General features: G+C 45.3%; 1 protein-coding gene across 1 annotated transcript; it reads left to right on the forward strand.

Annotated features, from left to right (window-relative positions):
* The first annotated feature begins 20,946 nt into the window (after positions 1-20,946).
* On the forward strand, positions 20,947-38,255 carry tll (nuclear receptor subfamily 2 group E member tailless). The gene is made up of 10 exons (XM_037424487.2): positions 20,947-21,026; positions 25,748-25,766; positions 25,884-26,025; positions 27,543-27,883; positions 28,264-28,389; positions 29,408-29,504; positions 29,990-30,139; positions 30,628-30,906; positions 35,374-35,706; positions 36,175-38,255. The coding sequence occupies exons 1-8, from the start codon at positions 20,962-20,964 to the stop codon at positions 30,894-30,896; spliced, it is 1,209 nt and encodes a 402-aa protein (XP_037280384.2). The 5' UTR covers positions 20,947-20,961; the 3' UTR covers positions 30,897-30,906; positions 35,374-35,706; positions 36,175-38,255.
* The last annotated feature ends 33,834 nt before the right edge of the window (positions 38,256-72,089 follow it).

Here is a 72,089-nt window from a genome sequence, read left to right on the forward strand (position 1 = left end):
TATTATTTTTTCAATTAGAGGATTGGTGAGACATTGCTAAAACTCAACCTGAAGATGTGCTTGTGAATGAGTTGTATTGTTGATCTCGCAATTTTTTAGGCGCTTCTTAAGAGCATCTTCTGGAACTCAGAAAAACCACCGATGCAGTGCGGATGGAGGAAGTCTTGTGTTGATCAGTAATCAGTGCTTTTTCATGTCATTTTCCTCCCAGGAAGCTCAATATTACATTTGCCTCTATGTCTGAATCCTCATAAACAATGAAATATAATATATAGCGAGTGTAAGTTAATGGCTTAAAATATAAAAAAAACCCTTTAAGACAATTGTATGCCTTTTCGTCACGTTTTACCCCTCTCGCATGTCAGAACCCATAAGATTTCCGCCTTATCCTCAGACATTAAACGAATTAAACTTTTGATGTCATGTAGCTCAGAGTGTAAAGCAACAAAATAAATAATAATGTTACTGTACTGGCGCAGAAGTATAGATGCATGCACGGATCCAAAAATTTGACCGAGGAGAATTTCACCCCTTTCTGACGGGTCATAAACACACTGACATTAGCCGCGCAATTTTTCCCGCGTGAACCCTGTCGGTAATCATACACTTTTACACATGAAACGGTAGAGAAGAACTGTCACTTTTTGCTTCAAAAGAAAAAAAAAGTAGTCCTTGCGTTTGCTACAGAGGCCGGCAAAGTGAAAATGTAGCGTTTTTGCTCCCTGTCTCATTTTACCCCAACCTACCCATGTTCCTGGTCGACCTTAACAAGCCAAGATGACAAGATTTAGTCTCATTTTTCTCCACGTTATGTCTTTCATAATGAACATTCAAGCATTCAAGTAACAGTGGTGTATGTGAATATTCGGGTGGGTGGATATGACCTTTATCACCAATAAGCTCCACAACGGGTATTGTGGCGACTCTATTCCGATGCTATACAGCTTGATGTGCTCTTTGCGTCATAGTGACACTGCATTGGCGCCACCGACTTCATTAAAAGGTGGATAAGCTCAAATGACAAACCTAGCATATAATAGCGTGCCTAGAAAATATGGTGGTGTACAATTAACGCTATTGATTATAGATGTCATCTGTATACCACGTTGAAATACCCGGCAACCTACCGTACCCCTATACCTGTTGAGCTCTATAGCTAAAAAAAAGGGCCCTTTCAAGAAAAGTGACAGGTGGTCATGTCGTGAGAATGTGAACTATTTATCTTGAGTTCCATGTTTCCAACAGGGAGAAAGAGAGAAAAAGAGAGAGAAAGAGAGCGAGAAATGCTATATTGCAGCAAGTGCTGTTTGGTTATTGTGGATATCTGCCTATAATGCGAATGGTGCCATCTCTCCTTCAGATCTTCTTATCGGACGCTAAAAGGACATAGCTATACTTTGTACATTTCAAATACCGGAGAAGGAGTAAAACTGGAACCTGTTTAGGAACCTATATCACTTGCCGATAAAAAATAAAACACATATTCTCGACCAACGGACAATATTAGGGGGATGCGAAAGCATCGCGGGTAGTGGGCATCGAGTTTCTGTTTCTGTTATGTGACTTATGAGACTGTGGTTGTCGAGACCTTTGAATTGCCGCTTGCCGACGCTGACGTTCACGTTCGGCTTCCCGAACGGGTGGAGGGGGCTAGAGAAGGGGCTAGTCTTTGGGTGAAGGGGCTATAATCAAGCTGTCACATGCAGCTTTTTTTCCCTTCTCACCAAACCACGTACGCAATGTGTTTTTGATCACGTGGTTAAATAAATCAAATCAAATAAAAAACCTTCATCTGCTCCACGACGGTGGCGCTGCCACTGCAACTGTTGACGTTCTTCATGGCATTTCGCACGCCTTTGCACAGATAGAGAACGACGGAAGCACAGCGAGCGCGTGATTAGGAGTCTCAAAGCTTTGAGATTCGCTTACCGGCGCTGCCCTTTACGTTCAGCTCCGCGAGCGTACTATAGCGCTGTCGCTATACAACGGGAGCGAGCGCGCACCACAGTATATACGAGCGCAAAGCTACGAGCGCAATATATACGAGTGTAATATATACAAGCGCAAAGTGGAGGCAGCGCTCACGCCAGCTCCTCCTCCGCTCAAGCGAGGGGAGGGGGAGAGTTGGCGCATGCGCAGTAGGAGTGCGGACGCCGCAGAATGGACTCTGCCCCGAGCATAAGAGGCTTCTGCACCTGAATTTATTTCGCTTTTCATGAATCTGGATAGACATTTTTTGTGAAAACTTGATGCATTAGTCACCACGTGCTATCAATGCAATCCAAAGACATTTCATCAAAGCGAAATAATGTTTTACAGTTCACCGAAGTTATGGGCGTGCGAAATGGAAATTCGGAAACCGAATCAATCACGAATCGAATAGGGACGTCATTGAATCGAATAGAAATCGCATAGCGACGACACCAATTCAGATAGCAATCGAATAGCGGCGACACAGAATCAGATATAAATAGAAGTCGAGTACTATTCTAATAGATTTCAAATAGTAAGGCAATCATTTTCAAAGCAGGTCTAAACTGTTAAAGTAACAATTAGCGAAATGTCCTAGCAATTCTACAGCAATTTATGTGGAGCAAACATTCACACGTTTCAACAAAAAATATTAGAATTTCTTTTAACGACACCAGAACACCACAATTATCCTCTTCAGCGGCAGCTGTACAACTGCACACATCAAATTTCAAAGCACGTCATGTACCGCGTGATCATTCAAATTGCTTGAAGCATGGTTTGCGCGTTCGCGCAGCCTTCCCGAGTCCACAAATACCTGTCATTTAGCTTTTTCTATGCTGTGTATCACTTTGCTGCGGACACTACCATGTTCGACGACCAGTTGAAGAACCAGGGCCCACGTCGATAGTATTTTTTCTTTGCTTGAAATGGAGGCAACCAAAAACAGACTGTTCTTGTGCAACAGCATAGTATATTATTGTTTTTATGCAAAAGCCTAGGAGATAATACACACCTAATTACATGCTATTACATTGTTTGCTGAAAATCGCGCCAAACAAAACATTCCTTTATTTTATTCTGTGAATGCAACACTTTGTGCCTTGGAATGATGCCAAGCAAATTTGACACATTTGCAGACGGTATATCTTAATTCGCGTCAGAAAGGGTTATTTAAACTAAGTCAAGGTCGTATACGGTAGCAACTATTTTTCAAAATATTTTGTAACTGTAAACTAAGTCAAGGTCGTATACGGTAGCAACTATTTTTCAAAATATTTTGTAACGTCAAGATGAAATCTAGAAGTGACGGCAGTATTTAAAGTGGCGCTTTGTGAACAGCTTTGAATAAATGTGACACATCAAAATGTTATTCAGTTATCATTATCAGCTGCCATTATAAGTCTCATAGGAAAGATGGTCGATTGATGCCACTGTCGCTTCGGTGAGACTGAAGTTTTAAGTAAAAATGCCTTCGTTATAGGCTTAATATGAATTCCATAGTCCTGCAAAGACATGGGCTACATGCTTTTGGGTAGTTCGAGCGCAGGAACAAGAAAACTTGCCGCTCGCTATTCTAACGTTTAGTTACATTGATAATAATTTCACGAATGCTAATTATTCAAGAAGGTATTCGAAAAAGATAACACGAGATGTTGTAGTTTTCTGCGTACTGTACTTGCGGCATGTTTCTGCTTTGCTGCCAGGGTGGCACGACCAAGTCAGGCATTTACTTAGCCTTTAGTCGCGTCCCTCAAGGCAATGTTGTTCAATTTTGCCTTGAATAAAGCAAACCAGACCAAATCAAAATATTCTTTATTTCAACTATGCACCATCGAATTCGAGTACCGAATCGAACGCAACATTATTCGATTCTCTATTCAAAGTTTTCAAACTTTTTTGAACATTTTCACACCTCTAGCGGAAGCATTTAGACGATAAATCAACTACCGCTATCCTTGAGGGCAGTCGACCATAGCCGGTACCGATTTCGTCAAGGTACCCCATGCTGTGGTGGCTTGCACTGGTTTAGTAGCGCGTTGGCCGTGGTGATCAATCTTTTTCGTTCCCCATATCTCGTTGTCACGTGTTTATAATTTACCTTTAAGACTTAAGAACGGGGTACGAGAGGGCACCGTAGTTTTTTTTTTTTGATGGTGAAACATGGTGCACTTCTACTTTGTTTTTTCCCCTCTTTTCCTACTCATTTACATCTTTATATTTAGAGTAAGGTGCTGTTAAAATTGACTCACTCAAACGCATCGGTGAGTTTAGTAATTATCTAGCATATAGAGCGGTATAGAAAGAATGGCTACACCGCATGCAGTAAATGGCTTAGCGCGAAGCGACTGTGCAGCGGCGTTTTTGTTTTCTATTTATTGCGTTATCACTTGTTCTTGGAACCGCGAATGTCACAAAATGAGTTAGAGGAAAGCCAGCACGCTAAGAATTCCGCCATGCCTTCTGCGTTAGACCTCCGTCGCTGCGACACGCGCACACACGCTCCCGCTAATGGTTCTGAGATTCGCGGTAAAGTTTCTTTCACTCCGTCGCATGACGAGGGGACACCGCCATGAATGCGGCTCAAAAGGGACAAAAGGAGCAAGAAAAACCCAGCCGGAGAAGGTTAGGACGTCACTCTAGCTGTGGGACTCATTGCGAAGATGTTGGCGGTGGAAAAAGCTCGCGCTTCGTGACCCGCGGAACAAACCATCAGCCGGGACTCGTCAACGAGTTCGGCGAACTCGGAGCTATAGTCGCACGCTTGAACGCTAACCTGCACGCGTGCTCCGTGACTCGAGAAAAAGCAGCCACAAGCACATGGGACATGGAGTTCCTGGAGCGAGCGCGCTCTTGATGTGGCCACGTCTGGTGAGGCGTCAAACGCAGCAGAATGCGGGCCTCACGCGCGCGCCGCGTCCTACAAACGCTTTGCGCCGCACCGAAAAAGAAGTGCGTCGCTTCCGCGAACGAGCGCGCGCATACGAAACTTCGGCGGCGTCGGCGCGCTTTTGACGGCAGCGCCTCCGCTGTCAGTTCGCCACCGGCGAAACTAGCGCCGCTGGCGGCGGGAAACGTCAATTGCGTCGCCTCGCGCGGCGTTTCGCACGCTGCATGCGCGAGTAGTGAGAAGAAGTGAATATGGGAAACGACGACGAGTGCTAGAACCGTGATTGCTGGAGAACGTTTCTTTCTCTTCCTTTTTTAACGTCCTCCTCTCCCCTTTCGGAACAGCGGCCGCGAACGGGAGCAGATGTTTCATCGACGGCGCGCTTTTGAAAAGCTCCCTGTCGAGCCAGCGCGCGAACTTTTGCCGTATATTCATTCGGGTATCGGCACGGTGAGGTCTTCTCGAGGATGTACATATGGCAAGCGATCACCGGTTCTCCTCTTGACGGCCTAATGGAATAGGCTCGACCTAATTATGCTCCATTGCCTGGAGAGAAAACCTCTTCCCACTACTCTTCGAGCTGTGCATGCATTACCACCTTCAACACACTCACTTCACGTCATCTCCACCACTTGGCCTTCCGAGTATATGCGCACTTGACGGCGCTTGAAGAAAGGAAGATTTACGAGCGTGGAATGCCGCTGAGGTGAGGACCTCCGCTTGGTTTCTCGGAACGTCATAGAGAGCGCCGAGGTGAAATATCGAGTCAGGGTTCCTGCTTTCTGGTACCCCAGAAATCATCGCAAAAAGAAACAATAAAAGGGTAATCGATAATGGCAGTCGGCAGGCACCCTTGATTAAAGCCGAACCGAGAATCGGGCATGCGGAGTATCTTTAATCTGTCTTAATGTACGAATGGCGCAAAAAGCAACAAAGGACAGAAATTGAAAAATTGGCCCCGTATCTGCATGTTTCACGGCAAATGTCGTCGAAAGAGGATAGTCTTGCGCGTGGAGACAGTGAACAAAACATTTATTTGACGTTGTGCACGAAAAAATTGGTGAATTGTATTCTGGAAGCGCTGCATTAGAGAGTCTCGATCCATGCAGCGAAAGCAAACGAGCGCATCGAGGCGCGTTAGACACGAGCGCCATATGGCACTTATTTTCAAAAACGAAGGAAGGCGTGCCACCCGCGGAGAAAGATGCGCGCCTGTCTAGGATGTGATAAGGCGATAACGCAAAGCGACGGGCAGGTGCCACCACTGTGCCGTCTTAGAAAAGCATTGGAAACGCCTTTTTTAGCATCGGGTCGCACCACCAGTGCAGCGTGATAAACGCTACGGTCCTTAGAATTACTTGTGTGTGCCTTCTACAGTAAAAGGTACACATGCAAAGCATCGTGGTGTTGTTATGGTGCCTCAGATATGCACAATAATAGCTTTTTAATTGACAATCGCACAAGAATGAACGCTGAAAATTGGGAAATATTGGTGGGTGCTGCGGATGAGATTTGCCGTTTGAAGTATCGTTTGGTGCCGTTAGGGGTATCGTTACCGCGGACAAACAGACAAATGTACAAACAGTATACAGACAGACAGGCAGACAAAACAAAACTTTGGCCTCGAAGGTCCTCTAGAAAGACTGTCGTCTTTAGAATAGCTGTGGCATGCAGTTCGTGCATTGATATATATTGCCATTTGCATGGGAGTGATTTTCCATGGAACTCGCCCCACATATTGTATATCTGGAGGCACAATTACCCCTTTGTCTTTCGTGTCAGGCTTAGTCGAAAATGCTGCGCCCATATCGGCGGAACGTCGACTGAAAAAGAAAGTTGTATTGAATGCTGTTGTGTTTTTTTTTTTCGGTTACACAATCAAGACATACACGCTTTGTTTTTCCGTTATGTGTCGCGAGTAATTGTAAAAGTATATTTAGGTATTACTCAATAAATACAAAAGAGGCTAGCCATGCAAGACGCAATACGTTATCGTATTTTCGCAACGAATTACATTCATGGCCAATAATCTAGTTTTGAGCTATGCACAAAAGGACAAATGAACTTATTGATTACATTGTCACACGTTGTTCAATTGTCGTTGTAGCTTCACGCACACAATGGTTCATCTTCTGTGTGAGTGTCCTCGCTTCAAGGGGGCCAAGAAAAGAACCATTGAAAGTTCTCGATAGAGTTGAAAATCTCCAATTGATCCCAGGGTCATAGGACACTGGCCGTGACTGTACTCGCAGTGCAAGGCAGTGAGAGCGTTGTTGCGCTTTCTGTGGACAACTAGTCTCGTAGAAACACTGTATAAGCAGTGTCATCTATCCTATTATTATTATTATTATTTATAGGGTGGAAGCTCGTTAAAGGAACACTAAAGACAAAAACAATTCATGTCAGAATGAAGCTAAGTGCATGGACATTGTTTAAAACGGCGATAGTATCAATAGCACTGTGGTACTTACCGAGCAAATAATCTAAATGTGCCACACTACGGGCTGAATGATTGGGATATTTTGGAAACGATCACAGTGACGTTAGCGTGACCGACTACAACTAATCACTGCTAATCAAACTAAATGCCATCAAGAAGCGTTCCGTCCATTAAAGGGGCCCTGAAACACTTTTCTGAGTAACCATAAAATTAATACCCAAGAAAAGCATATTTTCACAAAAACTGAACACCGGAACAATTTTAGAATTCCGTCCAGTACGAGTGAAGTTACAAAGATTTGTCACACACTGCAATCACATTCTGTCTTTTCTCGTCCCGACGAAAGCGCTGGAAGCTGAGCAGAAAGGGATGGGAGGGAAAAAAAAAAAAAATGTCACTCGCGCATCGTGGCCTTGAGCATTGTTTTGCATTTCTTTTTCTTTGAATACGCGGCTTTTCTCAGTGCGGTCGCGCGCGCACGCGTGGACAAGTGACGGCCTCTCGCGGTGACCTCTGTAACAACCGAGCACGCCGTGTTCAAATCAGCCGATGGCTGTTAGATGAGCTTACTGCGCTTCATTCTGGGATTTGTCAAGGGAAGAGAAATCAATTTTTTGGTGAATTCAAAAATTATTGTGAATTCCAGGCAGCGTTTTGTGTTACAGTATTTGGCTCTGGTGTTGTCGGGAGCCTCTACTACCGATCCACAGCGTTTTCTCACCATTTTCAAAAAGTATGGCAGGGCCCCTTTAAGAGACGTAATAAAATGCTGTATATCCGTTTCTATAAGACTTGTAAATATAGAACCACCTGGCGTTACTACGAGAAATGAGATGATTGGTTCAAAAATTCTGTTTTCCCCAGCTTAGGCTAGATAGGCAGTGCCATCTAGTGAGCCTAGTTGAACCAATCAAGCAATACTATGGCGAAAAATTGTTCACTGGCCTTTGTTGCTGCTGTGGTTTCCGATACTTTCGCTCTGATGCTACTATAGTGTCAGTGGCCGCGCAGTAGTGACGGGCAACAATGTGCACGAGAAGAGGGACATGAAACCAGTCACTTCCAGGCGGGGGTGTTTGAAGTGTGCTAATGCGACGCAGACCAAATAACGTGATTTTATTTCAAAATAAGCTCTTCCCTGGCACAAAAGTAGCACTCTGAGGCACAGCTGTTTCAGCAGTGAATATTGACGTTATATTTGCCTTTAGTGTCCATTTTAAGGTCAAGGCTTGTCCGTCATCCATGGTTGGTGTTGTGCGCCGTAGCCGCCACTGACGATGACGATGATGCTGATGACGATGAAGTATGAGTGACTTCCAGACCACACATTCTTTTTCTGCCATCACGGCACAGCACATGCAAGGTAACAACTATATGTCATGATGATGACTTTGATGACGATGAAGATATTGATCATGGACAACGGCTGCCTGATGCAGTAGATGACGTCTCCATATGATCTACGATGTGTTTCGTATGACTTGAACTAATTAAAAACCACCAGGCGAACGTGCCCAGAGCTCGTCTTCTCCAATTTCATTCTATATCCGATAACCCAAAGCAGTAATAATAGAGGCAGAACGAAATTCTCAACTCAACACAACATACCAGTTATGACCCATAAATATTCTCTGCACATGCATGGCATTCATTTACACCATGCGTGAGTGGTCGATGTCACGGGTCAGTTACGGTAACACCGAACGATGGCACTGCTTCGCCCACTCATCATCATTCACTTCGCAGCTAGCCATGCCGTGTTTTACCACCTCTTTTCTATCATCTTTTTTTTTATCGCTACATCTTTCCCCAGCACAGTATAGCCAGCCGTTCTGAGAACTCATTACCTTCCCGTCCGTCCGTCTTTCTTCTCCTCCTCGTATTGCTTATCAAAAAAAAAAAAAATCCCTGTATTGCTTGAGGTGCTGTTTGTCTGTACAAGGTTCCAAGCGTCAATTGAGAGGGACAATAAAGACGAGAGTGGTGCAATGTGTCAAACGATGTTCTTTGCTGATATTTGTGTTACTCAACCTTCTTTGGTTGTTTTTTTTTCAGTTTTTTTTCTGATCAATGCTGGAATAATGCAGAAGAGGGCTGGATTTTCGCTGACTATGGGAAAGCGTCAATGCAAAGTTAACGCGCTCTCATGCGAAAAACATTCTCTGCGCATTCATCGAAACGTCATGGTATATACTTTGCAACAATACTGACTGAGGCCAGGCATATCTCCAATAAAATCAAGGAGCCTCAACATGCGACGTTTCTCTTGCTGTCTTAAAATCCTTGGTATAGATATTCTTAAGTATACTTTATTAGTATTGTAAGCGCAGTGAGCTGATATTTTTTTTCTGAGTACACTTCATTTTCACGGGCTCCTTTATTGTTGGCAATCAATACTACAGAAATAATGCTTTTCTATTGCTTGCTGTCCCTATTATGCACGCTGGAAGAAAGTATTCAGCCACCTTTTTGTATACGCCCCGCCGCGGTGGTCTAGTGGCTAAGGTACTCGGCTGCTGAACAGCGGGTCACGGGATCGAATCACGGCTGCGGCGGCTGCATTTTCGATGGAGGTAAAAATGCTGTATAGACGCCTGTGCTCAGGTTTGGCAGCACGTTAAAGTCCCCCACGTGGTCGACATTTACGGAGCCCTCCACTACGGCGTCTCTCATATTCATATGGTGGTTTTGGGACGTTAAACCCCACACGCCTATGAATCACCTTTTTGTATACGGATCTTAAGCTCACAAGATAGTCACAATCAAAACCGTAATCACAATGTAATAAAATGTTTTGCCTTTATGGTGTATTAAGATTCAGACTTGTTTTGCTTATGACATCCCTACAGTGGCTATACCTAAAATTGACGATGCTTGCAGTACATAAAGGGTGACTGATAGGCTCATGCAGTCACGCACATGCATAACATGGGGCCATTGTAACCATTTGAAGCTATGATTTGATATGTGGGGTTTGACGTCCCAACACCACCATATGATTATGAGAGTCGCCGTAGTGAAGGGCTTCGCAAATTTCGACCTCCTGGGGTTCTTCAACGTGAACCCAAATCTCGGCTCCATAGAAAATGCAGCTGCTGCAGCCGAGATTTGATCCCGCGACCTGCGGGTCAGCAGACGAGTACCTTAGCTACTATAGATCACCGGGTGGGGCAGGGATGCGGAATGAAACAAGCTAAAAGGGGGGAGGTGGAGTGGAGAATTACGTACAATTGTCAGCAAACATTGCCGTTTGAACAAAGCCTTTCCCGTAACTGGTATAAAGGTCATTTCTGAAGGAGATTCTGAAAAATAAGTATAAGGAATCGAAAATTAAGTCACATGATACCGATATCTAAATTGTGTAGAATCTGGAAGTCGATTCTGAAATATGGTTTTTGTTTCATGGTTATTTTTCTACACTTGGGGACCACATGGGGGCCCCAGGAATACGAAGCTTTAAAGGATTAATGCGAGTGAAGCTCGCGAGGGTAGTTTTTAGGAAAAACAAAAAGTGAGGCCCACGGGACGTGTGTTCGGGACCCTTCAGCTAAATGTAAACTACTATAGCAAAACAATCATTTGGGCTAGTTGGTATTCATTGTTAAAGATAGAGTGGGGAGCAGTATGTAACGGGGACTGGAGAAGGCTGCAGAAGTGCACTTGTGTTGTTCTCCTCTTCTCTGGTCCCTGTTACGTACTGCGCCCGCACTTATATATCTTCCACTATGAATGTAAGCTGTTTTAATGTTGCACCGCTACCGATGTACGTCTGTTGCGGCTGTGAATCTAACCTGTACCCTTGTGCAAGTGTCGCGGGAAGGCCATGCAGTGGTTGTATATGTTATCAGGCCCATTCCATTTGGCGTTAAATACCTTCTATAATTAAGTGCACGAGAGCTTGCGCACAAATTTGTTACACGTATTAGGTATTATCTCTTTGCTGTAAACTCAACCCGGTGCCACATGAAATTCTCATCGCAGAGTGCACGCAAGTTAGAGTGACTCCCAACGAAGCCCACGCTTTATGCAGCTGCATCTACTCGCAGGATCTGTCAGAAGAAGTCTATTGAGCCATCTGACATCGGAGGCGCCCACGCAATCTTTGCAGGAGCCAAATTAGCGACCGCGTGAAAAGAAAGTCAGCCAACGACAACCGGTCTATATGATTTCAGTTTCTCTCTGAGAGTTAACGTCTTCAGCATGGCTGCAAGGAGTTTGTCGATGCGGCTTTTTGTTTATGTGACGTACAGTCTGGAAGTTACATATGTACAACGGGGCAGCCATCGTAGCTTAAAGGCGTGAAAACTGTTGGCGTGTTGCATAAAGCATGCCTTCTGTTTGGAAAGACGAGCGGATAGATGCTGACACAAAAACCGTATTATGCATACCGAGAAAAGGCTCGCGTCTAATTAGTTGAGACTTGAAGGTTCTCAGACGAATAAGACAGGTCTGCGAAGGCACATCGTTCGTTCGTAACTTTTGGTGATGGTTCTTTTTGAATGTGACTCCTATTGACTCGCAAGTCTTAGCTTATAATTGGCTGAGTTTGGCACGTTGCTTTTATGAACAAGCGGTGCCACAGTAGTTTTGTGCATTCAAGAAGTTGGCGCTATGACAAAAGTGACAAGAAATATGAAGAACTCATCTGTTGATATCGACATTTAATGACACAGCATGCTCGTAAGTTCTGCAGATTTATTGCTGATGATTTTGGTACGAGTTATTTACATGTGCAAACACCTAAGCCTTTTCAGATTATAAAGTATATTTTATATAGAGCGATAAAATCACATCACATTGAAAAAAAAGGAACCAGGAAGACGCTTCGGTTTCGCCTTGAAGGGCAGCCCATGATAGCTTTATCGGGCCTTTATGTACACCACCTTCTAAAATGCTAACCTGACTTCGGTTCTCGGTGAATGCCTCGATCATGCTGCAATGAAACAGACGTCTGTGCGCGTAACACTACCCGTTTCAAGCAATCCTATAGAATGCTTATAATGGTTTGGAGTTCCCACTATACGCTGTAATTCTTCACTTTGTTTGCGAATCATGCGGGGAGCCGACTGTATACGCAGGACGAAACAGGTACCTATCGCAGCAACTCACTCTATTCTTTTGCTTATGATTAAGGCAAATATTCCTGAGTGATTTAGAATGAATGGGCCAATAAAATACCGACTAGGTGGACATTTTACGTTTTTTGACGACTGGTGTGATTCTATATGCATACGCGTTGGACCTCAACCACACAAGACATTCATATAATATTTTTTTCCCGATGCAATGGCGTGGCTTAGGGTAGATCACCTGCTATAGAAGCCAAGGGTTCGATGCCCACACAAACTGAACATCTTTATTGGTAATTTTATATGCACCCTTCTCGATTTTTTGCTCAAGGACAACACTGATTTCTCATTCACAGCCAAGGGTGTTGATGCTGACATCAAGATTTCTTCGACAGAAGCTCTTTGATATTATCGCGATAACACCGCATGTAGATATAGAATTAAGGCCTCACACTGTATACGATCTTTGTTTCCAAATAAACCTGAAGGTCAATTTTTAAGGAAAGGTTTTTAAGAAATGCGCGAAACATTTTTGCATACAGTTAACCGACGACGTGATTCAGTGAAGCAAAACACAACTTTTATGGCTACCAGTTTTCATAAGTGCAACGAAAATGTCATCAGTCAGAGCGTCTATTGATAAAGTATGGTTTTCGAGCTCACTGTTTAGTATTCGCTCCTTATCACCAAAATTTGTTCCTAAGTAATTTTAATATGATAAATATAGCTAGATGCACCCTTGCTTTGCCCTTGCCGACAAAAAGTATCATAGCGACAATGATTTTACTTAGAGTGCTAGCTAAGAACAGAATACACAGCTTTTTCCAACCTAAGGGCCGTCATATACTCGTTTGGTGGGGCCTGTCTACACAGTCAAGAGGCGTTGGCGACTGGCGCGATTCCGGCGCCGCGTTTATACACTAAATCATGCAGGCACTGGCGGCTGCGGTGGTGTGCGCGAACTGTGTGACTGAGTGTTACGACCTTCTGTCTTGCATTATCGGCCAGGTCTCATGCACGACGTATGCAACTCTGTGCTACTCGCTGCATACCGCGCGGCTGGTGGGGCGCACTCGGAGCAATAATTATTGTTTCTGGGCAGGTTTTATGCGTCTGTTGTTGCGGCCTTCGATAGATATGTGCGCGCAAGCTGCGCCATGGCAGTCGTCGAAACTCGCGTCGCGGCATTACGCCGTCGACCACCACAACCTCCTCTCGGTGTTCAACTTGTGAACTTGGCACAGGTGACAGAATTACGACCGCGTCATTTTAGAAGTGCACGCTTTGTGACGCTTGAGGCTTTAATGTCACGACGTCTATTGGAGAGCAAGCTTTAGAACCTTGCCTAAGTATATTAGTCTTAAAGATGAAAAATACTAAACAAATGCTCTCTTTCTTTGCAGCGTTGTTTGTTAGACGACGTGCCAATAAACTTTGTGCCTGGGCACGGTCCAGTATATACGGCGTCGCAGCTGTTGATTGTGCATATGTGCTTGTCGCTTAACGACGGCTGTCGTTAAACATGCATGCAAAAAATATTGACAAACGTCTTCATAACTTCACACCATGCGAAGTGCGATTGCATGGCTTTTCTTTGAGCCACCCGCGTGGCCTAAAAAAGGTATTTACGAACAGGCGTGCCTCCGATATTTCATTCTCGTGACTTTTATTGTCCGCAAATTTATCGTTGCAGAAAGTTTTGACCATCGTGACTTTTATTGTCCACAAATTTATTGTTACAGAAAGTTTTGACCAGCTGACACCGAAGTGCTTTCGTGATTTCGGGCCACGGATTATACACCTGCGCACATTACGAACTATAGATATCCATGCAGAGACAGGCAAACTTTTGTAATCAGGGTCTGATAGTTATCAATTTCATACTTTATGGTAGAATGGTCTGGAAAGGACCCCAGTTGAGCTATTTGGAATATGAAAGTCGCCCAACTTTTGCGCACAGTGTGCTCACACAGAACGAAACTTTACTCTTCTACCCTTCCGTAAACGCAGCAAACACGAGCTCAATCACAGTAATTTCGTTCGGACATGGGACAAAGTTGTACACTTTCTGAGGCTTTTGTATCGATCTCCTGTGATGGACGCTCCCCCCCCCCCCAATAAAAAAGCAAGTCACACCATCGCCGCAAGGACGAATCAATCAATGCGATAAATAATTTTTGCAATGTCATTCGAAGAACGGCAAGCAGCTAGAAACTCGCAGCTTGCTCCTCGCACACAAAGAATGCACGAAAAGCACGTATGTACAGGAAGAGCGCGAATATAATAACTTTCGCAGCTCTACTCTCACAGTGCACTGATCGAACACAACGTACGCTCGGGAGAAAAAAAAAAAAACACGGGTACGACCATCGTATAAATGAACAAAGTTTCGTGTTTGAGCAGGGCACTCCATTCGCCGATGCGACCATCTGCAGCGAGCGAAGTGACCTTCGTCAGCTCTGTAACTTCAACGCAAGTATTGCTGTGAATGCATGAGATGTACAAGCATTGCCTATCACGAGATAAGTATACACGAGCATGGGCGACCACATGCACCCTGTGCATTGGCAAAGTAAAGGCGGTACAGATAAGAGGCATGCGAGTATCCCAACGAAAGCACTGACGACCTTATAAAAGTGGACCCTTCTCGCCATCTCGCTGCAATTAAAAAGTACACGCTGAAGTGCCTCCGAGCTAGCACTGCAAGTGGGAGCTAGTGTATATAAATTACTCGCCGTTAGTATGCTCAAGGACGTGTGCTCCATGGCCGACTTGTCAAATAGATCACCCTCCGTGGTGATAGGTAAGAATCCTCAGTCGCGCGCTTTGGGAAATGTTGTCTTATTTATTTCAGTGGTCTGATATCATATATATACGGGATTACAACAGCAGAAACAACTGAAAGTGCCCATATAATTGCTATAGCAATAAAACGGGTTGTACTTGATCGACCACTCGAAGGGATGGGCTTTGAATGGCATAGTACATAAAGAATATACAGCGTCCGGAACAACACCTTTGGAATTCATGTGTATAGGTAGGCTGTATGAACGACTTAGGGCTCGACTGGCCAAACACGCACATGCGCACTCACACAAACGCGCGTGTATGTTTGGCAGCCTAATCCAACTAATTGCACGGTACTGTTATCACTGCGTGCAACTACTGTGCATAACCTGAATTAATATAAGTACCGTTACTTTCATCCATCGTTGAAATAAATAGAAGGCCAGCGTTAAAATATCATCGCACCTCTTCAGTGATATCGCGCGGCGAACAGCATGGAGCAACAAAACTGATTACCCTCCACGTTTCCTCAGGTTGCGTGCATGCATATTGATGTCACGGAATATCAGTCTCCTGCGCACCATGTATGCCACATCGTAATTTGCGTCAGAGGAGCCTGCAACATATATCTGTGTGCGAATATGAGCACGTGCCACACATAACACGCACGCAACTGACCTGCACACCCAGGGTTGTGTAAGCAAGCTCACCGTCCAGGTGCGTGTGGCGGCTGGTATATGCTGCGCGCGGGTAATTCGAACCGCATGCATCGGTGATAGTTCAAGCTCGTTAAGCATACGCATAGTACATATACGCTCATATTAGGCTCCTATTGTCGTAGCTAATCACACAAATCTGGATTCACACAAATCTGGATTGTCGTAGCTAATCACCCAAGGAAGATTTGTCATTAGCACTGTACACCGTGCGCTGCGCTGTGGTGTCGCGCAGTGACGTGCATGCTCGCGGAAACTCGAACTTTCATGGAACTTCCGCACATAGTCCCAGCTATGGAGTGCGTTGTGCACGTTATGTGCCTTCTTCAGTGATCACTAACGAAATTTTCATCAGATGGAGATTAGACATACGATGGAAATGAAAAACTTCGGCTCCCCTTTCATCGGAATTAGGTCTATAGTTGCAACAATAAATATACTCTACTCACGGATTCAATCTAGACATCAATTTTCGTAGGATGATGATTGGCATGCGTGATTTCGCACGATAACTGTGTTATGTGGCAATGAATCTTGGTTGTAAAGATAATATTCGCTGTAATACGTGTTCGATCTTAACTTACGACGATAAGGTCCGAACCGCAGATGGTGTAAGTGAAAGATCGTGCGTTACTTAGCCATAAATCGTCTTGTTTGAATGCGTCAGTGCTATGCAACGATTAATAATGCCAGTTCCAAATTTTGCTCTACACTCTTACTTCGTTTTACGTCTGACTTTGAATGTAAAACAAATAAGCGCGCGCAGTTTGTGACAAAATTGATTTAACTAAATCTACAAGTGTCAGTTGTTTTTTTATGCAGAAGATACACCGCTATATTGTAGTATGCAGTTAAGTGGACCTGAGCTAATAATATACGTTCTTGTACACATGTCAACATGTAGGTTAGACGAGAAGAAGTCTGTGCCCGAAAGGCGCATACGTAACCTGCGATTCAACAAAGATCGGTTCATGCACAACTTAATTACATGATTTAGCGTGAGAAAATATTCTAGAACAACTTCTAGCCCCGCGCTTGTGCTTCTAGATGTTAGTTTGTCTATTCGAATAAAAAAATAGTAAGGAGTGTTAGCCTCCGCAGGACGCTTGCGCACTTCATGTCTGCATTCCTGAATTTCGAAATGACACCCCCAGCGTGCTACGAGTTCTACATGTGCATTCGCTTCATGCCACCTGGTGAAGCTTTTGCAGCGTCAAAGCACGCCTTCGCTGTCCTATTTGATACTCCGCAAAGTATGCCCCGCCGCGGTGGTCTAGTGGCTAAGGTATACTCGGCTGCTGACCCGCAGGGCGTGGGTTCGAATCCCGGCTGCGGCGGCTGCATTTCCGATGGAGGCGGAAATGTTGTAGGCCCGTGTGCTCAGATTTGGGTGCACGTTAAAGAACCCCAGGTGGTCGAAATTTCCGGCCCTCCACTACGGCGTCTCTCATAATCATATAGTGGTTTTGGGACGTTAAACCCCACATATCAATCAACTCCGTAAAGTATAGTACGGTAGGCTATACATAATATTTTGAAGATCAGCCTGAAGATCTTGAAATTCTATTCAGGCAAGCATTACAGATAAGCTTGTCGAAGAAAGTTCAACTCATTTTTTTTCTTCTTTTTGCGCTGAACCTGGTTGCTGAGAGCAACATCATTCACAGGGAACGTACTTTTGCACTCCGGTTTATAAGGCAAACAACCTGTTACGTCATAACATGGACCAATACTGTCAGTACGCAGAATTGAAGACACGAAAATCGTGATGTAGTCGTGGAGGCCATAATTGTTACGGAGGAACCAGCGGTGCTGCCAAAAACGAAATATGTTGGAAGCAAAGAAAACTTTATTTCGCGACTTGTCGAGTCTATAGATTGGCGCTTCGCAGACGATTCGCTTATATATGATTGCCTGGCTTATTGGAGGGACTTGTAGATACCCTTCGCTGGTGACTTTCCTAATCTTTCTACTGAATAAGGGTGTCATTATTAGCCGGCCATGGTGAGAATATGAGTATACGTTGCTGTGGGCTGCAGAAAAGGAACATGGCTAGGTGACATCAGTCGGCCACCATTTCGATTGCTCCTCTTTGTACATCTCTCTACTACAACTATGCCGTAATATATAGGCCATGTCTAAACTTCTCGCCGTAAGGACTCGAAGCACCAGATAATTAAGATAACAATCAGCATCGTCTGTGCGTGCGATTCGCCTTTTGCGAAAATTTTTACTGACGGCACGGTCTATCAAGCTACCGTTGTCGACTTGAGACTGGTACCACTCTTATTCACGTTACGGTCGGCTCGCGGTCTTCATCTTCTTCATCTTTCTTAACGCACGAAGTCAAAGCGAGAGAAAGTGTGCCACCAGCTGTCCGATGAAAGGGCGCGCCGCTTCCCAGGGTTCCTCGCGCAGCTGCTTTTCGGGCGTGCTACGAAAGGCATAGAGAAAGCCCACGGCTTGGCTTGGTCAATTAGCCGAAAAGAGTGCATTCGAGTCACAAGACAGAAGCGGCTTTGCGTCACCTCTAAACGAGAAAAGGCCGCGCCACTCTAAAGCCTCGAAGGACCACGTGACCGACGTCATACACGAAAACGACTCTTGATTTACAGCGCCCACTAGAGGCGACCGTGCGAGATGTTTTCGCGTCCGAGAAAAGGCAAGCGCCTATGAATAGAAACTCGCGAAGAAGCCCCAACTTCGAGCCTTTTTTTTTAACCTCCTCTTTGACAGCGGGTACTAGTTCAAAAGTTTCGCGGGTGCATTTACAGCATGCAGCGCGCACAGACACGTTCTATATAGAACCACTGGCTCCTGCAGGTGCTTAAAGTCGGGCCCCCGCTCCCCTTTTTGAAGCCGCTCAGCCAAAGGAGACGTTTAAAGAGCGCGATGGATGCCGTTTGCCGCACAAAGGCTCGCTAGATGGAGCAACTGATTTTCGTTCCTTTGTGTACGCATATTCGCGTGCAGTTCGCGTAAGAAACGCCGAGGAAAGCAATTCGCCGACGACGATGTCGCAGATGTCTCCGTTTCGGTTTCGTATATTCCACGGGTCGGGGAATTCAGGCATGCATCATGCTCTTCAAAAGGTGGCTATTTTTTTTCTAGCAGCTAGTTCATGATGCCTTTAGATTGGATGTTTTGTTCAATGTGTATATACGACAGGTGGGTGTATACGTCAAAATTTGGCGTGACGTTGGAAATGAAGAGATACCCGTTTATTTATAGGGTATAAGCCACATTTTGAGACGGTAACGTATCTTCCTTCAATGGAAGTGCTTCTCAGAAATTGAAAGCCACGACAGTTTGTTAGAAACGAGAGTTCGTGCGTGAAAAATAAAGTGAGAAATATTTTCCACCAAGCGTATACATACGCCGTGACAAAATGGTAAGCGTGTGTCAAACTCTTTTTGGCTCGGCAAAATGAGCTCCTGGAGCTTTATTGCTATTCTCTATCATACTCGTATCAATATTGCACGTTTCCAAGGTGTTTTGATTCTCCGAGGATCACTTGGTGTAAGTGGCTACAACTTCACCGTAACAATGGCAAGAAACGTGAAAAGGAAAAGCGCTAGGCGGTCCTTCCAAGATATGTAATCAGACTGTTCTTCAAAAAAAAAAAAAAGCTCTAAAAAGAGACGTTCGAGTCAAACGTTTTCTAACAGAGGGAAAATATGTTACTACGTGTGTTCGTCACACAAAAAGTTGTTAAATCACAAAAAATGAAGACAAAATACAATGGCCCAGCATACGCCGTACGTATAGAGCTGGCTACAGCTGTCACGTATAGGCGCTGTATATATATAATCAAATAAATTGTTACCCATGTTACATTGTGGGACAAAACGTCGATAGATGGCCAAACAGAAACAGGCTAAAAGTGAATGCATATGTTTCTTATTGCCCCGGATGAATCGTACAAACAAAGCCACAGTCTAGCTGTAATTTTAAGGTATACTTAACTTTAAGGTAATTTTAAGGTATACTTAATTTTAAGGTAATTTTAAGGTATTCTTCGTACTTAATCTATGTATGACTGCGTGCGTTTCTTTTACACGCTAACAAAGCATCCGAGCGACGTCGGTGAAATGCTTTTGATTATGGCAAATGGCAAATCTTGTACAGGTACAGGTGCCCCAAAAGTAATGCTGAGCTCGTGAGCTGTAGTGGCTGCAGAGTGTTGAAAAGGGCGTGCCTGCAGCACTATATCACAAGATTAGCTGGAGATAGTGAAACTGCGTTGGTCCATTTGGCTGACTCATCTTGATATTTTGATGCTCACATTAACGCCGGCTCGAGTGAAATCGCATTGATATCGGCACCGATTCCTCACTGGAGAAAGCGGTGGCATTCTTGGCCATGAAAAAAGCAAATTTACCCGAACATTTCTTAATGACGCGTGCAAACAAGTGCATAACGTGGTGATAGTGTTCCGAGACGAGCAGCCATAGCGCAAGCGCGGCAATGGTAGCGTAAGTGTCAAGAAAAAAACAAAATAGAAACGTTTGTGTTTCTGTCCCGCTGTAAAAATGTAACAATTAACTTTTGGCGTAATATATGCAACGGTTTTAATAAATGTCCGCTAAATTAATTGCCCGTGCTCAGGTCTCCCATGTCGCGACGTCAGGACAGCAAACATATGAGCTTGTGTAAGAATGGAAGCTAGGGCAAGTTGGTATGCATTCATCTTGTTTAATAGGACGCACCAGACACTACGACTTAGAACAATATCAGCGCGTGCATGTTTTTTACTCTTCACCGTCGTCTCATGTGCGCTGTACTAACCAAGATATTAGCTCGTCGTTGATCTGATCACAGAAAAGCTTCACAGGTTCCCTCTCTCCCATTTGAGTGGGGAACAGAGAACGAGCTTACGCAAAGGCTCAGTGTTATCCAGCCAGTTCTGCAGATTTATTGACGGCAGAGTTTTTACATTTGTGGAGTTTATTATTTACGTGTATAGAAAGTTAAAGAAACAAACATTCTGCCTCCTACCTATTGAGCAATACGAAGGCGACTTGTTTTGACGTTCCCGCAATCATTACAGTTGACTGTATCCTGCGCACAGGTCGCATCCTGCTGGACATGCCGTGCAAGGTGTGCCTCGACCACTCCTCGGGAAAGCACTACGGGATATTCGCCTGCGACGGGTGAGTGAAGCATCTCTATTTTATTCATACTAGAGAAATGAGTAAGGTGAACAGTGTTTCTTCATCCTTAAGTGTCTTTCAGGGGAAAATCTATGAAAAAAACAAACAAACGAGCAGGGACGTGGCAGTTCAGTTAATGTGACAATTACCATCATCAGCCTCACTGTATACGCCCATGGCAGCACAAAAGCCTTTCCCAGTCAACCTTGTTCTGTGCTTGCTTCTGCCACTTTACACCCACAAACTTCCTAATCTTGTCTGCCCACCTAACCTTCTGTCTTTTTTCAACTGCTTGCCATCTTTTGGAAACCAGTCTGTGACCCTTAATGAGCAGCGGTTATATCGCCTTCGCGCTACGTCAGTTAATGTGGCCCTCTTTAAATGGGTGCGTGGTTCTTAACAAGAGCCCCCAACACTTCACTCAGCGCCTCTTTCTACTTCGAAATTGCGTCTCTGATCGTACTTCCATCCCTAAAAGTCATTCAGGTAGCAGCTGCCGGACTGTGATAACCACCTGTATTGTGTAAGAAAATTAAACACGAATTAAAAGTAAGTCTTGTATTATATGCACGAAGCTCGACTTTTACCGAGCCGAATTTCGAAAGCCAGAAAGGAGTGTGTCGATTTCGGGAAAGAGGCAATATCGAGTCGCCTCGTTTCCCCAACAGCTGGGTATAATGGGCGACGGGCCACTGCCCCACCCTCCGCTTTATATTCGCGAAAAGCAAAAAAAAAGAGAAGAAGTTGAATGCATAAATAGAGGAGAACTTTGGGTGCCGCAAAAGGGGGGGTCGGCGGCGAAAGAAGCACTGCAGGCGGCTGCGCGGTTGGAAAGCGCGAAAAAAGCGAAGCTTTCACTGACGCGGGCTGGTATCAACACCGGCATAATCACTATGCGAGAACGCGCTTCCCTACCTCTCACCCACTTATTCTCTTAATGCGACCGTGAATACGGGTCGCTTCTTTGTTGCAGGCGGTTGCGAAATTAGGCTCTCCTCGCTTCCTCTGTCTTACCTTCGGCTATATGAATCCGTGAAAAGTGTTCAAAAAAAAAAAGAATGGGAACAGAAGTGTCCTCAGGAGAGGAAGGGGGTGTTCACGCGATCTTACGTCGGGTGAGCGAGTTTGATGTCCCGTTTCCTTCCAGTTTCACGGTCACCCGAAGGGCGTCAAGAGTGTGCGAGCGAATTTGTGTTGAGCTAAATTCCTGCGTGAGCATTGCATAGTATTGGGCTCGGAATGGCCTTCTATTGTTGCCGAACACGTTGTTACGGCAGAAGGCTACTATCAACTGCACGAGAGCTATGCAAAGCTTATGATATCGTGTGCATTGCTGAGTCCTCACGGCATGGATTGTGATTCTCTCTAAAGTTATAGATAATTATACAATAGCTGTGAACCGTCCCACAAACTAGCTTAATGTGGATAATAGTGGCTGCACATTGATATGTTTTAGTCATCTTCTACCATGCAGTTGCGATCGGTAAGCTGTGTACATGCGCATGCACTGCAGTAATGTACATAGGCGCTGTGTAACAAATGAGTTTCGTGGATATAGCCTGCGCATTTCGCAAAGCTCTTTGGAAGCAGATGACTTCACTTGAGTGAAAAAAAATGAAAAGGAAGAAAAAAAAAGTCTGGCATCTCATTCCCGTTCGTTCCGTTTGCTATTTATTTTCTCATCAATGTCATAATCGTCATCGTCATCCTACCTCGTGCCCAAGGCTGCTTGAAGGCATCTGACGATGATCTCTGATCACTGGCCGGTCCTGCACGAGCCCATTCCATTTTATTGCCGCATATTTGTTAATTTCATCAACCTATCTAACTTTCTGTGGTCCTCGACTCCGTTTCCCATCATGTGGTATCTGTTCTGACCCTCTAGATGACTACCTGTTCTCTAACCTTCGCATTATGTTACCTACAGAGGTCTTTCTTTTAACGTCAGCTATGTGTTGTTACGATGAGATTGGTTTATTTACCGATGGGATGATGAAAAAGGAGTTAGAGGCTGCCGCGACGACACCCACCTGCTACAAAGATCTGCCCTCTTTGTCCACGTCGTCTTTTGTCTTCGTTCACCAAAGCGCAGCACTATAGTATAAAGTCTACTGGGGCGAGTAAGGCTGCGGCATCTCCGAGTCACGGAGATGAGAGGGTTTTATGCGGGTGACGGGAACAAGTTACGTCCGCCTATAGATATAGCCGTGAGATAGGAGACAGGCAACCGAATACATGAGGTCACTTAAGGTATATACCTATCAGTTGTCGGCTTCCCATTGCTATTTTGCACTCTTAATCAAAAGGTTATAATTTGTTATGCCCGCCGTAACCGAATGTGTCAAACACTATGCTGTTCTTAACCGCTTGTCAAATATTTTTTTTAATCCTTCACGCTTCGACAAATGTAAGGCAAATTGCACGTCTCCACTTTTTTTCATTTACGTGTCGTGTCAACTCCTGCTGTGCGATTCCTCACTTTGAAACGCTTATATAGAGTGGTGTAATTGGAGTGCCAAAAGAAGAAAGCTTGGGGATGTAGCACGAAGTTTCACTATTTGAGTGCGGACCGAAACGCTTATCGCCCGCCTCCTCTAGAATTTTTTTTTCTATCTCGCGACATCTGCGTGACGCTGGTGAAAAGAGCCGTGCGTGATGTAAAAAGCTGTCTTTCTAACTTAGCACACGTGAGCGCGCTGAAACCTGAATGGACGAGGGAGGCGAGTGAACAAAGTGACGCAAAGAGTAGCAGAGCTTCGCCACAGGAGGCGATATTATAGGAGCCGACGCGGGCACTATACAATGCGCATCTACGACGGCTCAAAGCCACGCGGGACACGCGCAGAAGCCATCCGGTCGGATACTACCCTGCTGCATCACACAGCGACGTAGTATAGAGCACACCGCTGTCGCGCTTTCTATCCATAGATTTGAGATTGCATTTTTTGTGCATTTTTGTCGCGTCTGCGAGACGAGTTTCGCACGAACGAGTCGTTTGAGTGGGCGCTAAGCCGGTGGGTGGTGTTTTGTGCGGCCATTTCACGTCAGGATCCAAAACTAAACGTACGTGCACAGCTGGGACAATTCCGTGCAGCGCGCGTGAGTGTGAGGTTCCGGATGGGAAGCCCTCGATTAAGGGGAATGAAAGCAAGCGGTATTCAGCCAACTGCCGCCGTCCGTTTTCTTCGGTCCGGGCCAAAACGATCTTTGTTGTTCACGCTTGACACATAAATGCCTCGTTGTGGTTTTAATCCCCAATGCGACGGGTCGGCGACCGCGTTAGAACAAGATCTTTCCCAGCCTCTCGACGTCTCGTGTGGATTCTACAAATTGAGAAAACGCGCCGAACAGCGTGCAGTAACATTGCGAAGCAGGAACAACAGCCAGGAAATGCCCGGGACTGACAGGCCGAAACGTTAAGCATTTCCTTCAACCACGTGCCCTGGCAACACTTAAGCGCCCAACGTGAGAAGTCATCATATGGGATGAAAATGCGAATGATCAAGCAACTTTTACTTTATAGGCACTGTTGTAGCTTTAAATGCTCGCTCACTTTCGTAGAAACAGGGATAAAGATGAACTGCTTATGATGGACAGAATTGACGCTGTAGAGTCAGGATATGAATAGTTACTAACGGATTCTCGTAGGGAATAATACGTGTGACCCCACAACCCGTAAAGTAATATCGTTGTGACATGAGGTTCCGAAACTTACAGCGTTGTTCTCGGACGACATGCTTCGCTCGTGCTACCGACCTATTTTCGCGCTCCCTTACTGCACCGATATCGCAGCCGGCGGATGTGGCCCCCTGTCGAGCGGTCGCAGAAATACCGCTGCGATGGGCGCGTGCATGCAATTGGCATAATTGCGTATAGCTTGACATAATAATGCCACGCTCGCACGGCCAGGACAGGCCGGTCGCTTAGGCAGGGTAGCATGAGTGGGGAACGAGCGGTAAAGGAGGGCAAAGTGATTCGGTGCTTTGTGGATGGGGAACGGGGAGTGATTTCGGGAGCTCGGTGACGGCGACTGCGGGTGACATATGGCTCGGCGCCATTGTCTGCCGTGCTCCAGTGGTGGCGGATAGGTCGCCTGCCCCGACTGGCGAGGGACTGCGTTCTTCTTTTGAACTGCGGGCGCGAGAGAAATAAGGAGGGTAGCGGGGGAACTGGTGTGCATGACACAGAGGCTCCGCGCTGTAAGTACATGCGCCTGCTTTCGGATGCAAAGTATCTCTAAACATGGAAACATGTAAAGCTTATTATTGCGTAAACTCGCGCTCCACACATAGAAAAAATGTTTTTGGTGTAGAGAAAACTGTAATGCATTTAGTCACTGTAAAAAGCTGTGTGTAAAACATTACTTTTAGTCATGGTTCATGTGAAGGTCCTGAACTCGAGGACCTTGCAGGTTTCATTTCTTATTATTGTGATTTTTTTTCGAACAGATAGTGCATACGAGAAAAATAGTCGCTGTCATTGCTAGAATGCTTTGTTTAAGGCTCGCGTATATTGGGGCATGAGATCATATTTCTTGCTGCAGATGAGTATGAACATATTTAAACGACGATGTTAGTATAGAACGAAATTGCAATATATGCTGAATGCTGCTACGAGGTTATTTGTGCGGTCATGGAAACGGTGTTCTCATTAATCTGTTGTAGCTTTAGGCTGAATTTTGTTTTCTTATCACTGGTTTTTCTTTTTTTTCTTCCTTACAGGTGCGCCGGCTTCTTCAAGGTGAGACATTTTCGTTCACGCGTCATTCGCGCATGAATCGAATAGCATGACAAAACTCGCCAAGTGTGCCTGGTATACCCCACAAGGCTAAGTGAAAACAATGTAACCTACGTGCAGCGCTCCATCCGCCGCAACCGGCAGTACGTGTGCAAAGCCCGAGGGGCGGCTGCCAACGGCTGTCCGGTGGACAAGACGCACCGCAACCAGTGCCGAGCCTGTCGCCTACGAAAGTGCCTCGAGGCCGGCATGAACAGAGAAGGTCAGTGGATTAGGGCTGTTTTGGTAGACCTAACGTTCGGCCACACGTCGGGAGTTTCTGTTTGCAGCAAATCAAGGTCTGCATTCACAATAGTTCTTTTTCGTGGTTAACATCTTAGGATTCAGGATGTCATAGGTTGCCGGCAGATCTAGCCATGCGAAATTTGCAGCATTTCCCCGCCAAGTTTCCTGTTTACTAATAGTATTGAACTAATGTCCTTTCGCAAAATGAACGTGGGCATGCTCTTAAAGAGTAGCGCGTAGCGTGACACAACCCTGCATAAGCTGATGAGCTTTCAACACGCAGTACTGTACCCGACACCTGTGTCACCACATCACACCCCAATGAAAATTCTTATTCATCACCAATCAGTCACATGCGAGGTCCGTAGTGATTAAAAACATCAAGTCGCGACCCCTGCTTCCCGAAGATCCAGTGACCACGCATAAACACAATATCACACACACTGTCACGTGTTGAGCCGAAACGTTGAAGTTCCTCAAATAAACATTGATGCTCTTTCTTTAGCTCACGTAACTTAAGCAGGTCAGCCATATTGGCTAATGACATATTCCACATCGTGGCGAACTAAAAAAATTAAGAATTTAACATGGCATATACTAGCGAAATAACAGACGGGGACGAGAAGAGAAACCTGGGACAATCTTCTAGACTGTTTGTAGAAGATCTTCTTGGTTGTTTCTTCTTCTGGTTGCTGTCTCTCATTTCGCTAGCGTCATGTCACGTTATTCCCAGTTCCAACTGACCGAACTTACCGCCTTAACTTAAATAACCTCTGGCAAAACTTTCAGTGAGTTTAAGCGTTTTAATAATGGCGCTGTTTCTGTGTAGAAAACTGAAAATGTAGGGAAAAGATTTTCCACAATAATGAACAGCACAAAAATACAAAAAAAAAACAGAAGAGGACTTTATTTGAATTTTGTAGGAACAGGTAATTTGGCAAGGTTGCTAATTTTTCTAACAAATTGCGTAAATTGTGACTCAGGAAGGTTGTTTTTTTTTTCTCGTTTTACACCAGTGACAGCTGCTGGCGCAGAGTCTAGCAGCAGATTTAATACATCTCATCGCACTGTCTCATGAACATTACTTTCTGACTGCTTTGGCAAACTTTCTTTTGATGAAAAGTGTAGCCCTGGATGGCAAATCACTCCGAGAACAGAACTCTGAAATACATTTGAAAGTGCATTGTGACCCTGACAGAATTTTGCACGCAATGACCGCACTTGCAGGGCTAGAACAATTACTTCAGCTTTTTCCGAAAGAATGGCTTTTTGCGATGCTGCAGCACTGGGCGCCCATGAGCTCTATGAGGGCGATCTCGTTCAAATCTCTTGGCCGTCGATACCTTATAAAAGACCTGTTTCACGACATTGACAACGATAATTAGCTGTACAATGCCATCGTGAATCAGCTGTAATACTAAGACATGCAGTGAGCATTGTTTGCCAGCAGGCACTGAATAAAAGTCTTAGCTCTGTGGCAATCTCTTGGCACAGCTGTTCAGCACGAGCGTGGACCGCGCAACTCGACGATACGCCGCCAGGTGGCCCTCTACTTGAAGGAAGGACATAGGCCCGCGGGATTCGGCCTTCCTGTTCCCTCAGCCGCGCTGTCACCTGGAGCAGCCGCCGGCGTTCTGAGTGCAGCCGGAGCAGCGGCTGCTGCGGCGGCGGCGGCAAGCGTCGGTAGCCCTTTCGCCGCTTTGCACCCGGCACTGCTGGGTTCCGCTGGTGTGACACCCGATGCAGCGAGCAGCGTTGCGGCCGCCGCCGCCTTTTACACGACGCCGTCGCTGAGGCCCCTGCCTGGAGCGGGACTCTGCCATCCAACGCCGAAGGTTCGTGCCATTGCTAAGGATGGGCTTATGCGCTGAGCATAAAGCCGCACGTTGCCTACATGGTTGCACAATCACAGGTCTTCTATAAGCACCACTTTGTAGAGTATCGTTCATATATGCCATGCGCTGGCAGAGAAAGTTTCGTATCCCTGGACCTCTCTTCAAATAATTAGAGGGGGAAAAGGACTATCTCCTCACCCCGCGCACTTGCCTTCGAGTGTATATCTTTCTTTGGCTTGTTCATTTTGACAGAAAATTAAGAAAAAGGAAAACGAAAACGTCCTAAATTGGTGGATTGACATAATAACACGCATGTCGCACAGTACTATACATGATAATCACAAAATAATTCTCAACGTGGCAAACCTCCGCATGCGCAGTACCCGTACGAGTTCCCCAATGCCTTTCCCGAGACCATCTGTGAGGCTGCGGCGCGGCTGCTCTTCATGAACGTCAGGTGGATGAAGCACGTGACGGCCCTCAGCGCCATACCGATGAGGGATCAGGTAGGTGAGCCTTGGACTTTTATTTTCTCTCTTTCGTTCATGTGAGCGTTACTGGCCGATACGAGCACCGATTTGATAACCACGCACTCGATAAAACGTTCGCTCGGTTGATAACGTTGCGTTGAGATAACATATATGCTATAAGGTGTAATGAAAGTGCCCTTCCGGCCTATTCTAAGATACGAAAAGAACAATTACGAGCGAATTTTCGAGTCAGTGTGACAGATAGTGACGATGCCCCTTTCGGCTACGCCTGCAAGCAGTAATCTCTGCTCGTAACTCATAATACGACAGCCGAACAACGTATTCCTGCTTTTTTAAGCACTGCACCGAATGACATGCACAGGCCTTCAGCTCTTCTTCATGGTGATGCCTTCATATTGCTTAGAGTATCGTTCCAGTTACCGGCTCTGTAAGAGACGTGAATCGCCAGAGTCTGCAGTGAACTCAAAGACGACTTTCGGAGCAAGTGCACGTGTGCACGCAACACAAGTGCGTACTCGGGAAGTCAAGCTGATGCGTTGTATTCGATACAGTCTGTGTCGTGTTGTGCCGGCGCTTGCACAGAAAATTGCGCAAATGCCCGGTGCAATACGGAATGGATCGTTAGGGGCAACAATAGAATAACATGTGCTTTGTGGCTTGTGAAGCTAAGCACTATCGCTGTGATACAAAGAATGGATGTTTGCTTTCGCTTTTCTATTTTCACGTCAGATAATTGGCATAACTTATCAGGATTTACTGAGCGTAACAAGTTATTGGACTAATATTATTTTTATAATAATGGTGCGCTGCATATAGCCTGATAAATGGTCAACTTTCATGCATGAATCTGGGAACTTTTGAATTTTCTTTAACCAAGAGATGGCTGTGAAATCGGTGAAAATCGTTTGTTCATCGCAAAGAGCATGCTCGAAACTTCAGCGACAGATATATGCGTTGTATGCAAGTTGGTCGGAGTTAATAATTCCTCCCGACTTACCTGGTTGCTGACTTCGGCAAAATTCCTTTTGCTCAGGTGTTTCTGCTGGAAGAAGGGTGGCGGGAAATGTTCGTGCTGTCGGCGGCGCAGTTTAACCTACCCCTCGAGGTGGCGCCACTACTCGCTGCTGCAGGTAAGGATGGTGGAAAATAAGACTGATAATGCGGCAAGTTGGTACGAATTCAGTGCGACGCAATAGGACGATAATCATTGTGTTCGCGTGTCTTCAGCCTTATCGTCTCATTGCGTCGCGCCGTTCGCCTAATATTGAATGACAATGAAGTGGAATATATTTAAGTCACTGCATTACTATAATAATGTTCTTTTTGTAGTTCATTTTGAGATGGATCAAACTGTTCGCGAATCATTTGTGTATGGCACTGGCTCTTATAGTCTGCGTTCTATCTTTTCATTTAACACCCTCCCCACCTTTTCCGCCCCTTTTAGGGGGCACAGCGATCGCACCTGAAAAATAACGCAAACCCCGACTATCGTCAAAGTTTCTTCAAATATAGCTTTTGTTTCCCAGAAATCCGTATAGATTTTCTTGTACCTTTACGCTAAAAGTGGTGGTGCAGTCTCTTTCGTTTCACCACTTTTCACCCTCTTTTGATGCAGGCCTCTCCTCGGAACCAACGACATCGGATCGCGTGGAGGCGCTCATATCGGATATACGAAACTTTCAGGATGTCGTCGCCAAGCTGAAGGACATGGGCTTGGACCCGTCCGAGTACACGTGCATGAAGGCCATCGCGCTCTTCAAGACCAGTGAGTAGAGCGAAGTGTTTCTTTAATAAATTACTTGGCTAATACTTAAAAGCATCTACTGCGAGACCCACAGTTCATACAGCTTGGTTTATTTAGCAGGCAAGAAATGCTTGAATAGTCTGCTGCAGTGAATGTATGCTTCCACGGCGCAAGACATGTTTTGCGTTGCCAGTAAGACTGCACAGCTTTCTTAGTCAGAGCGAGTGACTGTAGATACCTGGCCTATATTTTATTAGAAAGAGTGTGCCCCTTCGCGGCTTCGGAAAAATCAGTCATAGGCAAGAAAAGTCGTAGAATAGAACTATATAAGTTATCAATTTAGCAAGTTTTAAGCATGATTTGCTTTTATACGAAATAAAGTACGGAGGAAGCTGCGAAGCTCAGCACCTATAGGGCACCATAAGCTGTACCAAGTCGTTTGCGGATCTGCAACCTAATTGAAACCTCATCACGCTTGTCGCTTTTTTTCTTGCTCCTTTCACTCACAGACTTCCCGGGTCAGCCACCTGAATCGCTACCATTGAGGGATCCCGAAGCCGTGGGAGCCATGCAAGACCAGGCACAGACGACCCTCATGCGCTGTGTCCAAACGGCGCATCCGACGCAGCCGCACCGCTTCGGAAAGATCCTGCTTGCCTTGGCGTGGCTCTCCACCGTGCCTTCGGCAACGATAGAAGAGCTGTTCTTCCGAAAGACTATTGGCACCATTCCCATTGCGAGGCTTCTCGGAGACATGTACAAGACGGGAGGCTTATGAACTGTTGATGGTATGTGCCGTTCAGCACACTGAAAGATTATGTGAGCGTTATGTCGAATCCATTTAACCGTTAGCGTAGATGTTTTGAATTGACAACAAATTGATTTGAGCTCTCCGAGCAAAGTATGTCTTTGCTATAAGGTTTTTAATGACTCTGAAAAACACCTCGTTGTCCAGAATTTGCGATGGAGAGATTAGTTCGCATTTGTACTATGCGAACGTGCTGCCGTGAGGTCATGCAGAATCCACGTGTCGTTCGCGTCAGAACCACGCTGGGAACGAGTGTGGTGCAAGGGACTGGCGAGGTAAACAACTTTACCGCGGTGCATGCAGCCTTCTCCAAGCCGTAGTCACGACACGCGAGATGCCTTTTCACCTCAGAGGTTTTCGTTCTGGCGATACGGCTTGTCTATATAGTGTTCGAGTTCTAACAAAATGACAGGTGGCACCACAGGAAAATGAATATGCTAACAGAACGGCCAATACTGCTTCACCTCCGAGCCAAGGCACCGTTTCGTAGTGCGAAGCACCAGTCACTTACGTCGGTGCTGGGTAATGTAAGTCATCAGCAAGAATACGTCACTGCGCAGACGAAAAGAACAGGTCAGGCGCAGCAGAGGAGCGCGAAGATGTGTTTTTTGGTATTGAAGTGTTGACTTAATGCGCATGCCTTGCACGCATGCCGTGAAATTCGCAAAATGGCAACGCCTTTGCTTTCTGCGAGAAATATCGATCTTATTTGGGGGTGTGATTAAAGAAGTCGTAACCTGGTAGCTGACGTTTTACCTATGGGCATGACCAAATACGACGGTGGTTCTATACAGAGTTTGAGTTTGGGATATTACCCAAGTGACTGATCTGGTTGATCTGGTTGATGATGGCCTGATCCACAAGAAAATGTGCATTGCGCAGCGAACCATGGAACAAATCAAGAGCGAGCGTAACCTGCATAATGCACGGCACCGTCCACAGTGCATCGTGCAAAGCAGGACTTTGCCCAATATGTTTGGCGATGAAGCCGAGGACAAAAAAGCTCGGCTTTGAAGCAGAGTAACAGTTATTAACGCACTGATCGTTTCATACGACTTGTCTGGGTTAAACTAGAGCGCTAACGGTTTCCGTTATGGCTGTAGCCGCTTATGTTTAACGAAAAATATTACCAGCGTATTCCAAAAACTTCTCAGTCTTTCGATGGATGTATGCGTGCTGCTTTTTAATATGTGAATTCTGTACGCGAGCTTGTGGTCATACGTACGTTTCAAGTTTCTGCTTGAGATAACGCCTAACTAAAATCACTTTTCACCACCTATTTTTACTTGTGGTCGAAGCTTCAGTTTCTTCTGTTCTGCAATTCGCTTCCGCCCAAGGAAGGCCTCCAAGACAAGTTCAATATTAAATGATTGTGAAAATCGTGGACATCGTATACCTAGGTCCAACAAGGCATGCCACGTCACGCCCATTTGTGCATTTATTTATTGAAAAATGAACCATCAAAGTAGATTAGAAAGCTGTATCTGGATTACAGCATCGTTCGTTAAGTATGTCAAAATTCTTTGGGAGTTTTACGTCAGTTAAGCAATCATATAGATACAGCTTTTAGAAGGTACATATCATCTCTATCTTAGTAAGCCCAACGGGGAAAAAAGAGCTCTGATTGTTTGGTCTTGCGTTCGTATAAAGCCCTAACTCAGCTGCTATCATAAGACATACAGGTATTTTGCTGAAGTATGTACTAAAGCCCACTTTTTTAGTGTAGCAATATTTAAACTTAAGTCTAGTTGTAGTTTACGGTTCCCTCAACCATTCCAAAACACACTGAAGGTGCTTGAACTGTATAACATTCGTACTCAGCGAAGTGCGCAATATTTTTCCACGAAGCTCACAAACGTCATCTCCAAGAAAACTTGGCTACTACAGTTCTGCTAGCAACACGGCGTAAAAGTCTTCGCGAAGACTAATTTAGTTTCCTGGCAGGTGGTGAGCACGCCCGACTATTTTAAAGCGTCTCGAGCAGCTCTAACTGCTGCTCCTCCTCGTTTCGCATGCATGTAAAAGCGCCCTTTATCATGCACATACACGATAAAACGTCCGAACACACTGTCTGCAAGTGGGCTATTCGTTTTCTAACGTTAAGTGAAGTTTGCGTAAATTACCTTTCGTAATGGCGGGGCCTCCATTCTATTTTTGGGCACAGGCCAAACAGGAAGCAGCTAAGACTGCACCTGCTCGTGCTCCAGAGGGAGGTTAAGTAGGTGAAAGTTTGTACAGAACGCGTCTGTCAAACTCGTTTCACTTAGCGGGCCGCAGTATGAAGGAATTTAGTCCTACGAAGGCAGGGGTAGTGAAGAAGGCTGGAGTTAAGGGTTGGGGGAGGCGTTAGAGGCTGGCATCCGGAGGAAGACGTCAGCTTTGGCTGCCGTTTCAAAGAAGCCATTTCCCCTATCTCATTTCCTTCCCTTATATTTGAAGAACATATGACGTCATGATTCCAGAAATATTGATACCGATTTCCAAGATGTCTGAATTCCGTGCGCTCATAGGAAAAAAAAAAGTCATGGGACGAAGCCAGTCGTGTGCAGGCCGCAAGCGAAATGTCAGCGTTTCCTCGTCTCCGCCCTGTTTCAGCGCTGTTTCTTCTTTCTAATTTAACGGGTCACGTGTTTCAGACCCCTGGCACATATGTTTGGTTTAGCCAACATGGCCTGATCGTCATGATATGCGCTCATTGCATACACAGCTGCAGCGCTTGAAGATATGCATCGGTATGCTCCGTATTAAAACCACAAGACGCAACTCTAATGAGAAAAAAAATTTACAAGCAGAATTTCTCAGCGCTCCAACTGACGAATTGCCTGCAGAATATGAATCTGTTTTTACTTAAAGTCGTGTAAAAAAATTCGGCAGATCCCACATGCCTTGTCAATTGACGCTATGCGAAGCATGCGGAGAACAATGTGTTGTAAGTTTTTTTAGTGAGCAAAACGTTACGAGGGAAATGACGCTAAATATGTGTACAAATGTTGTACGATCAGGCATATGTTAGTTACATGTTTGCTGTTAGGCAGCGATGCCTACAGTAAGATGCATGGGTATTACCAACACCAGAAGTGGTGGGCTGATATTCAGAGCTTGTGCGAGAGAGGATGGTATCCCTGGACACCACTATATAACTGAGCTTCAGTGGGTGGCGCTTTGCTACAAATGTCGTTAACCAGACGTGACGCCTCTTTGATAGGAGTACGTATGAAATCTTCATAAGACCGGATAGCTAGCACAGCAAAACACAGCTGACGTTTCACTAACATTATTGTCTATTTTAAAAGCGTTTCCGATACCTGGCGTGGCTCTATGGTGGAATATCTTATTGCTAAGGAGAATGCTGGGTTACGATATCTGCTGGAACCATGGTATTCGATGCGTTTGTTGAGTAAACGGTGCCAATACAGTCTATTAGGGTGATGCTTCTCAGAGCCAACCGATCGGCGTCCATCATGCCGCACCAACTCAAACCGAAACTAAACACCTGCACAACAAAAGGCGAAAACATCTGCAAACAACCGACTTTATGTGTAATCATTTACACGACAGCTCTACACATGATCACCCGCGCCATCATTACATGCATCTCCGTCTGCCCGTCCGTCCGTCCATACGTACATCCCTAGCCGTCCGTCTTTCCATCTGCCCTTGCATCTGTCCGTCCGTCCGCGCGTCTATTCGCCCGTCCACTCATGCGTCCACCTCTCCATCCATCCGTCCGTCTGTCTGTTCGTCCTTTATTCTAGTCGGTTGCTTCAACGTAGACATTGTGGACATTAGACCCGACAGCGGGTATGTGCCACTGTCTGGCGCAAAGTGCTTGACGACGTACGAGACGGCATTGTGACATTATGTCACGACCAGCGTGTCGTATACGTCAAACCATCCTGGCCTCCCATACTAATTTTGGTTTACCCCATGTTAAGGAGGTGGTCACGAAAGCACCCAGGTGTAGGCGGACGGACAGACAGACAGACGGACAGACGGACGGACGGACGGACAGACGGACAAACGGGCAGACAGACGGACAGACGGACAGATAGATAGATATACAGGTAGATAGACAGATAGATGGATAGATAGACAGACAGACAGATAGATAGATAGATAGATAGATAGATAGATAGATAGATAGATAGATAGATAGATAGATAGATAGATAGATAGATAGACGCCAAAACTGCTTGCAGTACACAAGAAAATGCTTCAGATTTGATAGCGAGATTCTGGAAATGGGTGCTTGTTTTTATACGCCCTAGCAAATGACGCTAACGGTTACTAAAATATCAATGTGGGAAATGTTACTCAGAATTACTTCTATTAAAAAGCTATGAAGGAATAGATACCTGAATAGCTGACTCAGCTTGAGTGTTTCTACTGTATACGTGGAAGCTTTCAAGTGACATGATCCATTCATATATCTCTCACCCTACCGCAGGTACGATCACGCAGATGACCGTCGCGTAAGGACTCCGCGCCGACAGCTGACGCTGCTGCGTGAAAAGCTGGCTGCCAGGATACTGCCAACCAGTGGCGCTGATCACGCAGCCCCTGCTCTCCTGTGTCTGGCACACACCCTACAGCAACAACAAGTGTCCTTGGGCATCTAGTGCTACAAGCTTATTTGACGAGCTACGAACTGAAGGACTTAACCATCTAGCTTCGAAGGAATGGTCATCGAGGACAATACTGCAGACATGCAGCTCGGTATACATTGCCGATTGAAATTATCCAAAGGCTTGCATTCCCCAGACCCACCGAACTGGTTTAGGTAAGTTTCGCTTGCGGCAGAAATTAGGGTTGTTCAATCAGTTTAGCTAAGTTATCCGCCTGAACAAAGTTCGCGGAGGAGATAGGAAAGCTGGCGGATAAAGAGAGGTGTCCGAATACAAATGTTTCTGTATGAACAAATATTTAAAACGAGTTATAATATTTCTTTGTTTATGCCCTAATGAATAAGAACCTTGTACAAATTCAACCCTACGCACTATTTCTGTGCAACCGTAACGCTGATATAGAACTTACGGCTAGGCACTTCACAAAAGATCTGTTGAAGCAAACAAAGACAAAAACACATGAAAGGAGAACCAGACAGGACAAGCGATCGTACTGTCTGGCTCAACTTTGTATTTGTGTCTTTTGTGAGCTTCCAAATACCTTCCCGCAAAGTCCGAGCTTGTGTTCGTGTAGAGGTTGAACAGTGTTCTTACGCAGCTCTTCTCGCTTGTGTTTGTTTCAGGTACGCCTGTCATGTTCGTTTACATGGTCGCTGTGGGAAACAACAAGCTCGACGTCCACCGTTCTTCGTGCAACTAGATGTTCCAATGAGCAGTCGGGATGTGCTGTGTTACTGTGTGGTTTTCCACTGGACTCTACTGCTCCTGTGTAAATGAATGTCAACGCGTATAGTTCCGAGTGACGGGGAAGATACACATCGACAAGGTCTCCAACAACCTTGCTAATGTATATATAAGGCAGCCAATCCTGAATCGTGATACGCCGGCTCGACTTGAGTGCACCGAAGGTGACTTGAGTGCACCGAAGGTGTCTCGTCGGAAAAATAGTAATGTCATAGCAGCCGCAGTATACTAGTCGTTGATTTTGTACATACATTGTATCATACGTGCTCATGCTATGTTGTCTGCTTATGCAGTAGTCACAGTTCACAGATTAATCAAGCGTATAAGAACTGGTCATATTTATCTTTTAACGGTCACAAAACGTTTCTCTCGGCCCGTGAATTGTGCATGAGCCTGTTTCCCACAGCATTTGTTAAGCGCTCAAGGCGGATAATTGTAGTCTCGGAGATAGGCTAGATTGGGTGCGTGACAAGTATCAGTGCGTGGACACACAGAAAAGAAACGCATGCGCGTTCTCTTTGTGTGTTTCCTGTGATTTCTCTCACTTCTCTTTCGCGACGTTGTTTTTCGTGGAGTTTCATGCACTTTTGGAGTATCAGTGCAAGCGAAAAGACTCCTTATTGTGTGTGACCGCATCGAACAGTGACTTGTCTGCTCTCTGCAAACCACGTTTAAAACAAAACAAAACGTGTAACTCTTTTATATGAATTCAGGATAAAGAGGCAATATACGCAAGTATATGCGCTCCAGAGTATTAGTTGGTCTTTAGCAGCACAGGTATGCGACTGAAAGGCAGCTGCCTCGCATATGTTTTCGTTACATACACTGCAGTGGCACATGCAACATATGGGAGTTTGTTACACTAAACCATGTCGACTGACGCTTGCAAAGCTTTCACACTCTGAACTTATGTATGCAGAGCGGCCGCAGCTTGCGATAAGGTTAAGCAATAAAAAAAATCAGGGAACACTCATTTTTTACGATGTTTTTGTACGTTAGAGCAGCGCAGCTTCGCAAGAGAATGACAGAAAAGAGCCACAACAGGCCAAGAAACTTCAGTGACGTGCGTGTGGAATGAGATAGTCCATCATTTCTACTTATCTATACATAAAAAGAAGAAAAGTGAGGGAGATCATTAGATAAATGCAAAAAGGAAGATGCCCCCAATCGGGCTGCGCAACTGAGTAATTAGGTTATTTCGTGAAGAAGACCATGCAATGTTATGAGAAATATGAGTTCCAAAGAACTGGCATGCAGTTGCACTTCGATAGACGGTTCAATCTGTGCATGTAATAGAACAAACCATCATGGTCCGCGGTCCCCTAGTGCAGTAATAAAAATGTTGGCATTTATTAAACAGCTTTAAAACAAGCAGTGACCGAAGTGTCGCTTGTTAGGCGTTATAGACGAATGAAGGTCACACAAAACTGTCAGCAGTGAATGCGGGACTGCTTTTTCGAATCACATACACAGACAAGATATATTTGGACACCACAGACTTGTCCGTGTGTATTTTGCACGAAAAAATGTCACTAACAACTGAACCTTTGTCAGTACTGTAGCATTAAATTCGCCAGGGGCTTCATGAGGTTATTGAACCAAAACATAAAAACGTAAGTTAGATGTGGCCATTGAGCGCCAACTTTAAAACATGTTTTACCTATCAATTACTAACGTCATATTCTGGTTTTACTAAAAAACCGTGTCGTAGATGCCTTGTATTGAAAAGAAAAGAAACAGTGAATGGGGAGACAGTAAACTATAGACATAAACATAAATGTATCCGCTTCACAAACCAACAGTGGCAGGCAGAGTGCTGCAGGTGTTCACTTCGGAGGACAATGACAGAATATGATCTATTTAGAGGCCGTGCAATATGGTTGTAATACGTTCGATTCGCAAAGACAAGCAAAGTATCTGTATATAGTGAGACAATAAAGATTGTTGAAGCATAATTGCATATCTGGTGTGCTGTTTTTATTCGACACTTTGAACGTATGAAAATGTGAGTGCCATTATGTTTATCTTTATCATCATCATATATTATGTTCGCTATATAGAATGAACATCTCTCCCTATGGTTTCTGACACATGCTGTTTTGTGCGGGCTTAGTCCGTTTCTGAGTTGGGAAATTTCTCGATTTCTTCGTACAAACTTACGTTCCTGCACGTCGTCAGCTGCATTTTTCATCTTTTATATCTATTAATAAACTAAAGAGAATGATAAGAACCACAGAATGAGCGGATGAACGAAGTATCTAAGGAGTAAAAACAATAAAATACGGCACAATTGGATCACAAAACAAACAGGTGTAACCTAGACCCTTTAGGTGGATATTAGGTGAGAAGAAAAAGTTCATGTGCGCTGGTAACGCCAAGAGGAGAGATTTCAGACGGATAGTTGGAGGGATGGAAAAAAAATACCAGTGCATCAGTTGTGCCAGTGTTTTTGAAGAGAAAACACTGGTTAATGTTAGCTCTGCATATACGCAAAAAAGTTGTTTTAGCGTTTTAGCCCTCCCTGTGACAACAACGAAATTTGCATGCATGAAGCACGTGATCCTCGAAATGCTGCTACGAGCATAAACAGAACGTATTAACATTTCAACGACGTTACAGTTCAATCAAATCAAATGTGCTTTGAAAAGCGAACAAAATATCTCACTTTATTGGGTGCAATAACCACCACCTGCTCTGCATAATGTACAGAATTATGTCCGTTATGAACCGCTAATCAATTCAAATTTCAGGAACAAACGTCTACTATAGCCTGCCGCTGCAATCGGCGGTAATTGTAAGCCACTTTAAGTGTTCAACTTGTAAGCTTCCTTTTCCTGCTTGATTTGCTGGTGTTATATGCGCAAGTATGCGAAATTTGTCAGTACTCTACTTCAGAGCGGAGGATATGCGAACAAGATTGATCAAAGACCAAATGTTTTTCTGCACAGAACTTGCATAATACTTCTAACCAAGTAGTATAAAAACGATACATTATTCTCAGAGAAGCACGGACTGTTGGGCGAGTTGGTAGTCCAGCTTAACTGACTTCTCCAAAAAATTGAAGTACAAAAAAAGACAGCTGGACACAGCGCACACAGTGCACATTTTTGGTTTCGTGTCTTCTTTTGGTACTTTTACTTTTCGCGCAGCTCCATTAAGGTTAATTTTGCGGTATCGCATTTGTAGCATACGTAACGTACACATTACCTCAGCTCTGGAGGGTAATTTACGACCATAAAAAAACAAGCCTATACGCTAACAACTTGGTCTCCTTCTGCGCAATTACGGCAGTAATTGTGTAATCACGAACATAACCGCTTACCCCATGCATTATAATGACAACCGTTTTCTAATTTTCTGTTCCGTAACATCAGTTAAGTGCAACAACTTGTCTTGAGCTTTCCTACACTTTCAATCAGTTGGAAAAAGGAGAGAATCATAAAAAAAGGTGGCTGGTAGCCCGGGTATCGAACACAGAACCTCCCACTCAGAACCAAAGAGCCTAGAATCAGGAATTCCAAGCGCATGGCTTGCGAATGTGGTGCAGGTTGACTGTACGCCAAAGTATTTTCCCCATAATACATGCTTTAAAAATTACCAACGTCAACTCGTGCAAAGTGGGTAATTAAGTGTTGACGTCTTTGAGGTACACAAAAGAGAAAGAGCTCAACAACTGAAAAAAGTTGACGAATCGGGCTCAAATTTACGCACGACTTTTCTCTGCTTTGGTTCGAGGATACAGTCCTGCTTATACACGTAAAAAAAAAAAAAACAGTTGTTGTTCACTTCCGTGAGCGGCTCGAAAGGTTAAGGTTGGATGCAGTCTTCTAAGGATGACAGCGACTTCTATTTTTATTGTATCTTGTCACGTTTCCTGTTAAATGTCGTGTCCTAGACGAGAGTCACCGCCAGCACAACAAGTCCTCCTAGGAAGCCAAGGCGGAGCAAATGAGCGGTTCAATCAGGCTTGACAGATCCGAATAAAGAAACGACGACAATTATGTTTTAAGGCGAAGTTGGTCCTCAGCGTTGCAGTAACGCTGCACCAAGCAAGCGCACGTGCCTCGTCCATGACCTTGTACAGCACAAAAGCCGATCTAAAGTTGATAATGCACTGCGAATGCATTGTAATGCATTTTTACAATACCTTGTATAGGACGACGTTTCACCACGAAGACATCACAAACAACCGAGTCTGTTATCACATCAGATAATCTTTCGCGCACCCGTCGAGCACCTTTACTCGTGTGGTGGTCTCTGTCTTGTAAGGCCGGAGGGTCTGCACTGGAATGTTGCGCTTTTGTAGCCAGGAACACTGGTCGCGTGCTCCACTTCTTCGAACACAATTAGCCCGGCTGTGTTTACCTCGGGGAGCCCGTACTGAAAGCACTCGCGCATTCGGAAAGCTTTATGCGCAGTTAAGGGTTGACTTCCGTACGTTTGTAGTTCGAGATTCTCATCTCGCGCATTGCACAGAACAAGCACGCTTCTCCCGAGCTCCCATCAGTAGTGCTCTTCGAGCAATACTTAGAACAGACGCTTCATAAACGTGCGTCACTGCAGGTCCCCAACTTTTTTTGTGCGGCGTTTGTCGACTCCTCGAAAGCTCTCAGACGGTGTATGACGATTGTTGACGAAGTTGCTTGTAGACAGCCTTGTTAAATCTGTTTACACATACAATGCAACCTCAAGCTAATAGTTTTTAGTGTTCCTCTATGCGCTGCTCCTCTACCTATAATTTAGTCCTGTCTCATGCACTGATGGTTAAGTACAGGTGTCAGCTGCGGGTGCTTGACAGTGCCAGACTGACCACCATTGCCGATCTTTCCTCTTCGTGTTCCCGCTTCTATATATTTCCTCGAATAGACAGCCATTTACTACCACTGTCGTTGAATCCCGCCTCGTGAAGCCCGCACTTCTGAGGGTTATGTGATGTGCAGAAATCAAGAAACCTGCCTGCATCAAACTGTGTCAGTGTGCGTCAACATGGGCGAACAGCAGATCACTGGGAGCTATTGAAGCTGATTTCTTCTAGCAGTAAGCATAAAAAAGAAAAAAAAACAACAACAAAAGGTGATGTAATGATGGTGTTAGAATGAGCACTAATAGGAGGATACCAAGTTTCTATTGTACATAATGACGCCTGCATGCAGAATCGTCCTGCACCACAAAGCATATAAGGTTCCCAAAGCTATACGGACACAGTCAACGGGGTGGTTGAGTGGCTTGGACATAGCGCGATTCTACCACAAGTAGTGGGGTTTGAAGCCCTGCCCTAATGGCTGTGCACACTTGGAGGGTGTGCGCAAAAATGCCCTTCACAAATTTCCAAGTGGGCCTTCACTGCTGGGCTGTACAAAATGTAAATATCGTTGATATGTTGATATAGTGCAGTCTAAATTGAATGTATACAGTGAAATTATGAAATGCTGGTAAATTTGAGGGTTTATTCAGGTGGGGCTACTTTTTTTAAATGCGAAGCATTTGTTTGCGAGCTCCGGCGATTTTCACTATCTATCTATCTATCTATCTATCTATCTATCTACCTATCTATCTATCTATCTATCTATCTATCTATCTATCTATCTATCTATCTATCTATCTATCTATCTATCTATCTATCTATCTATCTATCTATCTATCTATCTATCTATCTATCTATCTATCTATCTATCTATCTATCTATCTATCTATCTATCTATCTATCTGTCTGTCTGTCTGTCTGTCTGTCTGTCTATCTATCTATCTATCTATCTATCTATCTATCTATCTATCTATCTATCTATCTATCTATCTATCTATCTATCTATCTATCTATCTATCTATCTATCTATCTATCTATCTATCTATCTACGACAATTATGCTTGTGATACAGCCATGTTATGCCACACCAATTTGGGTATCAACACCATTATTGAAACAGCCAGGAGAGCTAAATAAACAGACATTTAGCTCTCCTGGCTGTTTCAATAATGGTGTTGATACCCAAATTGGTGTGGCATAACATGGCTGTATCACAAGCATAATTGATTAGTCATAACATGAACATCATGGCATGTATGTCATGAATGCCATAATTTACATTCCAAGGTCTTGCTGCGCTAATGGTGGTTTCGTTCACATTACGAGTTGTGAAAGTAGTATGGTATGACATGACTGCATGGCGAACATAACTGACAGACCCTCACGCAGAAACCATGACATGCATGACATGTGTGTCATGACTACGGGTCATCCGCCTATAATGCGCTCACGGTCCTTCCACTTGCCTCACATATACCCAATTTATTGTTACAGGATGTGAATGAATGGCCAAGGTACGTGAGTGGTGCAAACATGATAATTATGACATGGAAGTCATGTATGGCGTAATTCACGTTCGCCTCGCTACGTTGTGCTGATTTTTAAGTCACATATCAACCTTCCTCATTCGTGCTTTGCATATCATCAATTCCCTCGGTACGTTGGATGTGGCATTTTTTTCTTGCATTTTGCTTATTCAGTATATTCGTGACAGAGACTTAAGGTCTTTTTTTGAACGCCTCGTATTTGAGCTCATCATGGAGACGATAAGTTCCACGGAACACAAAAGGTAATGTGCATTTCGAAAGTGTCATTCAATGCGAATGCCTCACAACGTTCAAGAGGTAACGGGCAGAACAGTTTTGAAGGAAGCGAACAAGGCGCATATTCCGGAATGCGTATCATATGATATGATGATGATGATGATGATGATGATGATGATGATGATGATGATGATAGGCAGCTCTTTTATTTGAAGCAGGAGGCCGAAGATACTCTGGGTTAGCCGGGTAAGGAGAAAAAAAGGAAGACAGGGAAAAGTTTACATTATGGCTGTGTAGAGCTTAAGAAACAGCGAAACGGTTTCATCTTAGCGGCTTTACGTGACCGTTGTGATTGATGCCTGGTCTTTCATTGGCGTAGACAAAGTTAAGCTGAACAACAGCCTGTCGAACAGGATGCAAGAATGTCCAAGCTCTACACCAAATTTAATGTGCAAAGCTGGCTGTGGCAGCACCTGGAGAAGCGCGGACTCTTCGTCTCTCGCAGTCGACTCGCCCCACGGATGTAAACATGGCGCGGTGGCAGTGCGGAGTGTCTCTGTTGGTGGGTGTGGCTGATAAGCAACGGCGCATGATGAGCAAATGCACGGAAGTTTTTTGAGGACACCCGATGCTTTACCGCGATCATTAAGAGTTTCGCTTTATAAAAGATGGCATAAGATTTTTGTATGAAAAGCAGAGCGCACATTTATCGGAGGTGCCTATTTGCACTCTATAGGTTCCGCGTCTTTCGGTTCCGTCCACAATTTACCGTTGCTCTCCACCAATATTGTACACGAGCTTCATAGTAGTGGACACGGCAGCGGCATCACGGTCTCCCTCTTCCGGTGAAAACGGGAACGCCTGCAGCTCCGCGGTATACTTGGCTGGCCGTGGATAGGGAAGAGCCCAGATCGTGCCGCATTGAATGTTCGGCCAACTTGCTTGTTTCTGCACAATAACGAGAGATGATAGCTTGAAACTGCGTGTATGGTGAAAGAGGCGACGGTAGGTTAGCGTACCTAGCGCTCCAGCACGTTCTTCCAACAGCAATTCACTCTGCCATTAGTGTTTTACCTTGCCTGCTACTGGCATGCGTTTGCCCTAAATCCGCAATGTGGACGTATACTACGTATGCCTTCGTATCACGCCGTGGGTGGGCGTATGACGCGTTGAACACCTCATGGACCCCCGTGCGTACCGAATGTGGCGGAGTGAGGCAGCTCTCGGACGTGCCATGGTTCGTTTCGCCGGATAAGTCAAACTTCGCGCGCGAACGGTGAGCTTGATTCAACCACTGTGTCCGAATACCTTCGTGGGAGAGATAGTGAAATATGCGCCGCACCCATCACGATCCACTCGGGCGCCGGAGGTGCACTTCAAACGATTTTTTGCTGGACACTTAACTGGCCTCAAACGAGGATCAGCCACTGTATCGGTGGGATGCCTCCGTGTCCACTCCTCCATGACAACCGAGGGCGATTCGACCTACTTTCTCGCTGTTCATGCTTTAGCCCCTAACACGTGTTGGTCTACAAGCATGCTACAAACACCCTGGAGCTCAGGCCAGGAATATGTTTTTGGTGTTATCTCATGGGGGTACACGCTGATGAAATATAGCACCATTGTCCTAAAACTCTAACAGACGCCAAGGTTCCACTAGTGGTGCTTGATGGCTTCACTTCAAAGAGCTTATGTTCGTTGACGTTGTAGCCACAAAACTTCTCTTCCATTAATAGCTTTTTGTGTCTTCCCTTGTATGGAAGATGCAGATTTTCCCCCGTAGTTATATATAAGGGTTTTTTTTGGCGTGACATATAGCGGGCAGATTTCTGCCCTAACAGAGATATCGCTCTATTTTAACCGTAAACGTTTGGACAGGATTTCTTTTTTGGGATAATAGGCAGTGAAATCACAAATTGTTGACGCAATTTTCATAAAAAATGAACAAAACAGTGCGCCCGTGATACGTTACCTGGACGATTATGGTTCAAGTGTTATATAGAATGTCCATTTTTCTTTGCTTTTTTGAGCTTTTTGAACAGCAGATTTAGTGGCAATATCATAAAAAGTGGATTATTCGTTCGAGAACAATCTGAATCATCCATTCGAGAGAGTAGGACTGCAACGTCTTTTGTGTAGGGATGCCTCCAACCACCTTGACCACGCCACCGAGTTCATGCTACCATTTTTTAAGCGTACCCGCCTAAGTTGGTGTGGTCGCAACTTTTGCTTTAATTTCAAAAATCACACCCATCACTATTTCCTGGTGTGGCAGCTTCAGATGGTTGGTATGACAAGACGATAGTTATAGCGCGAGAACAGAACGACAGCACAGAGACAAGAAGGACACGAAAGACACGCTCTTGTCTTTCGTGTCCTTCTTGTCTCTGTGTTGTCGTTCTGTTCTCTCGCTATAACTATCGTCATAGTTCCTGGTGTTTTTTTTTTAGCTCAGTAGAAGTGCCGAGTATTTGTTTTTCGTGATCTTTCAATTATAGTTTGGTGGTTCAAGTCACTCGGTGTTCTCAGAACTTCACCTAATGTGTCTGCTGGTGTGCTTTCGGGAACACGGGATGGCTTTCAACAGAAAGAATAGAGATTTCGTTATTCATTCGAAAAATGTTACATAGCAACATACAACACAGAAGGAGGTTCCAAAACTCTAGGCTGCAAAGTCACCTACTGTACTAATTAGACAAAAAAATATCAGTAGCAGCTTGCTAGCAGCAAGGACGTTTTGAAAAAGCAACAACACTTGACAACAAATAAAATAAAACATGACATCGACGTAAACTCCCTTACGCCATCATCACTTATTATTTCTCTACTCTTAACGGCCCTTGACTTGACCATTAAAAGTAAATAAAGGGCAAAAAGGGAGACAAAAGCATGACTCACATTATGTAAATATAATACAGATCATTATGCAAGAGGTCATTATAAAAGGTCATTATAATACAAAGACAAGTAAATAGGTCAACAAAAAATAAAGGGTTATAAATAGAAAAGGGGAAAAAACGGCAGCAATATTCCGCACCTTGGGAATCGACGTTATGCGAGGCATGCGGAGGCAAGGTGTCCGCGTAGCACTTTTTAAATTTACTACATGTTTTGAAAAGTCTATTCGAAAAGTAGTTCTTAGACATGGTGTGGCTCTATGGTAAATTGCTTAATTGTCGCGCAGAAAGCTGGGGTTCGGTTTCTGCTGGGACCTTCCCATTTATATTTTGCATTCATCGGGTCAACGCTGCCGATGTCAGGTTTTTTCTTAATGCACACGCTTTGAAATAAACCATGTGTGGTTTTTCCATTCCTCGGTACAGATGTATGAATCACCTGTGGCACATATCCTCTTGGCAGTGGCACATACCTGCCCGCGGGTAAGTGCCACTGTCTGGTGGAAAGTGTTCGACGACGTACGCGACACGCTTGTGACATTATTCATTTTTTGGCCAAAGCGTCATATTCGTCAAACCATCTTACCCTTTCATGCTAATATTGGTTCACGCCAACTGAAGGGGGTGACCACGAGAGCACCCGGACGTAAGCAGCTAGATAGATAGATAGATAGATAAATAGATAGATAGATAGATGGATAGATAGACAGATAGATAGACAGATAGATAGATAGATAGATAGATAGATAGATAGATAGATAGATAGATAGATAGATAGATAGATAGATAGATAGATAGATAGATGATCATAGCCATATGAAGAAGTTACAGTTCGTAAGCTGGAGTGCATTTGGCACATTCAGAAAAGAATGGGCCCAGAACTGCGAAAAGTTAAGAAAGCTTTCTGTCGGGAAATCTATATCTGGTCGGAGACGTCTCAGTAGTTTCATCATTGATAAGCATCAATACTATTATTATTCGGCCATTAAATGAAATAGAGCCAGCTTGGAGAACATGCGAAAAGGTGTTCGGTGCAGATATTCTCACATGGCATCAAATAATAGCATTCCCTCCCATGGCCTTTGCTCCAAGGATGCTGAAACTTGCTGCAAATTCATGAAGCCCGGTAGGAAGGTGAACCATCCGTTCATAAAAAGGTATTTTTCAGTATCTGCTAGGCAGTTAAGCTAAATTACCCAGAACTAGGTTATTCAGAATTTCTCGCTAAATGCCTACAGAGGAAAACTCAAAACCACGCATTGACGAGTGTTTTAATTGTCCTGTGAGAGCCCGCTCAAAAAATGTTTTCCTAGGGCATCGAACACTGTAAATATGCAATCTTGATGCTGTGTTTACTTTTAATGATGACAGTATAGCCCATGTGAATGTGTTCAACTACTGTGAAATTTCAGCAGCGCACTGCACAGTGCTAGGTTTACGCATTGATTGCATTGATAGTACTGTACGGACACGGCTGCATAGCAGGTCACAAAAGAAGCTCACCAGGCGAGACGTTTCAAGACAAAAAGAAAAAAATTATAGAGACGATTAGTACTTAGGTGGTGCCTATTGAACGGAACTGTAAATTTTATATTATCTCGTTGTACGTGTGAAATAATGCACACTTTCTACTTTCAATTCAATTTTGTACCTATGTATCTTTTTCTCAGCAACCACAGTTTCTACAGTCATAAGTTTTGGCACGTATTTAGGTAACGTAATAGGGAATATGCATAGAATTGTTGTTGTGTGAGGAAGTGTCCTTCTGCAACACGACATCTAATAGCTATTATCAAGTGATATTTAGGTACCTGAAGTAAAAAGATTTACAAGATATTTGCATTAAAATATTTAGTGCTAAATTTGTTCCAATAAGAGAAGGAAGGGCTCATGATCACAAGGGAAGAAAAGAATTGCTGTAGCTTTTATGGTTATGGAGAAAAAGGTGCGCCTAAAATACATGACGGGCATAGGGCATACTCTGTTCCCTTAAGCGCTCGAAGAGCAACAAACTATGTGTCCGAATTCATTGGAGTCCTGTTCCTTAACTATATTTTCTGGTAGCGTGTTCCATAACTCAATAGCAGTCGATAAAGGTGTTTGTTGAAGGCTTTGGTAGTGACGTGCTAGCGTTGTGCACTGAGATGAGTAAGCAATGGTGAGAAGTGAAATAGCTAGGGTTAAGCAGAATTGTGTTTTTGAGGTGAGAGAACTTATAATACAGCTTGTGGAAGAGAGAAACTTGTCATATCTTACCATGAAGTGTCAGCCTAGATATGCTTAGGGATAATTTGATGATAGTTATACTTGTAGCCACTCATAGTTTGAAGCAATAAAGTGTGCTGCGCGATTCTGCACTACTTCGAGCGAGTTGATAAGACAAGTTGGTGAGGCTCCCAACTTAAGGAGGTATAATAAAGTTTTATTCGTATAAATGTTCCATATTCCAGCTTGCGTACAGGCGTTAGTGAAATAAAAGGTGATCGCTTGAGTAGGCGAAATGATATGGAGGAGTCTTTTATAAAATTTCTTGTGCGCAGACCTCCCGAGTGAAGCCGTGATGTGACTCCAAGGAAGCGCTAAGAATCGACTTGTGGGAGTTCTGTGGAATACAGAGCACCAATATTTCAAAATATTGTGCTCGCGAGCAACACACAAATCTGGGCTTACAGACACGTTGAGGGACAATAGCAAAAAAAAAAACACCAATTTACAATTTTGTTTAAATTTTCCTGGAGATTTGCTTGATCATTGTGGAATAACATGTGCAGAGAGAGGACGCAATCGCCAGCGAATAATAGAATGGACGAACCAATGTTATAAGAGAGGTGCTTTATAAGACTTAGAAACAGAAGAGGCCCGAGCACTGAGCATTGCGGCACGCCTGACAAAAAAAAGCTGTATATATATATATATATATATATATATATATATATATATATATGACGTAAGAAGGCAGACATTGTTAGGAGAAGAAGATGAGGAAGAAATCAGAGAGTAGAATGAACATGGGGTATGAGCCAGGCCACGTCGCCCATTCATCGTAGCGTCACACTAAGTCGTCAGGATCTACCGCAGCAACATCACGAGCCCACCAAAGAAGGTGATCAGCCTGCCGAAATACACCGGAGCTGAAGACGACGTCCCTGTTGACAAGTGGTTGCACCTCTTCGAAACGAAGGCTAGCAACGTCAGCTGGTCTGAACGAGATCGCATCGACTGCATCAGCGAGTACCTGGAAGGTGAGGCATTCCGCTGGTGCCTCACCGAGATTTTTGACGCAGAAGATACGTGGGAAGGCATCAAAACAAGCATGATATCACAATTTTCTGCCCCTGTTAGCGACCCTTTCCGCCAATTCATACACTGCAGGCTCAAAAGAGAACAGCGCATCAGGCGCTACTATGAAGAGAAGACTTAAAAGACGTTCACATAGTATCAGGATTGACTGATGGTGTACCTGAAGAGATCGAAAGGCGCCTCGCTGGATTGACGCTCACCACCCAAGCCAAGTGGCTTGCTGCTGCGCTTCAAGCGGAAGACTCTCTCCACAGAGATGCTTCCCAACACTCTTCAAAACGGCAGCTCATGCGTCGAGAGCCTCATTCTACGCGACCATGGCTCCCTGCGGGATTGATGCGCACCCCTCACAGTGAGTGCCGACATTGTGCATCTGATGGTTTGCCGAATCAGTTTCACTGGCACATTGAGTGCCCTCGTCGTGAAATGGTGTCGGCTCTAACTGACAACCAGAGAAATGAAGAGGGCGGCCCAAAGGCTCATTAATACGTTTTGGTGCACTTGTGAACGGACACATGGTGAACGTAACTCTGGATACAGGAGCGACTATTACCTGTATCAATGAAGTTGTGTTAAAAAAACTCAAGCTGCAGTTTCTCAAGGATTCATGCATTAGTGTCGAACAAGTCACCTCAACAACAAAAACTTTGGGCCGTGTACACATACAGTTGGAAATAGGGAAGTTAAAGCGGCCAGTCCAAGCACACGTTCTACCAGACATGAAGACTGAATTCTTGCTAGGCCTGAACAACGCCTCCTTTTTCAACTTGTCACTGGATTTAAACACGATGACTTTATTCCAAGACAACAAAGCTTTGCAGAATTCCTTTCAAACATAAAAGTGTGTCTTCAGCGCCAATACAACCCCTCTCCAAGCTGTTGATGTCACGCACCTTCCACCATCACAACAAGCTGCTTTGAGAGAGGTGCTTCACAATTACGAAGACATTTTCCCAGGTAGTCTAGAACATCGTCTATACGCGGAATAGGTTGGTAGTCAGGTACAGGGACAGAGTTAAGACATCCACTACCGATTCATCTTCAACCTGGACACAACGACCACCACCATGACAGATTCATCAGCCGACCTTGACATCCCCAAGTACACCGGAGGAGCGGACGATGGGCCCATGCAGGACTGGTTCTACCTGTACGAGCTCCACGCTACCGCTGCATCATGGTCGGAACGGGAGATGATCATCAACTTTACCGACATCTCTGGTGAGGCTTTCAAATTCTACCTCACTCACATATTTCAAAATGACGAGTCATGGAAAAAGATTAAAGAAGAAATGACCATATGATTTCAAGAATACAATGACAACTATGACGAAGACTCGCTTATAACCCCCCGCAGGGGCGCCTGCGCAAGTAGGCGTTTGGTGTGTAGCGACACCACGGACCCGAGCTAACGGGGGAGTTTCTATTCCCTCCCACGCCTAGCCGTGCGTGGCTTTGCCGTGTCCGGGGAAAAGGGGATCCTGGGGTTGAGCCGACGCTGGGTGATTGGACCTTTAAGGCCCCCTGGCAGAGGCAACACACCTCTTTGGCCCCGGCTTCACGTAGACGGCACCCCTGGGCTGACCCCCCCAGGGGAAATCGGCAGTCGCCTTTTCCTATCTCTCTCTCCCTACATCTTCGTCTTTCTTACTTTTTTAGCTTTCCTGTCTACTTCTCTCTTCTGCTTACTTCCAATTTTCTCGGCGGCAAGGGTTAACCCTGTGCAAATAGCTTACCTTGGCCTATGCGCATTGGGTTATAGCAGGGTTGTACGGCTGACGTCTGCAAGCTTTTAGCATCCGCAAACTTGCAGCGTCCCCTCGTTGGGCTCCGTGGTGGGTGGCCGCCAACGCTGCTGAACAACATACAATTAGCATGCAGAAAGCATTCCCTTTACTTAGTGATCGTGCCTCCTCAAAGCGGGTACGCACCGAAGACATCAATTTTTTCATCCGGCCAAGACAAATGTTTCCTCGTCTCCACGTTATACACTGTGAAAAAACTAACAAGCAATCCAGAACTGTATCCCCCTTCATAGTGGCTAGATGCTCAACCGAAACTCTCGGTGCTGGGTACAAGGTTACCAAAATGGCCAGCGGAGATCTACTTCTTGAGATACGTGACAAAGACCAATTCGATAAGCTGAACACCCTCACAACGTTTGGAGACACACCCATCAGTATTACGCCACACAGGTCCATGAACTCATCTCGCGGGGTCGTATCGGACGTAGATTTGCTTGACCTGACCGAAGCTGAACTTCTGGAAGGATGGAAGAGCCAGAACGTGACAAACGTACAGCGTATTAAGATCAGAAGAGATCAAAAGGAAATCCCAACCAAACACTTAGTACTGACCTTTGCTTCGAGCGATTTGCCGGAAACTATTCAGACTGGGTACACAAAGACATCTGTGAGACCATATATTCACAACCCCCGCCGTTGCTTCCAATGTCAGAGATATGGCCACGGCTCGCAAAGCTGTCGTGGCCGGAAAACTTGTGCTCTGTGTGGAGTCGTGGGCCATGCGTCCGACAACTGCGAAGCACCTGCACACTGTGTGAACTGTGGCGGTAATCATGCTGCGTACTCACGTTCCTGTTCTTTCTGGAAAAAAGAAAAAGAGATCATCACTTTAAAGATAAAAGAAAACATTACATTTAAAGAAGCAAGAAAAAGAGTCTCGCCATTTTATGGCCCCACATATGCTGATGCGGCGCGCCAGGGGGCAGTGTCGCACCAGCCCTCGCCACTCCTTCGGCCTGCGCAGAGCGAGCCATTGGCTGTGGCGCCTGCCCCCAAGGCAGCAGTAGTTGAGTCTACTCCGCCTACTATTGAACAGAGACCAGAGACTCCAGGGTTGTCGGGTCTCAAGGCCTCACCTCGCCAGGCGAGGCCCAAGCTTCGAAAAACCAGCTCGCATGAGCGGGCATCCAGTGCCTCCGAGGAGGCAATGGATACGGCGGCACCCCTTGTGCCAAAAGAACGGCGCGGCTCTTTGGAGCGCGCCAAGAGAACTAAAAAGCTCATAACAGGGCCTGATAATAGCCCTGTTATTTGAGCTCGACCTTTCAGCTTAAACAAGTCACTCCCTTAACGTACACACAGCACTACTTTACTTCCAATATGGAAACACAAATTATACAGTGGAACGTCAGAGGACTGCTTAGGAACCTTGACGACGTCCAAGAGCTTTTATACAAACACTCACCTCAAGTTCTGTGTGTACAGGAAACACACCTAAAATCCTCCAATACAAATTTTTTACGTGCTTACGTCGTATACCGAAAGGACCGAGATGATGCTGTTGCGTCATCCGGTGGTGTAGCCATTATTATTAACCAAGGAGTAGCGTGTACACGTTTACCACTCCAAACATCCCTTGAGGCAGTGGCTGTTCGAGCGGTACTTTTAAACAAACTCGTCACCATTTGCTCTTTGTATGTACCTCCCCACCACCGTCTTGAAAGACGTGAATTTCAGTCTTTAATAGACAAACTGCCTGAACCCTATTTGCTTCTTGGCGACCTAAATGCACATAGTGGACTCTGGGGCGATTCTCGCTGTGATGCACGAGGTCGTCTCATTGAACAATTTCTCTTCTCTTCCGGTGCCTGTTTGTTGAATAGGAAAGAGCCAACATAATATAACGTTGCCAACAAAACTTACTCGTCTATAGACCTCAGCATCGTATCACCTTCACTACTACCCCTACTGAAATGGAAAATCATAAATAATCTATATGGAAGTGACCATTTTTCTGTAGTGTTGAGTTCACTAACAACATATGAATGTCCTCTACACGTTCCCAAATGGCTGATAAACAAAGCAGACTGGGAACAGTTCCACAACACTACACGTTTGAGTTGGACAGACATATGTAGGTTACACATAGATGAAGCTGTGAAGTACTTCACAGCTTTTCTAACTGACGCAGCAGCCAGGTGCATACCGCAAACATCTGGAATGCCCGGCAAACGACACGTCCCATGGTGGAACACGGAGTGTCGTAATGCACGAAAGGAACAGAACAGGGCATGGAGATTGCTGCGCAACTCGCCAACAGCGGAAAATCTTGACACCTTCAAGAAAATAAAGTCTCAAGGAAGGAGAACGCGTCGGCAGGCCAGAAAAGAAAGCTGACAGAAGTTTTTGTCAGGGATCAATTCATACACACAGGAGGCTAAAGTCTGGAACATGGTCGGTAGGATAGCAGGAAAACAAGTACACACACTTCCACTCGTAAACACTCAAGGTGATACCTTGGAAGATCAGGCAAACTTCCTCGGGGCACATTTTGAAAGGGTATCTAGCTCGTCCCACTATACTGACACTTTCCAAAAATACAGAACAAGAATAGAAAAGCAGAAACTCGAACACAGATCCACTAGATACGAGGCATATAACCAAGCTTTCAGTCTAGCGGAGCTCCGAACATCTCTAAACTCCTGCAGCACTTCTGCCCCAGGTTCTGACCGTGTGGTGTATGAAATGCTAAAAAACCTACCAGCCGAAACACGAAAAACCCTACTTTGTTTGTACAATGCTATCTGGTTTTCTGGCACAATCCCTACCTCCTGGAAAGAGGCTATTATTATTCCCATTTTGAAAGAGGGCAAGGACCCTTCTTTAGCTTCAAGTTATAGGCCTATTGCACTTACAAGCTGCTTGTGCAAAGTATTCGAAAAAATGATAAACTGCCGACTTGTATATATCCTTGAAACAAACAATTTGCTCGACCCATTTCAGTGCGGGTTTCGAGAAAGTAGATCCACCACAGACCACCTTGTTCGTATGGAGGCACAGATCAGAGACGCCTTTGTCCATAAACAATATTTTCTCTCTGTGTTCCTCGATATCGAAAAGGCGTATGATACAACATGGCGTTTCGGAATTCTAAGAGACATGTCCCACCTTGGTGTGTGCGGAAGAATGTTTCATATAATCGAAAGTTACCTGTCAAACCGGACATTCCGTGTCCGTCTGGGCAGTGTGCTCTCTCAAACATTTGTCCAGGAAACAGGCGTGCCACAAGGTGGCGTGCTTAGTTGCACACTTTTTATTATCAAAATGAATTCTTTGCACTTGTCCATTCCCCGCAATATGTTCTATTGTACATATGTCGACGACGTTCAGCTTGGCTTCAAGTCATGCAACTTGGCCATGTGTGAGCGGCAGGTTCAGCTGGGTTTAAAAAAGGTCTCCAAATGGGCAGATGAAAACGGATTTCGACTTAACCCACAAAAAGCACGTGTGTCTTGTTCTCTCGAAAGAGAGGCATGCACTCGGAACCTGACATTCGACTGAACGGGCAACGTCTGTCCGTCAAAGCCGAGTATAAATTCTTAGGCTTAATCTTGGACAACAAGTTAACCTTCGTACCGTACATCAAGTATTTAAAAACAAAATGTTTAAAAGCCATGAATGTTATAAAAGTGTTGTCATGTACTACGTGGGGTAGTGATAGGCAATGCCTCATGAACCTCTATAAAAGCCTCATTCGCACCCGCTTAGATTATGGGGCTGTTGTCTATCAGTCTGCTACTCAAAGTGCCTTGAAGATGCTGGACCCCGTGCACCATTTGGGCATCCGCCTTTCTACGGGTGCTTTTCGCACCAGCCCCGTTGAAAGCCTTTACGTTGAGTCAAATGAGTGGTCGCTTCATCAGCAAAGAACCTACATGTCCTTTGTATACTTCCTTAAGGTGAAAGCAGACAAGAGGCCCCCCTCATACTCTACTATTAATGACTTGTCGAGCTCCATTCTTTTTCAAAACAGGCCTTCAATGAGGCAGCCCTTCTCAGTTCGCCTGAAGGGTCTAGCTGAGGACACTGGAGTGTCACTCGAACACAGTTTAATGGCTCCTGTAGCATACCCGCCACCGTGGCAGTGGCTGACTATAGACTGCGATGTGTCTTTTCTAGAAGTTACAAAACATGCGCCCATTGCCCATATCCGAACATATTTCCTGGAACTTCAACACAAATACACACGTCCTGAGTTTTTTACAGATGCCTCTAAGTCTAACTCCTCTGTGTCCTACGCTGCTGTTGGCCCTTCGTTTTCGGATGCTGACCCTCTACATCCAGGCACAAGTATCTTCACAGCGGAAGCTTACGCGATACTTGTGGCAGCTAAACACATTAAACAATTACAAATACAAAAAGCAGTAATTTATACAGACTTCCTCAGTGTGGTAACGGCTCTGCACAGTCTTAAAAAACAAAAAAACCCTGTCCTTGTCTCACTTTACTCCATATTTTGCACACTACACACTCAACCAACATGTTGTGGTGTGCTGGGTGCCAGGGCACCGTGAGATCCAAGGCAACGTGAGGGCGGATCAGCTCGCTGCATCCGTCCACAAAAAAACTGCCCCTACACCCATATCAATCCCGGTCCTTGATCTGAAGCCGTCTCTCAAACGAAACCTCAGGGAATACTGGCAGAGCAAGTGGGATACACACACACAAAACAAACTACACGTTATAAAGCCACACCTTGGCCATTGGCCACCAGTATCAAAATCACGTCTAACAGAGGTAACACTAACAAGACTCAGGATAGGACACATATACACGACACACACACATCTTTTGTCCGGTGGTGATCCACCATTGTGTGATAAATGTGGTGAGGCATTAACAGTTCTTCACGTAAAAATTCAATGTAAACATTTAGACACTCTAAGAAGACAACACTTCCCACTATCCTACCGACAACATATACCTTTACACCCTGCAATGTTCGTCGGTAGGGAACCGCTTTTTAGTCACAAATCATTATTAGCGTTTTTAAAGGAAATCCATAATTTTCATATCATATACCCGGGCATACCGTAGCACGACCTCTCTAGAGATGTTTTTGCTGCGGTGGCTACACAGGAAAGCACTTGCCTCACGGCCCTTGCACTCAAGGGTACTAACGTGTGAGGTACTTGTGCTAATGCCATACATGTCCACCATCGTTTTTCATTATCACCAACTTTTGTCACCTATTCACACCATGCACACCTTTCACGGCATAGTCAAGATTTTATTACTTGTATGTTTTTACCCGCTTTACTGCGAGGAATTTATGGCCCTTATACAGCCGCTAATCACAACCATTGTCCACATTCCTGTCTCATGAACTGGCGCTGTTTGGCCATCAAATGGCCCTTGCGCCAAAAAAACACCATATATCATCATCATCGCTTATAACCAACCATCCACAGGCAATCGCATTCGGTTGTCAATTTCACAAGCAGTCTTCAAGCTCACGAACGCCCAGCATGGATCGACCACTGCCAACACACAAAGGGGAACATGAGTACACTGACAGGCGACCAAGCGTATTTCGGGAAAACCACAACCATCGCGCGGGCCTCCGTTTTACACGCACGATGGCATTTCCAAAATCATCGCTTCAGCATATGACACGAGACGTTGCTCAACCACTTGATGCTCCCTATTCTTCGTCTCGCATACATGGCCCGCCACCCGGTTTTACATCACGTGGCTCCTCAGGTGCCCATAACGCTAACCGTCTGCCTCGTAAGGACACCGTGTTCACAATAGGTGAACCCATCGACGCATCAGGAAAATACCCAACCACGCCATGACGACTCGAAAAGGTGTTTTTCATCAGAAGACTTTATTTCTGTGGCTAAGCCAGGCTCTGGCCCTTCTGTACAGATGCATGCACCAGAAGAGCATGCATCGTTCGTTGCACAGAAAGGCAACCATTCCCAACTGGAATTTGACCATGCCACCTCATCAACCCTTATCGCAACATCATCAAGGTCAAAACAATGAAATCGCCCAGGTTAACCGTCTTGTTATTCGACACGGACAACTAGAGACGTCGGACGAACACACACGGCGTCAAGAAAAACGTTTACAAACGACTCAACCGAAACGACAACATATTTAAGATGCCTCACTCGAGACAAAGAAAGCATTGAATCCCAGACATATTCCCAAGGGACGTCGAGTAAGTTTTCTCAAGCAGAGATCAATACTCAGGCAACATGACATACGACGACGGAAAAGGCGCAAATCAACCCCCTGTATTCCGGAAGGACGTGGAAATCACCGAAACAACCTTGGTCAACAAACACGCAGACGGGTGGCGCTGCATGTGTACCAGTCAAGGCAAAGAGCACGACGCCTACACAAATCAAGCTGCTGGTGCTTCAAAGCCTTCACACTACGTTCATTCCTTGCCAGAGTACAAACAGTTTCCTCATCTGCAGTTTCCACGTTAAAGGTGTACTTGAGTTCTACAGTACGCAACAGTCAGCCTCGCCCACCAGAACTCTAGGACTTACCGGACTGCTGCACTCTCCAGTGAAGCTAGTGTGTTTACGGAAACTTCCTGGGACATGGAACGATCTTCCCTTTTTTGACAGTGTTAACTTTTAAGCCGTGCATGTTCAGTTTTTAATTTTTGTTCGTCTGACGCGACTTCTTTCGTGGGGAAGGGGAATCTTGTGACGTAAGAAGGCAGAGATGGTTAGGAGAAGTAGATGAGCAAGAAGTCAGAGAGTAGAATAAACATGGGGTATGAGCCAGGCCCCGTCGCCCATTTATCGTAGCGTCATAAATAAATAACTAAATAAATAAATAAATAAATAAATAAATTAATATATATATATATATATATATATATATATATATATATATATATATAATGTTATCTATGACATCTATCTAATGTTATCTATGTGATCTATGCTTTGCGAGTAGTTTGTGAGGAAGCATTCAATCAATACTTAGTGATCAAGATTAGGGCAAGCAAGATTTTTAGTTAGACGGCCTAGGGTGACACGATCGAACGCTTTTGCAAGGTCGAGATAAATAATGTCAGTTCGAAAACCAAAGTGAAGGTGATGGACTGTGGTAAAGTCGTACAGGTCTGTTTCACATGAGTAGCGCTGTACAAACCGAGCCGCTTCACAAAGAAAAAAGAGATGATATGATATGTAAGATTTAACATCCCGAAAGCACCATATGATTATGAGAGGCACCGTAGCCGAGGGCTCCAGAAATTTCGACCATTTGGGTTTCTTTAATGTGCACCCAAATGTGAGCACACGGGCCTACATCATTTCCGCCTCCATCAGAAATGCAGCTGCCGCAGTCGGGATTTGATCCCGCGACCTGCGGGTCAGCAGCTAAATGCCTTAGCCATTACACCACCACGGCGTGGCAAGAAAAAAGAATGCGTGTCTAGATGAGACGCAATCTTGGAATACAAAATAAGCTCTAAAGCTTCACGAGGCATATATATGTTGGAGAAATATGACAGTTTACATGGATCGAAACGTCTATCAGATTTGTGTATGAACGCAATAAAGCTAATTTTACAGTCATTTGTAATAGTAGAATAGAGAATAGACGGACTAAAATTAAACTGCAAGCAGCGACTAAATTGCGATTTTGTGCCCTTTACAGCTTTAGCCGTTGTGCCGTGAGGGCCTGGCGCACCGGAAAGTTTGAGTCTATCCATTAAGTTTTTGATTTCTTGAGAGCTATTGAGATCCGACCTTTGAGAATAACTACCAGATGGCAAAGTATAGGAATACAGGCACCAGGTTCATTCGTGAAAACCGAGCAAAAATGGGTATTTATGAGATCAGGATTCTCGTGCCCTAGAACAGATGAACCGTCAGGATTGATAAGCAGTATACATTGCTGTGAGATGTGTTTAGGTGAGAGTAGTTTCAAAATTTGCGAGGTTTGTCGTGCCAAATGCTCGAAAGGTGCCCAGGAAAATATTCACGCTTAGAATGCCTTAGCAAGCTTGTGTACTCACAGAGCGCCTATAAAGTAGCTGCCCCATTTCTGCGGATTGTTACTTTGCTTGATTTTGCAGAACATTTCTTTTTGTTTTCCAGATAGATTCTCTAAGGTTGTTGGAAAACCTGGGCTTTCCGGCATCTCCGCGAATGCGTGCGAGGGGAACATGGGCATCAGTCAGTGTGAAAAGTTTGCCCTTATAGAGTGAGCAGTTTTGCTCAACTGTTCAAAGAGAGGCTGGCCACTGGAAGTCCCCCCAAGAAGATTCCGGCTGCTCGTTACTTTCAGTGAAGTTTTCTTCATTGTAATCTCCGATGTATTTGGTCGACGGTTGTTATCAGGGAGCTCAATGGCTATGTTAAAAAGCAGCATGCTATGGTCGCTAACCCTTGGAACATACAGCAAATAATTAATTTTATCCATATTAGAAACAAAAACTGAATCACCTGTGTTAGTACAATGAGTAGGTCGGGTGGGAATTGGGCTACAGCTTTAAATGAGGACCACCTCAAGGAAACGTTTTTCGGGTTGATGCGGCGTAGTTTTGCAATCAATATGCGGAAACCTTAAGTTACCGAATAGTACGATATTTGCACGAAGAAGGCGGGAGATGAGACTGGAGTGTTAGGTTGGTTTCCAGTGTCGGACTCAGGAGCACAGTAACAATATATCAGTATAGTCGTGTTTGCCAGTAGTAATATTTCAACGTAGAGAATCTCACGGGGCCTTACAACAGGTAAGCAAGAGACCTGCCATTGATGAACAAAAAGCGAGACCCGACTTCCCGGACGGCCAGACCTGTCCCGTCTGAAAACGGTATAGGAAATGTTATTCAAAAGCTCATTGTCCTCAATATCCGAGTTCAGCCATGACTTCGTGATAATGACAAGGTCAGTATCATAGTCTGTGATGACTGCTTGTAACGTTTCTTTTTCGGGCATGAAAGTCTGAGCATTATTTACCATAACTGGCATCGCGCATGTGAAACGTTGCACTGCTTGACGACGGATGGCTGGGTGTGGTACAGTTAGAAAATGGAAGACTACCGACACGAAATGGTGACTACTTTGTTAGTTTTGTAGCTTAAACAGAATCGATATCATAGATAAACTGTTTATTATCGATTAGGAGCTTGACAAAACAAATCTCGGATTGAAACCCAGTTGGCAGACAAAACGAGCGTAACTTCTTTGAGGATGTGTGCAAACGTGCAGAATAATCACGAACGGCAAAACAGGAGCCTTTAAGCTTACAAACAGCTCGAAGGACGGCGGTTTTGTCTTTAGATCGTGCATACCTGACAATAATTGGTCGATCGATTTTTGTTTCCTCGGAAGTTATCTGATCTGTAGTCACGTTCTAAATCAGTCGCTGCAATGAAAATCTTTAGCTTCTCGGACAAGAATATTACATGAAATTTGGATTGCGTCAAGCTTTCATCGTTTATCTCGGGAATTCCAAAGAATAGTATAGAATAGAACGTATTCGATGGTTTACCACATGATGTCCACATCGTTACGATTGTCTGCTAGATTGTTCAACTGGGTGGCAAGATTAGTGCAGCAATTACTTGCGCCTGAAGAAGGTTGCGAGTGTAGTGGCCGAACTTCATCTACTCTTTTTCTCAAGGATTTCAACTCGAGCAGAAAGTGAATTGAACGAAGCTTTACTGCTAGATTGGTAAGTACGAATTATTGTAAGTTCATTGAGCATGGAACTTTAGAATAGCTATAAACGAGATAGAGCTTTCAAAATTGATTCGAGCAACGACACAAGCCGGAGGTAGGTCCTGAGTTCATTTATACATCACCTGGTAGTACAAGCAGAAGCGATACAATGTGAAACGCAAGGTATACCAAGAGCAAAGCAATTTACATAACAGCTTGCAACAACTGTCAATCAACTCTGGGGCACGACACTGAAAGGGGAATGGATCATTAGAACGGGTAGAACTTGCGTTTGGAAGGCAACTAACCTGTAAAAAAATGACAGTTGCCTGACGTTGTGGCAAATGGGGCGTGTCGGCCGTGCTGATATAGGATAGTCAGGTTGAAAAGAGCATAATACGTTTGTGTACAGGAACGCCAGGTTGGCAGAAAGATGACTGGCTTCGGGCAGGAAGAGTAGGTATTCCGTTTGTGATGTTCGGTTAGCATGAAACATCCTGGCTACATCGACACGCTTGAAGCCATCGGACGTAGGGGCGGTGGTCCACAGAAGGGTGTAGAAGGGTGGCCTGCGGGAAGATGGCAGTCGCATGACCCTGTTCCACACGGTGGCCTGTCCCGTGCGGGACACAGGCATATGCCACCCAATGTTAAGAGACTGCAAACTAACAAGACAACCAGGTTAATACAAATATTAATGAAGCAAACGCGTCCATATACTAACGTTTAATTACGTAGAAAGTAGTAGAACTCATAAATGAAGTACTCATTAGAGATAAAAAATGTCATATGCGCAATTTTAATAACGAAGTAAAAAAATAAAGTGATATGGCGCAAAACGCCAACATCATTGAAATTTGAACACGTGAAAATGAGTGAAACATGTTGTAGGGTTCAACAAACATCAATGACAGCAAGGTAGAACCAGTAGAGCAGCATAAATTACGGCATTGTATGCAAGTAAAGTTCGAAAGTAAGTTAAATTTAGGACAGTCTATACTACTGCAAAGCCTAACATCACTCCGTATACTGCTCCAGAAGCACGTTGCTTTACACGCAGAGGTAAGTCTACGATAATTAGTTCTTATACTTTGTAACAGGAAGTTAATATTGTTACACGACATCGGCAACAAAAGAGCATCATAGACGACGAAGACGATGAAAGCGACCGTGCTCGTGTTGTTGTTGCTACTGTTCTTCCATCCTGGCTGCAGCTGCCTCATACTCTCTCTCCCTGTATGTTTTGTAAATATATTTATTTCATTCATTCTCTCACCCCCGTGACATTTGGTGGTGGTGCGGGGTACAACACGATATAATGGAGCTCCGCAGTGGCTGACGCTTGGATTTTTCCACCATGGCAAACCAGGGACCGGCTCCCGCCAAGGCGACTACCGCAAACACTGTTGTCCTTCCGCAGCTAAAAGATCCTGGCACGTTCTGTGGCACGGATGATGTCGACATCGAAGAATGGTTGTCGTTGTACGAACGTACAAGTAAGAATTACCGCTGGGATGAAACTCTTATGTTAGCCAATATCCTGTTCTACTTGAAAGGAACAGCAAAAGTGTGGTACGAGAACCACGAAGATGAAATCGGAAGCTGGGATGCGTGCAAAGAGAAGATGCGCGCCATTTTCAGCAAGTCTGTGGGTAGAAAGGCAGCGGCCAAGAAGGAGTTGGCATCTCGTGCGCAAACGTCACCAGAGTCCTACGCGACTTACATACAGGACGTGCTTGCCCTTTGCCGAAAAGCGGACAACGGTATGGAAGAAACCGAAAAAGTAGCTCACATATTGAAAGGCATTGCAGATGATGCATTCAACCTTCTCATATGCAATGACTGCAACACGGTCGATGCCATCATCAAGGAGTGCCAGAGTTTTGAGGCCGCAAAAAGTCGACGTATCGCCCATAATTTCACTCGACTACCAAGCACAGCTGCAACTTGGTCGTGCGAAGACAGGCCTGCGCTACAGACGCCGTTAACTGCAGAGCACGTGACCAAGATCATCAGACGTGAACTTGAAGCTCTGTCTCCTGCGTCGACGTGCTCCCATGCCTGTGACTCTAGCCCTCAGTTGGTGCCACTGGTACATGCCATTGTGCGGCAAGAGCTTTCCAATGCTGGACTGGCCTCCGAGTGCACTACAGCTCCCTCTCAGCCGATCAACCGTCGTCGACCCCCTGTTTCGTATACCCGAAGCCAAAACCTACCGGCGCCGCCTTCGCAACCCAGCCGAGTGGAGGACTGCTGACGATCGCCCGATTTGTTTCAACTGCCACCGTATCGGACACGTGGGGCCCGCCATTGTAACACTCGGTGGTATTGGCATCAGGCATCCTATGGGTACCCCCATCGGCCAGAGAGGGATCATGGACGCTTTCAAACTTACCGGGAGTCACCTCAGGCCACCAGTGAAGACGTTCCTTCTATGCCGCCATATCGTCGTCGCTCTCCATCTCCGCATGCTCACCAGTCCCGTTCACCGCTCTCCCGTCGCCCATCGTCTCGCTCGCCCCAATTTCGCCGACCAACGTCGCCGACTGACCACCTGCCGCGGGAAAACTAGATGATGCAGCTCCCGGAGGTGATGCTGCATCGACCACTTGCCCACCAAATTCTCTGACCATGCTGCCGACTCGACGCAACCTTATTGACGTTGAAGTAGATGACACACCCGTTGTTGCACTTGTGGACACAGGGGCTCACATATCAGTGATGAATTCAGAACTTCGTTGCCGCCTTAGGAAAGTTTTAAGGCCACCCACAGTGCCACTCATCCCGGTCGCCGACGGTGGCACGTTTCCCGTGCTTGGAATGTGCTCCGCGCGTATAAGTGTGGCTGATCGCTCCACGACAGGTGCTATTTGCTGTGCTCGAGAAATGCTCCCATGAACTTATCCTTGGCATGGATTTTTTATCCACCCACTCTGCCCTTATTGATTGTGGAACCGGCATGCTTCAACTTGCTTTACCGTGTTACCATGACGACCCAACACCAGCTAAGCCCCGTCTGTGTTCTGCAGATCACGTTCGCCTGGCACCTCAAGCCGTTACTCACGTGAACCTGAAATCTGTCCCTCCTGTTCCCGATGGTGACTCCATGTTGACACCTATTGCTGGCGTTTTGCTGGCCAAAAATGTTGCCGTTCCTCACACACTTTTGACAGTCACGGTAAATACAGCATCTCTTCCGATCCTAAACTTCAGCTGGTGCGCTCAAGTTATCCCAGATGGTATAACTTTGGCAAAAGTTTTTTCTATAGATGCTGCCATTTCAGCGTTCGTTGGCGAATCTTCTTCGTCCTCTGCTCCGTTTTCATCCTCGAAGAGCGCAGCGGATGCCACCATTGACAAGATGATCGCTCCGGACCTTCTTCCAGGACAGACAGCTGACATCCGGCACCTGCTGAAATCCTTTCACGACATCTTTGATTTCGATGACCACCCTTTGGGTCAGACATCCTTTGTAACTCATAGGATTAACACTGGAAACGCCGGACCCATCCGTCGACGTCCTTATCGCGTGTTTAATGCTGAGCGACAAGTTATCCAGCACGAAGTTGAAGAAATGCTCACAAAAAACGTCATCGAACCTTCCTGCAGTCCATGGGCATCGCTGGTCGTGCTAGTCAAAAAGAAGGATGGCAGCTGGCGCTTTCGCGTAGACTACCATCACTTAAACAAAGTAACACGTAAGGACGTGTATCCACTGCCGCGGATGGACGATGCTCTCGACTGCCTACATGGTTCTGCCTACTTTTCATCTATCGACTTGCGATCAGGATACTGGCAGATTTCTGTCGATCATCGAGACCGTGAGATAACCTCATTAATCACACCTGATGGACTTTTCCAGTTCAAGGTTATGCCATTCAGATTGTGTAATGCGCCAGCTACTTTTGAAAGGATGATGGACTCTCTCCTGCGTGGATACAAATGGACCACGTGCCTGTGCTATCTCGATGGCGTTGTCGTATTTTCACCTACATTCGAAAGCCACCTTAGCCGCCTAACGGCTGTTCTTGAGGTTTTCCGGAAAGCAGGACTTCAGCTCAACTCTTCCAAATGTCGCTTTGGCCGTCAGAAAATCACTGTGCTGGGCCACCTTGTCAGTGCTCGAGGCGTGCAATCTGATCCTGACAAAATTCGAGTTGTCAAAGATTTTCCCATACCACGTTCCGCAAAAGATGTACGGCGTTTTATCGGCCTTTGTTCTTACTTTCGACGTTTCGTGAAGAATTTTGCTGACATTGCCCGACCACTTACGGAGCTACTGAAGAAGGACATGCCTTTTTATTGGGTACTGACCAAGCAACTGCCTTCAGCACCCTTACAACATTACTTACTTCCCCACCCATCTTGGCCCATTTCGACCTGTCAGCCCATATTGAAGTTCGTACCGATGCAAGCGGACATGGTGCTGGTCTCGCCCAGCGGCAACGAGGATAGGATCGTGTCATTGCTTATGCCAGTCGCCTCTTTTCTCCTTCGGAGAGCAAGTTTTCCTTTACAGAGCGTGAGTGTCTCGCACTAGTCTGGGCAGTCAGAAAATTTCGACCATACTTGTTTGGCCGCACCTTTTCGGTAGTTACAGATCACCATGCCTTGTGCTGGCTGTCGTCCCTTAAAGATCCAATAGGACGACTTGACCGTTGGGCCTTGAAACTACAAGAATACAGTTTCGACGTGGCATACAAATCTGGCCTAATGCACCAGGATGCCGACTGTCTATCCCATCACCCCGTAGATCCACCTGACCTTTCAGCACGTGATTCTGACCCTTGTGTCTTCGCCATGTCGGCTTTCACCGACATACGCAAGGAACAGCTCAGCGATGTCAACTTGCGGTATATCATGCAGAGTCTACGCTTGCCCCACGTAGGCACGTCGCTACACTTGTTCGTTCTGCGTGATGGTATTCTTTACCGACGCAACACCAGCACCGAAGGACCAGAGCTACTACTCGTAGTTCCTGCGACACTCTGTTTCGCTGTACTTGAACAGCTTCACGACGCCCCAACCGCGGGACATCTCGGGGTCACGTGCACGTACGACCGTGTGCAGCGTAGATTCTTCTGGCCAGGCCTTTACCGTTCTGTGTGCCGATACGTTGCTGCATGTGAGTCCGGCCAGCGCTCCAAACATTCCACCTTGCCACCAGCTGGTCCGCTCCAACCAATAGACATACCCACCGTTCCCTTCTACCACGTCGGTCTTAATCTCGTTGGACCATTTCCTACTTCTCTCACTGGAAACAAGTGGATAGCCGTAGCCACTGATTACGCCGCAAGGTACGCTATCACACGAGCGCCACCGACAAGCTGTGCCACTGACGTCGTGGACGTCTTGCTTCATGACGTAATTCTTCACCATGGTGCTCCTCGACAGCTGCTGACTGATCGTGGTCGCTCATTTCTTTCAAAAGCAGCAAGTGACCTCCTTCGCTCGTGTTCGACGCGTCACAAGCTCACTACAGCCTATCACCCACAAACAAGTGGTCTTACCGAGCGCCTAAATCGAACATTGACAACAATGCTCTCCATGTACGTTTCCAAAGATCACATTGATTGGGATAGTACTTTGCCTTATGTGACATTCGCGTACAATTCGTCACGCCACGACACCACTGGCTTCTCCCCCTTCTATTTATTGTTCGGTCGCCATCCAGCGTTACCCTTCGAGACTATTCTCCCATCAACTACGCAAACGGTTTTAGAGTACGCCCGGGATGCCACTGCTCGGGCTCAAGTGGCCCGCCAAATCGCACGGAAACGTCTTCTTGGCTCGCAGCGCTCTCAGAAGGCCCGCTACGATAGCCATCACAGAGTAGTTTCCTACTCTCCAGGTTCATTGGTTCTCCTCTGGACACTATGCCGCCACGTTGGCCTCTCTTCGAAGCTTTTGTCTCGCTACTCGGGGCCTTACAAGGTTTTACGCCGGCTTACCGATGTCACATACGAGATTGCTCCGTTGGACAGTCAGTCATCGTCGTCTGCACCCGCTACTGACGGCGTCCACGTGACCCGCTTCAAACCGTACATATCCGCATATGATCCTACTCTCCTTTAGGCGCCGAGACGGCGCTGCCAGCAGTGAGGGGTTATATGTTACACGACATCGGCAACGAAAGAGCATCATAGACGACGAAGACGATGAAAGCGACCGTGCTCGTGTTGTCGTTGCTGCTGTTCTTCCATCTTGGCTGCAGCTGCCTCTGACTCTCCCTGTATATTTCGTAAATATATTTATTTCATTCATTCTCTCACCCCCGTGACAATATTTATTACAAATTGGGCTTTATTTTGATTAGTAATGGTAGGCACCAATAGTACTTGAATTATCGTTTATTTGTGATTCTGTTGAGCTTTCATCTTCAGATCGCCGCACGCAAGAGTAAAAGCAAGAGATAACAAGACTGAAGCATTGCTTCTGGACATGAAAGTATACGCGCGAAATCACTATTTATTTTTCAATCGCATGTTTTTTTCAACAAATTGGACTCTGAGGTAGAAATCGGTTACAAAGCCTTTTGAGAATGCTTATATAAAAGGGTCATTCACTTTTAGCCTTGATATGAAAACGTAACTGACGTGTGGAATGTGTAAAAAGATGTATGAGACCACGATTTCATAATTTCTGCATAGTAGGGAAAGCGGACACCTTTGCCGCAAACCTCGGCGTAAGGGTTCTGGCTCAGTACTGGTTGGTCGAAAATTCCCACGAAGCATAGAGCTACTGTATATATTGCGTTTAGGCAGCAGAGTTATCGCCGCCCGTGCCCCCAAGTCGGTCTTCAGTGGTATAGTCAAGATACTGCGCTTCAGATACTCAAATAGAAACCGCTACCATACACCGATATGACTATATTTATTGCACGGAAAATCACATAGATAGGGACAACACTTAGAAGCTTTAATGTTTGTGTTTATCAATTTTAGTTTAAACTGAGCGCTAGTGCTCGTCGGTTCCTTACCCTTGTGTGGTTCACGCGTTATTCCCGTCACTACAAAATATCAACTCGCTAGGCCAACACCTTGCTTCGGCGTTTAACGAGGGCTGATTCAATGTTTCAATGGGAGTGGAACACAGTGCCCAGGATACACATTTGCAGCTTAAAGAAGTCTCCTGTTCACAGTCGGCCAGCATAGCTCTGGGTATTTCCCTCTCTGCTTTTCTGTCTTCGAATCTCTTACTTTCTCGGTATTTCAACAGTTCTCCTTCTTTTTACATTGTTTTTCTTCTCTCTTTGACACTCTCAGTCTCTTTTTATACTCGTTCTGTTCTTTTGCGTCCTCATCAGTTCACTATACCCATTCTCAACATCTCGCTAAAAAACAGCTATGGTACGCTCTCACAGCGCGCGTTCTCGTTGCAGAGAAACACATAGCCAATGATTCCCACTTCATCGGTACGCTCACCTAGCTAGCCACAATGATTAATGCATTAGTGACATGCTTATACATCCTTACTGCCGTTCTAGTGTATGATTTAAAAATGCCGTTACTTGATATTTTCGTTCTCGAAAGAATGCTGATGTTTTAGTGCTTCATACTCGTGGTTGGGCCGCGGTACAAGCAGAATGAACATATTGAAGTGTCGTGCCTTTGATAAATAACTACCATGAAAGAAAAAAAAAACAAGCAAACAGGATAGCGAAGTGGTTGCAGTGCTCGCCCCCTGATCGTGGATTGGCAGTTTTCAATCTTGCCCCGCCCAGAAATTTTTTCGCCAAGAATTTTTTCCTCGTTTGATGTCAAGGTCTTCTGGTTGCTCTCTGATGACTCTTTCTCACGCCTGTTGAAGTTATTGCATCACGTGCCAGAAAAATCAGAGTACGTGTTCTGAGAGGCAAGAGGAGGAAGATTTTCTTTCTGCGACAAACGCCAAACCTGAACCATTGGAGCTCCGCTGTAAAAAAAATTACTTCCAATAGCACATTGACTTTGCCAAGTTGGTACACATTCAATCAAAGGAAGCGAATTCGGACGAAGACAGGAGGCACATAAATATTGAAGCGCAGAAAAACTCAGCTTCATGTCGGTGCTGATCGGTGTTTTATGTGTCTCCTGTCCTCGTTCAAGCAACGCTTCACTTGTCCGTGTAGAAAATCAACTGTCATTTTTCGTGCTGTTCCACTCAGTATCATGTACCAACTTGGCCCTTCAGGAAATCATTTTGCAACTGTTTCTCCCGCACGCGGTCGGCCTCAACGTCGTGCCCTTCCCTGCGCCTCCGATGAGTGCCTTAAAGAGAAAACCAAGATTCAGCATTGTCACGTGACTGACGCCATCGGCCACAGAGTCCGTCTTGTTTGATATGCTGCTTACGTGCGCGTGCCCGTAGAATGCCGCGAATGGTCGCGGAAGGAACGTCGTCCCTCCTGCCATTCTCTCGTACACGTAATGAGTTACTGTGACAGTTCCCCCGACCCTGAACGGAGTGGTGGCGTTCCACCGTTCCTTCCAAAAAGAACAGTTGAGGAAAAATTCTCAAAAAATAATACCACTACCACAAGATACCATTGCCAGCTTTTATTCGCTCATCTCCGAAAAGGTTGTGGAGGGCTGTGACGCCGGCTTCTCGGTCTACTGGCTCCCTTTTTGTAATTGGTAAAGGTGTGCGGGTTAAAAAAATAATAATGCGCTGCTTTTAATGACCATTTGAAAAGTGTATTTAGAATTGATGACAGTTGTCTACCATGCTTTTTCACAAAACTGCTTTCCATTCCTGATCTTCTTATTTCAGAACAGGGCATTTCAAATTTTCTGTTAAAGCTTGACATAATAGAAATCCCCAAGACCTGATGGTATCGCAAACTGCTTTCCAAAGCGTTACGCAGAATGGATTGTGAAATACTTTCACGTTCTATTTACGAGATCTCTTAACAAAGGAACATTACCAGAGACCTGTAAAAATGGTAGGGTGAAGCCTTTGCATTAGTCAGGAATGAAGCATGCACAAAAAATTACAAGCCAATTTCATCAACTTCAATATCCTGTAACCTCTTGGAGCACATCCTTCCCAAACATATAATTAGTTTTCTTGGTGAACATAAAGGGTAAACAGATATGCAACATGGCTTTAGAAATGGCTGCTCGATAACTGCGCAGCTTTTTCAGATCATACACGACTTCACTAGCACCATAAACAAAGGAAAAGAAACAGATTCAATATTTATAGATTTTAGCAAAACATACGATACAACCTCTCATGTTAAAATTTTTATAAGCTACTCGCTGTATTAAAAAAAATCACAGCATATCCACGGAGTGAATAATGATGATAGGGGCGAAGCGTCCATTCGCGCGTGCATGCGTCTGTCTGTCTGTCTGTTTGTCTGTCTGTCTGTCTGTCTCTCTCTCTGTCTGTCTGTCTGTCTGTCTGTCTGTCCGTCCGTCCGTCCGTCCGTCCGTCCGTCCGTCCATCCGTCCATCCGTCCGTCCGTCCATCCGTCAATTCATCCATCCATCCATCCATCCATCGATCCATCCATCCATCCATCCATCCATCCATCCATCCATCCATCCATCCATCCATCCATCCATCCATCCATCCATCCATCCATCCATCCATCCATACATCCATCCGCCCGTCCGTCCGTCCATCCATCCATCCGTCCATCGGTCTGTCTCTCTGTCCGTCCGTCTGTTTTTAAGACTGTTCATTTGTCCATTTGTTCGTCTATCCGTCCGTCCGTCCACTCCTATCAGAGCACGCACTGGACCGATGAACGCTTGACCCCACTCAACATACTTCACTCCGTGGATATGCTAGCTACACAGGATGGAAGGAAAACCGACCAGATGATGCTCTAAAGAGCTTAGCCGCTTAGAGATTTGTTAAAATAACGTCACTTGCCTTTTTACTTGTTTTTGAAAGCTCATGTGTGAAAACATTCATATGATCGTTTCCCATAGTTATGCTTCTGCTGTGTGTACCTATCATGTACCACGCTGCCATCGACGATTGATTTATTTGTGGCATGTAAAGTTTCAAAACCACCATATTGTTGCAAACATGGACGAATACAAAGAAGCTTACGGTGAACGCGCTTGTCGCCCTGAGTTAGAAAGGAAAGAAGAGAATCAGGAGGTTCTATAACCACTCAGCCACTTCTGAGCTGGCCCTCGCGACCTAATAAACGGCCCCTTTCAACCTTTACCGGTCTACTTCAAGCGTAACAGAGAGGTGGAGGTGCGGGATAAGCGCTTCAACTACGAAACGATCACTGCTGCTGCTTGGACGAAGCCGTCGACTTGCCGGCTTCCCACCATCTAACCCGAGTGCCTTCGACATGCCCGAAGAAGCAGACGTTCCCGGGTCAGCACTGTCTGGTCCACTTCCGTACTACCGAGTTCCAAGACCATTCGAAAGAAAAGCGGGAGATGTCGACGCCTGGCCCACCAAGTACAAACGAGCGAGCAAGTTCAACGGTTGGGATACAGCCGCTCAGTTGATCGACGTGGTGTTCTCCCTTACCGACACGGTATTTGCGGTTCGAGAACGGCGAGGACACACCCGCGACGTGGGACTTTTTTGTTGAAAAGCTCAAGGCGTGTTTCAGCGACGTGGTTGCTAAAAAAAGAAGCGGGCTGAGCAAACACTGTCGCAAGGGGCACAGCTACTAGGTGAGGCAAGCCCCACGTACATAGAAGAAGTGTTTAGGCTGTGCAAGGTGGTCTGCGCTACCATGTCGGAAGAGAAAAAAGTCAGTCATCTTTTTAAAGTGATTGCTGAGAACGTGCACAGTTTTCTCATTTGAAAGCAAAAAAAAAAACCTCAGTCTTGTGCCCGACGTCATTCGGCATTGTCGGACAATTGAAACGCTTAAGATGCGTCGAATTGCGCCCAAGTTTGTTCGTCTGGCTAACGTTACAACTGTTGCCAGTGTGGACAAATATATTGGCCTCGACCTTCTTTCTGCCATTGTTCGCGAGGTATACTGTCGCACCGAGAAATGTCGTTTTCGATGGCTGACCATCCCGAATTGTGTCTGCCACGTGAGGCTGTGGCTGTGCCTCCTTTGACCCCATGGCAACTGACGATGAGCGCGGCAACTGTGGAGTACAGCTCAGCCCCACAGCTAACGGGGACAACCCGATTTTCTGCTTCCCGGTATGACCGACGCCCTCAGCGCAGGCCTCCTCGACACCCGACGTCTTGTTACGACGTACCCGACCAGTATACCTGTTACACAAGAACAAATGACGCTTGATTGGGATGACGTACTCCCGTTCATTACGTACGCGTTCAACACCGTGAAGCACGAGACTATACAGGCTATAGCCCTTTCTGTTTACTGTATGCACGTTCGCCCTGGCACACAATTGACACAATCGTATACCTTTCTGTGATCACGACATCTTCAGTGTCACCGAGACCCTCTGCTTCGCCGAAGAGGCGCCTCGCACAGCTCGCCTACGCACATTGGAATCTAAGACAAAGAGAAAGCATGCTATGGCATTCACCACTGACCTGTGACCTGTCGCCGGGGTCATTTGGTGTGGTTGTGGACTCCGATGCGCAAGCGCGGGTTAGGCCAAAAGGTTTTGGTCACTTACGATGGACCTTTTGT

The sequence above is a fragment of the Rhipicephalus microplus genome, chromosome 5 (assembly GCF_043290135.1).
Source record: "Rhipicephalus microplus isolate Deutch F79 chromosome 5, USDA_Rmic, whole genome shotgun sequence".
Taxonomy (NCBI): Eukaryota; Metazoa; Arthropoda; class Arachnida; order Ixodida; family Ixodidae; genus Rhipicephalus; species Rhipicephalus microplus.

Coding starts and splice junctions, on each gene's coding strand:
- tll (XM_037424487.2), top strand. CDS start 20,962: ATGCCGTGCAAGGTGTGCCTCGACCACTCCTCGGGAAAGCACTACGGG. Junction 27,884..28,263: donor TCTGCCATCCAACGCCGAAG/GTTCGTGCCATT, acceptor CCGCATGCGCAG/TACCCGTACGAGTTCCCCAA. Junction 30,140..30,627: donor CATCGCGCTCTTCAAGACCA/GTGAGTAGAGCG, acceptor TTTCACTCACAG/ACTTCCCGGGTCAGCCACCT.